The following is a 71,204-nucleotide window of genomic DNA, read 5'->3' as shown; positions in this document are numbered from 1 at the left end:
GGCTTTCCTTGCAAAACAAGAGTAGAGGAATATCCAGGATTTGATTTTTTTCACAAAAAGGGATTGGTCTGCATACTGTCTTAAGGAGGGAGCCCGGCTAGCTCAGTCGGTAGAGCATGAGACTCTTAATCTCAGGGTCGTGGGTTCGAGCCCCACGTTGGGCGAAAACGAGTAATTTTTGCCTGAATATTGCATTGACTCTCATAATATGGAGATTAATCTTGCATTAGACCTGCAATAACTCCCAAAAATTGTCCAGGAATGGATTTCCTTCATAAAAAATGATTAGTCTGCATACCATCTTGAAGTGGGAGCCCGGCTAGCTCAGTCGGTAGAGCATGAGACTCTTAATCTCAGGGTCGTGGGTTCGAGCCCCACGTTGGGCGAAAACGAGTAATTTTTGCCTGAATATTGCATTGACTCTCATAATATGGAGATTAATCTTGCATTAGACCTGCAATAACTCCCAAAAATTGTCCAGGAATGGATTTCCTTCATAAAAAATGATTAGTCTGCATACCATCTTGAAGTGGGAGCCCGGCTAGCTCAGTCGGTAGAGCATGAGACTCTTAATCTCAGGGTCGTGGGTTTGAGCCCCACGTTGGGCGAAAATGAGTAATTTTTGCTGGACTCTCATAATCTGGTGATTATTCTTGCATTAGACATGCAATAACTATCAAAAATGGTATCTCCCTTGGTTTCTCATTGGTGGGAAATTTAACTTCAAGATTAGGTAGGGTATGAGTCTAGATGAACACACCACAATATCACTCATATTCGAGTAGTAAACAGGCCAACCTGAACTGTAAAACATCCCATAAGTGGAGGTAAGGCATAAGTTAGGAGTGAACTGAACACTGTTATGGGCAATTGGACTGCAAATAAAGTGTGGAAGGCAGTGAGGTTACTTTTTTCATGTTATGCAGATTAAACACTCAGGGGAATTAGCCCAAATGGTAGAGCGCTCGCTTAGCATGCGAGAGGTAGCGGGGTTGATGCCCGCATTCTCCATTATAAAATTTGCATACATTTTATTTTTAACTTGTCATTGCCCATGGTCATTGCAGAGTAAGAACAGAAAAATCACAGATGGCTTTCAAATATGGTCTCATTATAACAACTAAAGTGGTTTAATCAAAAGGGTTCAGGTATTCTTTAGCATGTGAGAGGAATTTGAATTCTTATGCAATCTCAAAATGAAGTTCTCACAACTTCCGTTTTCATTTTCTCTTATTTTTTTTTTGACACTCTGTCCTCTGAAGGATGTATAAATCAGGCTTTCCTTGCAAAACAAGAGTAGAGGAATATCCAGGATTTGATTTTCTTCACAAAAAGGGATTGGTCTGCATACTGTCTTAAGGAGGGAGCCCGGCTAGCTCAGTCGGTAGAGCATGAGACTCTTAATCTCAGGGTCGTGGGTTCGAGCCCCACGTTGGGCGAAAACGAGTAATTTTTGCCTGAATATTGCATTGACTCTCATAATATGGAGATTAATCTTGCATTAGACCTGCAATAACTCCCCAAAATTGTCCAGGAATGGATTTCCTTCATAAAAAATGATTAGTCTGCATACCATCTTGAAGTGGGAGCCCGGCTAGCTCAGTCGGTAGAGCATGAGACTCTTAATCTCAGGGTCGTGGGTTCGAGCCCCACGTTGGGCGAAAATGAGTAATTTTTGCTGGACTCTCATAATCTGGCGATTATTCTTGCATTAGACATGCAATAACTATCAAAAATGGTATCTCCCTTGGTTTCTCATTGGTGGGAAATTTAACTTCAAGATTAGGTAGGGTATGAGTCTAGATGAACACACCACAATATCACTCATATTCGAGTAGTAAACAGGCCAACCTGAACTGTAAAACATCCCATAAGTGGAGGTAAGGCATAAGTTAGGAGTGAACTGAACACTGTTATGGGCAATTGGACTGCAAATAAAGTGTGGAAGGCAGTGAGGTTACTTTTTTCATGTTATGCAGATTAAACACACAGGGGAATTAGCTCAAATGGTAGAGTGCTCGCTTAGCATGCGAGAGGTAGCGGGATCGATGCCCGCATTCTCCATTATAAAACAGAAAAATCACAGATGGCTTTCAAATATGGTCTCATTATAACAACTAAAGTGGTTTAATCAAAAGGGTTCAGGTATTCTTTAGCATGTGAGAGGAATTTGAATTCTTATGCAATCTCAAAATGAAGTTCTCACAACTTCCGTTTTCATTTTCTCTTATTTTTTTTTGACACTCTGTCCTCTGAAGGATGTATAAATCTGGCTTTCCTTGCAAAACAAGAGTAGAGGAATATCCAGGATTTGATTTTTTTCACAAAAAGGGATTGGTCTGCATACTGTCTTAAGGAGGGAGCCCGGCTAGCTCAGTCGGTAGAGCATGAGACTCTTAATCTCAGGGTCGTGGGTTCGAGCCCCACGTTGGGCGAAAACAAGTAATTTTTGCCTGAATATTGCATTGACTCTCATAATATGGAGATTAATCTTGCATTAGACCTGCAATAACTCCCAAAAATTGTCCAGGAATGGATTTCCTTCATAAAAAATGATTAGTCTGCATACCATCTTGAAGTGGGAGCCCGGCTAGCTCAGTCGGTAGAGCATGAGACTCTTAATCTCAGGGTCGTGGGTTCGAGCCCCACGTTGGGCGAAAATGAGTAATTTTTGCTGGACTCTCATAATCTGGCGATTATTCTTGCATTAGACATGCAATAACTATCAAAAATGGTATCTCCCTTGGTTTCTCATTGGTGGGAAATTTAACTTCAAGATTAGGTAGGGTATGAGTCTAGATGAACACACCACAATATCACTCATATTCGAGTAGTAAACAGGCCAACCTGAACTGTAAAACATCCCATAAGTGGAGGTAAGGCATAAGTTAGGAGTGAACTGAACACTGTTATGGGCAATTGGACTGCAAATAAAGTGTGGAAGGCAGTGAGGTTACTTTTTTCATGTTATGCAGATTAAACACACAGGGGAATTAGCTCAAATGGTAGAGTGCTCGCTTAGCATGCGAGAGGTAGCGGGATCGATGCCCGCATTCTCCATTATAAAACAGAAAAATCACAGATGGCTTTCAAATATGGTCTCATTATAACAACTAAAGTGGTTTAATCAAAAGGGTTCAGGTATTCTTTAGCATGTGAGAGGAATTTGAATTCTTATGCAATCTCAAAATGAAGTTCTCACAACTTCCGTTTTCATTTTCTCTTATTTTTTTTTGACACTCTGTCCTCTGAAGGATGTATAAATCTGGCTTTCCTTGCAAAACAAGAGTAGAGGAATATCCAGGATTTGATTTTTTTCACAAAAAGGGATTGGTCTGCATACTGTCTTAAGGAGGGAGCCCGGCTAGCTCAGTCGGTAGAGCATGAGACTCTTAATCTCAGGGTTGTGGGTTCGAGCTCCACGTTGGGCGAAAACGAGTAATTTTTGCCTGAATATTGCATTGACTCTCATAATATGGAGATTATTCTTGCATTAGACCTGCAATAACTCCCAAAAATTGTCCAGGAATGGATTTTCTTCATAAAAAATGATTAGTCTGCATACCATCTTGAAGTGGGAGCCCGGCTAGCTCAGTCGGTAGAGCATGAGACTCTTAATCTCAGGGTCGTGGGTTCGAGCCCCACGTTGGGCGAAAATGAGTAATTTTTGCTGGACTCTCATAATCTGGTGATTATTCTTGCATTAGACATGCAATAACTATCAAAAATGGTATCTCCCTTGGTTTCTCATTGGTGGGAAATTTAACTTCAAGATTAGGTAGGGTATGAGTCCAGATGAACACACCACAATATCACTCATATTCGAGTAGTAAACAGGCCAACCTGAACTGTAAAACATCCCATAAGTGGAGGTAAGGCATAAGTTAGGAGTGAACTGAACACTGTTATGGGCAATTGGACTGCAAATAAAGTGTGGAAGGCAGTGAGGTTACTTTTTTCATGTTATGCAGATTAAACACACAGGGGAATTAGCTCAAATGGTAGAGTGCTCGCTTAGCATGCGAGAGGTAGCGGGATCGATGCCCGCATTCTCCATTATAAAACAGAAAAATCACAGATGGCTTTCAAATATGGTCTCATTATAACAACTAAAGTGGTTTAATCAAAAGGGTTCAGGTATTCTTTAGCATGTGAGAGGAATTTGAATTCTTATGCAATCTCAAAATGAAGTTCTCACAACTTCCGTTTTCATTTTCTCTTATTTTTTTTGACACTCTGTCCTCTGAAGGATGTATAAATCTGGCTTTCCTTGCAAAACAAGAGTAGAGGAATATCCAGGATTTGATTTTTTTCACAAAAAGGGATTGGTCTGCATACTGTCTTAAGGAGGGAGCCCGGCTAGCTCAGTCGGTAGAGCATGAGACTCTTAATCTCAGGGTCGTGGGTTCGAGCCCCACGTTGGGCGAAAACGAGTAATTTTTGCCTGAATATTGCATTGACTCTCATAATATGGAGATTAATCTTGCATTAGACCTGCAATAACTCCCAAAAATTGTCCAGGAATGGATTTCCTTCATAAAAAATGATTAGTCTGCATACCATCTTGAAGTGGGAGCCCGGCTAGCTCAGTCGGTAGAGCATGAGACTCTTAATCTCAGGGTCGTGGGTTCGAGCCCCACGTTGGGCGAAAACGAGTAATTTTTGCCTGAATATTGCATTGACTCTCATAATATGGAGATTAATCTTGCATTAGACCTGCAATAACTCCCAAAAATTGTCCAGGAATGGATTTCCTTCATAAAAATGATTAGTCTGCATACCATCTTGAAGTGGGAGCCCGGCTAGCTCAGTCGGTAGAGCATGAGACTCTTAATCTCAGGGTCGTGGGTTCGAGCCCCATGTTGGGCGAAAATGAGTAATTTTTGCTGGACTCTCATAATCTGGTGATTATTCTTGCATTAGACATGCAATAACTATCAAAAATGGTATCTCCCTTGGTTTCTCATTGGTGGGAAATTTAACTTCAAGATTAGGTAGGGTATGAGTCTAGATGAACACACCACAATATCACTCATATTCGAGTAGTAAACAGGCCAACCTGAACTGTAAAACATCCCATAAGTGGAGGTAAGGCATAAGTTAGGAGTGAACTGAACACTGTTATGGGCAATTGGACTGCAAATAAAGTGTGGAAGGCAGTGAGGTTACTTTTTTCATGTTATGCAGATTAAACACACAGGGAAAGTAGCTCAAATGGTAGAGTGCTCGCTTAGCATGCGAGAGGTAGCGGGATCGATGCCCGCATTCTCCATTATAAAATTTGCATACATTTTATTTTTAACTTGTCATTGCCCATGGTCATTGCAGAGTAAGAACAGAAAAATCACAGATGGCTTTCAAATATGGTCTCAATATAACAACTAAAGTGGTTTAATCAAAAGGGTTCAGGTATTCTTTAGCATGTGAGAGGAATTTGAATTCTTATGCAATCTCAAAATGAAGTTCTCACAACTTCCATTTTCATTTTCTCTTATTTTTTTTGACACTCTGTCCTCTGAAGGATTTATAAATCTGGCTTTCCTTGCAAAACAAGAGTAGAGGAATATCCAGGATTTGATTTTTTTCACAAAAAGGGATTGGTCTGCATACTGTCTTAAGGAGGGAGCCCGGCTAGCTCAGTCGGTAGAGCATGAGACTCTTAATCTCAGGGTCGTGGGTTCGAGCCCCACGTTGGGCGAAAACGAGTAATTTTTGCCTGAATATTGCATTGACTCTCATAATATGGAGATTAATCTTGCATTAGACCTGCAATAACTCCCAAAAATTGTCCAGGAATGGATTTCCTTCATAAAAAATGATTAGTCTGCATACCATCTTGAAGTGGGAGCCCGGCTAGCTCAGTCGGTAGAGCATGAGACTCTTAATCTCAGGGTCGTGGGTTCGAGCCCCACGTTGGGCGAAAATGAGTAATTTTTGCTGGACTCTCATAATCTGGTGATTATTCTTGCATTAGACATGCAATAACTATCAAAAATGGTATCTCCCTTGGTTTCTCATTGGTGGGAAATTTAACTTCAAGATTAGGTAGAGTATGAGTCTAGATGAACACACCACAATATCACTCATAATCGAGTAGTAAACAGGCCAACCTGAACTGTAAAACATCCCATAAGTGGAGGTAAGGCATAAGTTAGGAGTGAACTGAACACTGTTATGGGCAATTGGACTTCAAATAAAGTGTGGAAGGCAGTGAGGTTACTTTTTTCATGTTATGCAGATTAAACACACAGGGGAATTAGCTCAAATGGTAGAGTGCTCGCTTAGCATGCGAGAGGTAGCGGGATCGATGCCCGCATTCTCCATTATAAAACAGAAAAATCACAGATGGCTTTCAAATATGGTCTCATTATAACAACTAAAGTGGTTTAATCAAAAGGGTTCAGGTATTCTTTAGCATGTGAGAGGAATTTGAATTCTTATGCAATCTCAAAATGAAGTTCTCACAACTTCCGTTTTCATTTTCTCTTATTTTTTTTTGACACTCTGTCCTCTGAAGGATGTATAAATCTGGCTTTCCTTGCAAAACAAGAGTAGAGGAATATCCAGGATTTGATTTTTTTCACAAAAAGGGATTGGTCTGCATACTGTCTTAAGGAGGGAGCCCGGCTAGCTCAGTCGGTAGAGCATGAGACTCTTAATCTCAGGGTCGTGGGTTCGAGCCCCACGTTGGGCGAAAACAAGTAATTTTTGCCTGAATATTGCATTGACTCTCATAATATGGAGATTAATCTTGCATTAGACCTGCAATAACTCCCAAAAATTGTCCAGGAATGGATTTCCTTCATAAAAAATGATTAGTCTGCATACCATCTTGAAGTGGGAGCCCGGCTAGCTCAGTCGGTAGAGCATGAGACTCTTAATCTCAGGGTCGTGGGTTCGAGCCCCACGTTGGGCGAAAATGAGTAATTTTTGCTGGACTCTCATAATCTGGCGATTATTCTTGCATTAGACATGCAATAACTATCAAAAATGGTATCTCCCTTGGTTTCTCATTGGTGGGAAATTTAACTTCAAGATTAGGTAGGGTATGAGTCTAGATGAACACACCACAATATCACTCATATTCGAGTAGTAAACAGGCCAACCTGAACTGTAAAACATCCCATAAGTGGAGGTAAGGCATAAGTTAGGAGTGAACTGAACACTGTTATGGGCAATTGGACTGCAAATAAAGTGTGGAAGGCAGTGAGGTTACTTTTTTCATGTTATGCAGATTAAACACACAGGGGAATTAGCTCAAATGGTAGAGTGCTCGCTTAGCATGCGAGAGGTAGCGGGATCGATGCCCGCATTCTCCATTATAAAACAGAAAAATCACAGATGGCTTTCAAATATGGTCTCATTATAACAACTAAAGTGGTTTAATCAAAAGGGTTCAGGTATTCTTTAGCATGTGAGAGGAATTTGAATTCTTATGCAATCTCAAAATGAAGTTCTCACAACTTCCGTTTTCATTTTCTCTTATTTTTTTTTGACACTCTGTCCTCTGAAGGATGTATAAATCTGGCTTTCCTTGCAAAACAAGAGTAGAGGAATATCCAGGATTTGATTTTTTTCACAAAAAGGGATTGGTCTGCATACTGTCTTAAGGAGGGAGCCCGGCTAGCTCAGTCGGTAGAGCATGAGACTCTTAATCTCAGGGTTGTGGGTTCGAGCTCCACGTTGGGCGAAAACGAGTAATTTTTGCCTGAATATTGCATTGACTCTCATAATATGGAGATTATTCTTGCATTAGACCTGCAATAACTCCCAAAAATTGTCCAGGAATGGATTTTCTTCATAAAAAATGATTAGTCTGCATACCATCTTGAAGTGGGAGCCCGGCTAGCTCAGTCGGTAGAGCATGAGACTCTTAATCTCAGGGTCGTGGGTTCGAGCCCCACGTTGGGCGAAAATGAGTAATTTTTGCTGGACTCTCATAATCTGGTGATTATTCTTGCATTAGACATGCAATAACTATCAAAAATGGTATCTCCCTTGGTTTCTCATTGGTGGGAAATTTAACTTCAAGATTAGGTAGGGTATGAGTCCAGATGAACACACCACAATATCACTCATATTCGAGTAGTAAACAGGCCAACCTGAACTGTAAAACATCCCATAAGTGGAGGTAAGGCATAAGTTAGGAGTGAACTGAACACTGTTATGGGCAATTGGACTGCAAATAAAGTGTGGAAGGCAGTGAGGTTACTTTTTTCATGTTATGCAGATTAAACACACAGGGGAATTAGCTCAAATGGTAGAGTGCTCGCTTAGCATGCGAGAGGTAGCGGGATCGATGCCCGCATTCTCCATTATAAAACAGAAAAATCACAGATGGCTTTCAAATATGGTCTCATTATAACAACTAAAGTGGTTTAATCAAAAGGGTTCAGGTATTCTTTAGCATGTGAGAGGAATTTGAATTCTTATGCAATCTCAAAATGAAGTTCTCACAACTTCCGTTTTCATTTTCTCTTATTTTTTTTGACACTCTGTCCTCTGAAGGATGTATAAATCTGGCTTTCCTTGCAAAACAAGAGTAGAGGAATATCCAGGATTTGATTTTTTTCACAAAAAGGGATTGGTCTGCATACTGTCTTAAGGAGGGAGCCCGGCTAGCTCAGTCGGTAGAGCATGAGACTCTTAATCTCAGGGTCGTGGGTTCGAGCCCCACGTTGGGCGAAAACGAGTAATTTTTGCCTGAATATTGCATTGACTCTCATAATATGGAGATTAATCTTGCATTAGACCTGCAATAACTCCCAAAAATTGTCCAGGAATGGATTTCCTTCATAAAAAATGATTAGTCTGCATACCATCTTGAAGTGGGAGCCCGGCTAGCTCAGTCGGTAGAGCATGAGACTCTTAATCTCAGGGTCGTGGGTTCGAGCCCCACGTTGGGCGAAAACGAGTAATTTTTGCCTGAATATTGCATTGACTCTCATAATATGGAGATTAATCTTGCATTAGACCTGCAATAACTCCCAAAAATTGTCCAGGAATGGATTTCCTTCATAAAAATGATTAGTCTGCATACCATCTTGAAGTGGGAGCCCGGCTAGCTCAGTCGGTAGAGCATGAGACTCTTAATCTCAGGGTCGTGGGTTCGAGCCCCATGTTGGGCGAAAATGAGTAATTTTTGCTGGACTCTCATAATCTGGTGATTATTCTTGCATTAGACATGCAATAACTATCAAAAATGGTATCTCCCTTGGTTTCTCATTGGTGGGAAATTTAACTTCAAGATTAGGTAGGGTATGAGTCTAGATGAACACACCACAATATCACTCATATTCGAGTAGTAAACAGGCCAACCTGAACTGTAAAACATCCCATAAGTGGAGGTAAGGCATAAGTTAGGAGTGAACTGAACACTGTTATGGGCAATTGGACTGCAAATAAAGTGTGGAAGGCAGTGAGGTTACTTTTTTCATGTTATGCAGATTAAACACACAGGGAAAGTAGCTCAAATGGTAGAGTGCTCGCTTAGCATGCGAGAGGTAGCGGGATCGATGCCCGCATTCTCCATTATAAAATTTGCATACATTTTATTTTTAACTTGTCATTGCCCATGGTCATTGCAGAGTAAGAACAGAAAAATCACAGATGGCTTTCAAATATGGTCTCAATATAACAACTAAAGTGGTTTAATCAAAAGGGTTCAGGTATTCTTTAGCATGTGAGAGGAATTTGAATTCTTATGCAATCTCAAAATGAAGTTCTCACAACTTCCATTTTCATTTTCTCTTATTTTTTTTGACACTCTGTCCTCTGAAGGATTTATAAATCTGGCTTTCCTTGCAAAACAAGAGTAGAGGAATATCCAGGATTTGATTTTTTTCACAAAAAGGGATTGGTCTGCATACTGTCTTAAGGAGGGAGCCCGGCTAGCTCAGTCGGTAGAGCATGAGACTCTTAATCTCAGGGTCGTGGGTTCGAGCCCCACGTTGGGCGAAAACGAGTAATTTTTGCCTGAATATTGCATTGACTCTCATAATATGGAGATTAATCTTGCATTAGACCTGCAATAACTCCCAAAAATTGTCCAGGAATGGATTTCCTTCATAAAAAATGATTAGTCTGCATACCATCTTGAAGTGGGAGCCCGGCTAGCTCAGTCGGTAGAGCATGAGACTCTTAATCTCAGGGTCGTGGGTTCGAGCCCCACGTTGGGCGAAAATGAGTAATTTTTGCTGGACTCTCATAATCTGGTGATTATTCTTGCATTAGACATGCAATAACTATCAGAAATGGTATCTCCCTTGGTTTCTCATTGGTGGGAAATTTAACTTCAAGATTAGGTAGGGTATGAGTCCAGATGAACACACCACAATATCACTCATATTCGAGTAGTAAACAGGCCAACCTGAACTGTAAAACATCCCATAAGTGGAGGTAAGGCATAAGTTAGGAGTGAACTGAACACTGTTATGGGCAATTGGACTGCAAATAAAGTGTGGAAGGCAGTGAGGTTACTTTTTTCATGTTATGCAGATTAAACACACAGGGGAATTAGCTCAAATGGTAGAGTGCTCGCTTAGCATGCGAGAGGTAGCGGGATCGATGCCCGCATTCTCCATTATAAAACAGAAAAATCACAGATGGCTTTCAAATATGGTCTCATTATAACAACTAAAGTGGTTTAATCAAAAGGGTTCAGGTATTCTTTAGCATGTGAGAGGAATTTGAATTCTTATGCAATCTCAAAATGAAGTTCTCACAACTTCCGTTTTCATTTTCTCTTATTTTTTTTGACACTCTGTCCTCTGAAGGATGTATAAATCTGGCTTTCCTTGCAAAACAAGAGTAGAGGAATATCCAGGATTTGATTTTTTTCACAAAAAGGGATTGGTCTGCATACTGTCTTAAGGAGGGAGCCCGGCTAGCTCAGTCGGTAGAGCATGAGACTCTTAATCTCAGGGTCGTGGGTTCGAGCCCCACGTTGGGCGAAAACGAGTAATTTTTGCCTGAATATTGCATTGACTCTCATAATATGGAGATTAATCTTGCATTAGACCTGCAATAACTCCCAAAAATTGTCCAGGAATGGATTTCCTTCATAAAAAATGATTAGTCTGCATACCATCTTGAAGTGGGAGCCCGGCTAGCTCAGTCGGTAGAGCATGAGACTCTTAATCTCAGGGTCGTGGGTTCGAGCCCCACGTTGGGCGAAAACGAGTAATTTTTGCCTGAATATTGCATTGACTCTCATAATATGGAGATTAATCTTGCATTAGACCTGCAATAACTCCCAAAAATTGTCCAGGAATGGATTTCCTTCATAAAAATGATTAGTCTGCATACCATCTTGAAGTGGGAGCCCGGCTAGCTCAGTCGGTAGAGCATGAGACTCTTAATCTCAGGGTCGTGGGTTCGAGCCCCATGTTGGGCGAAAATGAGTAATTTTTGCTGGACTCTCATAATCTGGTGATTATTCTTGCATTAGACATGCAATAACTATCAAAAATGGTATCTCCCTTGGTTTCTCATTGGTGGGAAATTTAACTTCAAGATTAGGTAGGGTATGAGTCTAGATGAACACACCACAATATCACTCATATTCGAGTAGTAAACAGGCCAACCTGAACTGTAAAACATCCCATAAGTGGAGGTAAGGCATAAGTTAGGAGTGAACTGAACACTGTTATGGGCAATTGGACTGCAAATAAAGTGTGGAAGGCAGTGAGGTTACTTTTTTCATGTTATGCAGATTAAACACACAGGGAAAGTAGCTCAAATGGTAGAGTGCTCGCTTAGCATGCGAGAGGTAGCGGGATCGATGCCCGCATTCTCCATTATAAAATTTGCATACATTTTATTTTTAACTTGTCATTGCCCATGGTCATTGCAGAGTAAGAACAGAAAAATCACAGATGGCTTTCAAATATGGTCTCAATATAACAACTAAAGTGGTTTAATCAAAAGGGTTCAGGTATTCTTTAGCATGTGAGAGGAATTTGAATTCTTATGCAATCTCAAAATGAAGTTCTCACAACTTCCATTTTCATTTTCTCTTATTTTTTTTGACACTCTGTCCTCTGAAGGATTTATAAATCTGGCTTTCCTTGCAAAACAAGAGTAGAGGAATATCCAGGATTTGATTTTTTTCACAAAAAGGGATTGGTCTGCATACTGTCTTAAGGAGGGAGCCCGGCTAGCTCAGTCGGTAGAGCATGAGACTCTTAATCTCAGGGTCGTGGGTTCGAGCCCCACGTTGGGCGAAAACGAGTAATTTTTGCCTGAATATTGCATTGACTCTCATAATATGGAGATTAATCTTGCATTAGACCTGCAATAACTCCCAAAAATTGTCCAGGAATGGATTTCCTTCATAAAAAATGATTAGTCTGCATACCATCTTGAAGTGGGAGCCCGGCTAGCTCAGTCGGTAGAGCATGAGACTCTTAATCTCAGGGTCGTGGGTTCGAGCCCCACGTTGGGCGAAAATGAGTAATTTTTGCTGGACTCTCATAATCTGGTGATTATTCTTGCATTAGACATGCAATAACTATCAAAAATGGTATCTCCCTTGGTTTCTCATTGGTGGGAAATTTAACTTCAAGATTAGGTAGAGTATGAGTCTAGATGAACACACCACAATATCACTCATAATCGAGTAGTAAACAGGCCAACCTGAACTGTAAAACATCCCATAAGTGGAGGTAAGGCATAAGTTAGGAGTGAACTGAACACTGTTATGGGCAATTGGACTTCAAATAAAGTGTGGAAGGCAGTGAGGTTACTTTTTTCATGTTATGCAGATTAAACACACAGGGGAATTAGCTCAAATGGTAGAGCGCTCGCTTAGCATGCGAGAGGTAGCGGGATCGATGCCCGCATTCTCCATTATAAAATGTGCATACATTTTATTTTTAACTTGTCATTGCCCATGGTCATTGCAGAGTAAGAACAGAAAAATCACAGATGGCTTTCAAATATGGTCTCATTATAACAACTAAAGTGGTTTAATCAAAAGGGTTCAGGTATTCTTTAGCATGTGAGAGGAATTTGAATTCTTATGCAATCTCAAAATGAAGTTCTCACAACTTCCATTTTCATTTTCTCTTATTTTTTTTGACACTCTGTCCTCTGAAGGATGTATAAATCTGGCTTTCCTTGCAAAACAAGAGTAGAGGAATATCCAGGATTTGATTTTTTTTCACAAAAAGGGATTGGTCTGCATACTGTCTTAAGGAGGGAGCCCGGCTAGCTCAGTCGGTAGAGCATGAGACTCTTAATCTCAGGGTCGTGGGTTCGAGCTCCACGTTGGGCGAAAACGAGTAATTTTTGCCTGAATATTGCATTGACTCTCATAATATGGAGATTAATCTTGCATTAGACCTGCAATAACTCCCAAAAATTGTCCAGGAATGGATTTCCTTCATAAAAAATGATTAGTCTGCATACCATCTTGAAGTGGGAGCCCGGCTAGCTCAGTCGGTAGAGCATGAGACTCTTAATCTCAGGGTCGTGGGTTTGAGCCCCACGTTGGGCGAAAATGAGTAATTTTTGCTGGATTATTGCATTGACTCTCATAATCTGGTGAATATTCTTGCATTAGACATGCAATAACTATCAGAAATGGTATCTCCCTTGGTTTCTCATTGGTGGGAAATTTAACTTCAAGATTAGCTAGGGTATGAGTCTAGATGAACACAGCGCAATATTACTCATATTCGAGTAGTAAACAGGCCAACCTGAACTGTAAAACATCCCATAAGTGGAGGTAAGGCATAAATTAGGAGTGAACTGAACACTGTTATGGGCAATTGGACTTCAAATAAAGTGTGGAAGGCAGTGAGGTTACTTTTTTCATGTTATGCAGATTAAACACACAGGGGAATTAGCTCAAATGGTAGAGCGCTCGCTTAGCATGCGAGAGGTAGCGGGATCGATGCCCGCATTCTCCATTATAAAATTTGCATACATTTTATTTTTAACTTGTCATTGCCCATGGTCATTGCAGAGTAAGAACAGAAAAATCACAGATGGCTTTCAAATATGGTCTCATTATAACAACTAAAGTGGTTTAATCAAAAGGGTTCAGGTATTCTTTAGCATGTGAGAGGAATTTGAATTCTTATGCAATCTCAAAATGAAGTTCTCACAACTTCCGTTTTCATTTTCTCTTATTTTTTTTTGACACTCTGTCCTCTGAAGGATGTATAAATCAGGCTTTCCTTGCAAAACAAGAGTAGAGGAATATCCAGGATTTGATTTTCTTCACAAAAAGGGATTGGTCTGCATACTGTCTTAAGGAGGGAGCCCGGCTAGCTCAGTCGGTAGAGCATGAGACTCTTAATCTCAGGGTTGTGGGTTCGAGCCCCACGTTGGGCAAAAACGAGTAATTTTTGCCTGAATATTGCATTGACTCTCATAATATGGAGATTAATCTTGCATTAGACCTGCAATAACTCCCAAAAATTGTCCAGGAATGGATTTCCTTCATAAAAAATGATTAGTCTGCATACCATCTTGAAGTGGGAGCCCGGCTAGCTCAGTCGGTAGAGCATGAGACTCTTAATCTCAGGGTCGTGGGTTCGAGCCCCACGTTGGGCGAAAATGAGTAATTTTTGCTGGACTCTCATAATCTGGTGATTATTCTTGCATTAGACATGCAATAACTATCAAAAATGGTATCTCCCTTGGTTTCTCATTGGTGGGAAATTTAACTTCAAGATTAGGTAGGGTATGAGTCTAGATGAACACACCACAATATCACTCATATTCGAGTAGTAAACAGGCCAACCTGAACTGTAAAACATCCCATAAGTGGAGGTAAGGCATAAGTTAGGAGTGAACTGAACACTGTTATGGGCAATTGGACTGCAAATAAAGTGTGGAAGGCAGTGAGGTTACTTTTTTCATGTTATGCAGATTAAACACTCAGGGGAATTAGCTCAAATGGTAGAGCGCTCGCTTAGCATGCGAGAGGTAGCGGGGTTGATGCCCGCATTCTCCATTATAAAATTTGCATACATTTTATTTTTAACTTGTCATTGCCCATGGTCATTGCAGAGTAAGAACAGAAAAATCACAGATGGCTTTCAAATATGGTCTCATTATAACAACTAAAGTGGTTTAATCAAAAGGGTTCAGGTATTCTTTAGCATGTGAGAGGAATTTGAATTCTTATGCAATCTCAAAATGAAGTTCTCACAACTTCCGTTTTCATTTTCTCTTATTTTTTTTTGACACTCTGTCCTCTGAAGGATGTATAAATCAGGCTTTCCTTGCAAAACAAGAGTAGAGGAATATCCAGGATTTGATTTTCTTCACAAAAAGGGATTGGTCTGCATACTGTCTTAAGGAGGGAGCCCGGCTAGCTCAGTCGGTAGAGCATGAGACTCTTAATCTCAGGGTCGTGGGTTCGAGCCCCACGTTGGGCGAAAACGAGTAATTTTTGCCTGAATATTGCATTGACTCTCATAATATGGAGATTAATCTTGCATTAGACCTGCAATAACTCCCAAAAATTGTCCAGGAATGGATTTCCTTCATAAAAAATGATTAGTCTGCATACCATCTTGAAGTGGGAGCCTGGCTAGCTCAGTCGGTAGAGCATGAGACTCTTAATCTCAGGGTCGTGGGTTTGAGCCCCACGTTGGGCGAAAATGAGTAATTTTTGCTGGACTCTCATAATCTGGTGATTATTCTTGCATTAGACATGCAATAACTATCAAAAATGGTATCTCCCTTGGATTCTCATTGGTGGGAAATTTAACTTCAAGATTAGGTAGGGTATGAGTCTAGATGAACACACCACAATATCACTCATATTCGAGTAGTAAACAGGCCAACCTGAACTGTAAAACATCCCATAAGTGGAGGTAAGGCATAAGTTAGGAGTGAACTGAACACTGTTATGGGCAATTGGACTGCAAATAATGTGTGGAAGGCAGTGAGGTTACTTTTTTCATGTTATGCAGATTAAACACTCAGGGGAATTAGCTCAAATGGTAGAGCGCTCGCTAAGCATGCGAGAGGTAGCGGGGTTGATGCCCGCATTCTCCATTATAAAATTTGCATACATTTTATTTTTAACTTGTCATTGCCCATGGTCATTGCAGAGTAAGAACAGAAAAATCACAGATGGCTTTCAAATATGGTCTCATTATAACAACTAAAGTGGTTTAATCAAAAGGGTTCAGGTATTCATTAGCATGTGAGAGGAATTTGAATTCTTATGCAATCTCAAAATGAAGTTCTCACAACTTCCGTTTTCATTTTCTCTTATTTTTTTTTGACACTCTGTCCTCTGAAGGATGTATAAATCAGGCTTTCCTTGCAAAACAAGAGTAGAGGAATAGCCAGGATTTGATTTTCTTCACAAAAAGGGATTGGTCTGCATACTGTCTTAAGGAGGGAGCCCGGCTAGCTCAGTCGGTAGAGCATGAGACTCTTAATCTCAGGGTCGTGGGTTCGAGCCCCACGTTGGGCGAAAATGAGTAATTTTTGCCTGAATATTGCATTGACTCTCATAATATGGAGATTAATCTTGCATTAGACCTGCAATAACTCCCAAAAATTGTCCAGGAATGGATTTCCTTCATAAAAAATGATTAGTCTGCATACCATCTTGAAGTGGGAGCCCGGCTAGCTCAGTCGGTAGAGCATGAGACTCTTAATCTCAGGGTCGTGGGTTTGAGCCCCACGTTGGGCGAAAATGAGTAATTTTTGCTGGACTCTCATAATCTGGTGATTATTCTTGCATTAGACATGCAATAACTATCAAAAATGGTATCTCCCTTGGTTTCTCATTGGTGGGAAATTTAACTTCAAGATTAGGTAGGGTATGAGTCTAGATGAACACACCACAATATCACTCATATTCGAGTAGTAAACAGGCCAACCTGAACTGTAAAACATCCCATAAGTGGAGGTAAGGCATAAGTTAGGAGTGAACTGAACACTGTTATGGGCAATTGGACTGCAAATAAAGTGTGGAAGGCAGTGAGGTTACTTTTTTCATGTTATGCAGATTAAACACTCAGGGGAATTAGCTCAAATGGTAGAGCGCTCGCTTAGCATGCGAGAGGTAGCGGGGTTGATGCCCGCATTCTCCATTATAAAATTTGCATACATTTTATTTTTAACTTGTCATTGCCCATGGTCATTGCAGAGTAAGAACAGAAAAATCACAGATGGCTTTCAAATATGGTCTCATTATAACAACTAAAGTGGTTTAATCAAAAGGGTTCAGGTATTCTTTAGCATGTGAGAGGAATTTGAATTCTTATGCAATCTCAAAATGAAGTTCTCACAACTTCCGTTTTCATTTTCTCTTATTTTTTTTTGACACTCTGTCCTCTGAAGGATGTATAAATCAGGCTTTCCTTGCAAAACAAGAGTAGAGGAATATCCAGGATTTGATTTTCTTCACAAAAAGGGATTGGTCTGCATACTGTCTTAAGGAGGGAGCCCGGCTAGCTCAGTCGGTAGAGCATGAGACTCTTAATCTCAGGGTCGTGGGTTCGAGCCCCACGTTGGGCGAAAACGAGTAATTTTTGCCTGAATATTGCATTGACTCTCATAATATGGAGATTAATCTTGCATTAGACCTGCAATAACTCCCAAAAATTGTCCAGGAATGGATTTCCTTCATAAAAAATGATTAGTCTGCATACCATCTTGAAGTGGGAGCCCGGCTAGCTCAGTCGGTAGAGCATGAGACTCTTAATCTCAGGGTCGTGGGTTTGAGCCCCACGTTGGGCGAAAATGAGTAATTTTTGCTGGACTCTCATAATCTGGTGATTATTCTTGCATTAGACATGCAATAACTATCAAAAATGGTATCTCCCTTGGTTTCTCATTGGTGGGAAATTTAACTTCAAGATTAGGTAGGGTATGAGTCTAGATGAACACACCACAATATCACTCATATTCGAGTAGTAAACAGGCCAACCTGAACTGTAAAACATCCCATAAGTGGAGGTAAGGCATAAGTTAGGAGTGAACTGAACACTGTTATGGGCAATTGGACTGCAAATAAAGTGTGGAAGGCAGTGAGGTTACTTTTTTCATGTTATGCAGATTAAACACTCAGGGGAATTAGCTCAAATGGTAGAGCGCTCGCTTAGCATGCGAGAGGTAGCGGGGTTGATGCCCGCATTCTCCATTATAAAATTTGCATACATTTTATTTTTAACTTGTCATTGCCCATGGTCATTGCAGAGTAAGAACAGAAAAATCACAGATGGCTTTCAAATATGGTCTCATTATAACAACTAAAGTGGTTTAATCAAAAGGGTTCAGGTATTCTTTAGCATGTGAGAGGAATTTGAATTCTTATGCAATCTCAAAATGAAGTTCTCACAACTTCCGTTTTCATTTTCTCTTATTTTTTTTTTGACACTCTGTCCTCTGAAGGATGTATAAATCAGGCTTTCCTTGCAAAACAAGAGTAGAGGAATATCCAGGATTTGATTTTCTTCACAAAAAGGGATTGGTCTGCATACTGTCTTAAGGAGGGAGCCCGGCTAGCTCAGTCGGTAGAGCATGAGACTCTTAATCTCAGGGTCGTGGGTTCGAGCCCCACGTTGGGCGAAAACGAGTAATTTTTGCCTGAATATTGCATTGACTCTCATAATATGGAGATTAATCTTGCATTAGACCTGCAATAACTCCCAAAAATTGTCCAGGAATGGATTTCCTTCATAAAAAATGATTAGTCTGCATACCATCTTGAAGTGGGAGCCTGGCTAGCTCAGTCGGTAGAGCATGAGACTCTTAATCTCAGGGTCGGGGGTTCGAGCCCCACGTTGGGCGAAAATGAGTAATTTTTGCTGGACTCTCATAATCTGGTGATTATTCTTGCATTAGACATGCAATAACTATCAAAAATGGTATCTCCCTTGGTTTCTCATTGGTGGGAAATTTAACTTCAAGATTAGGTAGGGTATGAGTCTAGATGAACACACCACAATATCACTCATATTCGAGTAGTAAACAGGCCAACCTGAACTGTAAAACATCCCATAAGTGGAGGTAAGGCATAAGTTAGGAGTGAACTGAACACTGTTATGGGCAATTGGACTGCAAATAAAGTGTGGAAGGCAGTGAGGTTACTTTTTTCATGTTATGCAGATTAAACACACAGGGGAATTAGCTCAAATGGTAGAGTGCTTGCTTAGCATGCGAGAGGTAGCGGGATCGATGCCCGCATTCTCCATTATAAAACAGAAAAATCACAGATGGCTTTCAAATATGGTCTCATTATAACAACTAAAGTGGTTTAATCAAAAGGGTTCAGGTATTCTTTAGCATGTGAGAGGAATTTGAATTCTTATGCAATCTCAAAATGAAGTTCTCACAACTTCCGTTTTCATTTTCTCTTATTTTTTTTTGACACTCTGTCCTCTGAAGGATGTATAAATCTGGCTTTCCTTGCAAAACAAGAGTAGAGGAATATCCAGGATTTGATTTTTTTCACAAAAAGGGATTGGTCTGCATACTGTCTTAAGGAGGGAGCCCGGCTAGCTCAGTCGGTAGAGCATGAGACTCTTAATCTCAGGGTCGTGGGTTCGAGCTCCACGTTGGGCGAAAACGAGTAATTTTTGCCTGAATATTGCATTGACTCTCATAATATGGAGATTAATCTTGCATTAGACCTGCAATAACTCCCAAAAATTGTCCAGGAATGGATTTGCTTCATAAAAAATGATTAGTCTGCATACCATCTTGAAGTGGGAGCCCGGCTAGCTCAGTCGGTAGAGCATGAGACTCTTAATCTCAGGGTCGTGGGTTCGAGCCCCACGTTGGGCGAAAACGAGTAATTTTTGCCTGAATATTGCATTGACTCTCATAATATGGAGATTAATCTTGCATTAGACCTGCAATAACTCCCAAAAATTGTCCAGGAATGGATTTCCTTCATAAAAAATGATTAGTCTGCATACCATCTTGAAGTGGGAGCCCGGCTAGCTCAGTCGGTAGAGCATGAGACTCTTAATCTCAGGGTCGTGGGTTCGAGCCCCACGTTGGGCGAAAATGAGTAATTTTTGCTGGACTCTCATAATCTGGTGATTATTCTTGCATTAGACATGCAATAACTATCAAAAATGGTATCTCCCTTGGTTTCTCATTGGTGGGAAATTTAACTTCAAGATTAGGTAGGGTATGAGTCTAGATGAACACACCACAATATCACTCATATTCGAGTAGTAAACAGGCCAACCTGAACTGTAAAACATCCCATAAGTGGAGGTAAGGCATAAGTTAGGAGTGAACTGAACACAGTTATGGGCAATTGGACTGCAAATAAAGTGTGGAAGGCAGTGAGGTTACTTTTTTCATGTTATGCAGATTAAACACTCAGGGGAATTTGCTCAAATGGTAGAGCGCTCGCTTAGCATGCGAGAGGTAGCGGGGTTGATGCCCGCATTCTCCATTATAAAATTTGCATACATTTTATTTTTAACTTGTCATTGCCCATGGTCATTGCAGAGTAAGAACAGAAAAATCACAGATGGCTTTCAAATATGGTCTCATTATAACAACTAAAGTGGTTTAATCAAAAGGGTTCAGGTATTCTTTAGCATGTGAGAGGAATTTGAATTCTTATGCAATCTCAAAATGAAGTTCTCACAACTTCCGTTTTCATTTTCTCTTATTTTTTTTTGACACTCTCTCCTCTGAAGGATGTATAAATCTGGCTTTCCTTGCAAAACAAGAGTAGAGGAATATCCAGGATTTGATTTTCTTCACAAAAAGGGATTGGTCTGCATACTGTCTTAAGGAGGGAGCCCGGCTAGCTCAGTCGGTAGAGCATGAGACTCTTAATCTCAGGGTCGTGGGTTCGAGCCCCACGTTGGGCGAAAACGAGTAATTTTTGCCTGAATATTGCATTGACTCTCATAATATGGAGATTAATCTTGCATTAGACCTGCAATAACTCCCCAAAATTGTCCAGGAATGGATTTCCTTCATAAAAAATGATTAGTCTGCATACCATCTTGAAGTGGGAGCCCGGCTAGCTCAGTCGGTAGAGCATGAGACTCTTAATCTCAGGGTCGTGGGTTCGAGCCCCACGTTGGGCGAAAATGAGTAATTTTTGCTGGACTCTCATAATCTGGCGATTATTCTTGCATTAGACATGCAATAACTATCAAAAATGGTATCTCCCTTGGTTTCTCATTGGTGGGAAATTTAACTTCAAGATTAGGTAGGGTATGAGTCTAGATGAACACACCACAATATCACTCATATTCGAGTAGTAAACAGGCCAACCTGAACTGTAAAACATCCCATAAGTGGAGGTAAGGCATAAGTTAGGAGTGAACTGAACACTGTTATGGGCAATTGGACTGAAAATAAAGTGTGGAAGGCAGTGAGGTTACTTTTTTCATGTTATGCAGATTAAACACACAGGGGAATTAGCTCAAATGGTAGAGTGCTCGCTTAGCATGCGAGAGGTAGCGGGATCGATGCCCGCATTCTCCATTATAAAACAGAAAAATCACAGATGGCTTTCAAATATGGTCTCATTATAACAACTAAAGTGGTTTAATCAAAAGGGTTCAGGTATTCTTTAGCATGTGAGAGGAATTTGAATTCTTATGCAATCTCAAAATGAAGTTCTCACAACTTCCGTTTTCATTTTCTCTTATTTTTTTTTGACACTCTGTCCTCTGAAGGATGTATAAATCTGGCTTTCCTTGCAAAACAAGAGTAGAGGAATATCCAGGATTTGATTTTTTTCACAAAAAGGGATTGGTCTGCATACTGTCTTAAGGAGGGAGCCCGGCTAGCTCAGTCGGTAGAGCATGAGACTCTTAATCTCAGGGTCGTGGGTTCGAGCCCCACGTTGGGCGAAAACAAGTAATTTTTGCCTGAATATTGCATTGACTCTCATAATATGGAGATTAATCTTGCATTAGACCTGCAATAACTCCCAAAAATTGTCCAGGAATGGATTTCCTTCATAAAAAATGATTAGTCTGCATACCATCTTGAAGTGGGAGCCCGGCTAGCTCAGTCGGTAGAGCATGAGACTCTTAATCTCAGGGTCGTGGGTTCGAGCCCCACGTTGGGCGAAAATGAGTAATTTTTGCTGGACTCTCATAATCTGGCGATTATTCTTGCATTAGACATGCAATAACTATCAAAAATGGTATCTCCCTTGGTTTCTCATTGGTGGGAAATTTAACTTCAAGATTAGGTAGGGTATGAGTCTAGATGAACACACCACAATATCACTCATATTCGAGTAGTAAACAGGCCAACCTGAACTGTAAAACATCCCATAAGTGGAGGTAAGGCATAAGTTAGGAGTGAACTGAACACTGTTATGGGCAATTGGACTGCAAATAAAGTGTGGAAGGCAGTGAGGTTACTTTTTTCATGTTATGCAGATTAAACACACAGGGGAATTAGCTCAAATGGTAGAGTGCTCGCTTAGCATGCGAGAGGTAGCGGGATCGATGCCCGCATTCTCCATTATAAAACAGAAAAATCACAGATGGCTTTCAAATATGGTCTCATTATAACAACTAAAGTGGTTTAATCAAAAGGGTTCAGGTATTCTTTAGCATGTGAGAGGAATTTGAATTCTTATGCAATCTCAAAATGAAGTTCTCACAACTTCCGTTTTCATTTTCTCTTATTTTTTTTTGACACTCTGTCCTCTGAAGGATGTATAAATCTGGCTTTCCTTGCAAAACAAGAGTAGAGGAATATCCAGGATTTGATTTTTTTCACAAAAAGGGATTGGTCTGCATACTGTCTTAAGGAGGGAGCCCGGCTAGCTCAGTCGGTAGAGCATGAGACTCTTAATCTCAGGGTTGTGGGTTCGAGCTCCACGTTGGGCGAAAACGAGTAATTTTTGCCTGAATATTGCATTGACTCTCATAATATGGAGATTATTCTTGCATTAGACCTGCAATAACTCCCAAAAATTGTCCAGGAATGGATTTTCTTCATAAAAAATGATTAGTCTGCATACCATCTTGAAGTGGGAGCCCGGCTAGCTCAGTCGGTAGAGCATGAGACTCTTAATCTCAGGGTCGTGGGTTCGAGCCCCACGTTGGGCGAAAATGAGTAATTGTTGCTGGACTCTCATAATCTGGTGATTATTCTTGCATTAGACATGCAATAACTATCAAAAATGGTATCTCCCTTGGTTTCTCATTGGTGGGAAATTTAACTTCAAGATTAGGTAGGGTATGAGTCCAGATGAACACACCACAATATCACTCATATTCGAGTAGTAAACAGGCCAACCTGAACTGTAAAACATCCCATAAGTGGAGGTAAGGCATAAGTTAGGAGTGAACTGAACACTGTTATGGGCAATTGGACTGCAAATAAAGTGTGGAAGGCAGTGAGGTTACTTTTTTCATGTTATGCAGATTAAACACACAGGGGAATTAGCTCAAATGGTAGAGTGCTCGCTTAGCATGCGAGAGGTAGCGGGATCGATGCCCGCATTCTCCATTATAAAACAGAAAAATCACAGATGGCTTTCAAATATGGTCTCATTATAACAACTAAAGTGGTTTAATCAAAAGGGTTCAGGTATTCTTTAGCATGTGAGAGGAATTTGAATTCTTATGCAATCTCAAAATGAAGTTCTCACAACTTCCGTTTTCATTTTCTCTTATTTTTTTTGACACTCTGTCCTCTGAAGGATGTATAAATCTGGCTTTCCTTGCAAAACAAGAGTAGAGGAATATCCAGGATTTGATTTTTTTCACAAAAAGGGATTGGTCTGCATACTGTCTTAAGGAGGGAGCCCGGCTAGCTCAGTCGGTAGAGCATGAGACTCTTAATCTCAGGGTCGTGGGTTCGAGCCCCACGTTGGGCGAAAACGAGTAATTTTTGCCTGAATATTGCATTGACTCTCATAATATGGAGATTAATCTTGCATTAGACCTGCAATAACTCCCAAAAATTGTCCAGGAATGGATTTCCTTCATAAAAAATGATTAGTCTGCATACCATCTTGAAGTGGGAGCCCGGCTAGCTCAGTCGGTAGAGCATGAGACTCTTAATCTCAGGGTCGTGGGTTCGAGCCCCACGTTGGGCGAAAACGAGTAATTTTTGCCTGAATATTGCATTGACTCTCATAATATGGAGATTAATCTTGCATTAGACCTGCAATAACTCCCAAAAATTGTCCAGGAATGGATTTCCTTCATAAAAATGATTAGTCTGCATACCATCTTGAAGTGGGAGCCCGGCTAGCTCAGTCGGTAGAGCATGAGACTCTTAATCTCAGGGTCGTGGGTTCGAGCCCCATGTTGGGCGAAAATGAGTAATTTTTGCTGGACTCTCATAATCTGGTGATTATTCTTGCATTAGACATGCAATAACTATCAAAAATGGTATCTCCCTTGGTTTCTCATTGGTGGGAAATTTAACTTCAAGATTAGGTAGGATATGAGTCTAGATGAACACACCACAATATCACTCATATTCGAGTAGTAAACAGGCCAACCTGAACTGTAAAACATCCCATAAGTGGAGGTAAGGCATAAGTTAGGAGTGAACTGAACACTGTTATGGGCAATTGGACTGCAAATAAAGTGTGGAAGGCAGTTAGGTTACTTTTTTCATGTTATGCAGATTAAACACTCAGGGGAATTAGCTCAAATGGTAGAGCGCTCGCTTAGCATGCGAGAGGTAGCGGGGTTGATGCCCGCATTCTCCATTATAAAATTTGCATACATTTTATTTTTAACTTGTCATTGCCCATGGTCATTGCAGAGTAAGAACAGAAAAATCACAGATGGCTTTCAAATATGGTCTCATTATAACAACTAAAGTGGTTTAATCAAAAGGGTTCAGGTATTCTTTAGCATGTGAGAGGAATTTGAATTCTTATGCAATCTCAAAATGAAGTTCTCACAACTTCCGTTTTCATTTTCTCTTATTTTTTTTTGACACTCTCTCCTCTGAAGGATGTATAAATCTGGCTTTCCTTGCAAAACAAGAGTAGAGGAATATCCAGGATTTGATTTTTTTCACAAAAAGGGATTGGTCTGCATACTGTCTTAAGGAGGGAGCCCGGCTAGCTCAGTCGGTAGAGCATGAGACTCTTAATCTCAGGGTTGTGGGTTCGAGCTCCACGTTGGGCGAAAACGAGTAATTTTTGCCTGAATATTGCATTGACTCTCATAATATGGAGATTATTCTTGCATTAGACCTGCAATAACTCCCAAAAATTGTCCAGGAATGGATTTTCTTCATAAAAAATGATTAGTCTGCATACCATCTTGAAGTGGGAGCCCGGCTAGCTCAGTCGGTAGAGCATGAGACTCTTAATCTTAGGGTCGTGGGTTCGAGCCCCACGTTGGGCGAAAATGAGTAATTTTTGCTGGACTCTCATAATCTGGTGATTATTCTTGCATTAGACATGCAATAACTATCAAAAATGGTATCTCCCTTGGTTTCTCATTGGTGGGAAATTTAACTTCAAGATTAGGTAGGGTATGAGTCCAGATGAACACACCACAATATCACTCATATTCGAGTAGTAAACAGGCCAACCTGAACTGTAAAACATCCCATAAGTGGAGGTAAGGCATAAGTTAGGAGTGAACTGAACACTGTTATGGGCAATTGGACTTCAAATAAAGTGTGGAAGGCAGTGAGGTTACTTTTTTCATGTTATGCAGATTAAACACACAGGGGAATTAGCTCAAATGGTAGAGCGCTCGCTTAGCATGCGAGAGGTAGCGGGATCGATGCCCGCATTCTCCATTATAAAATTTGCATACATTTTATTTTTAACTTGTCATTGCCAAGGTCATTGCAGAGTAAGAACAGAAAAATCACAGATTGCTTTCAAATATGGTCTCATTATAACAACTAAAGTGGTTTAATCAAAAGGGTTCAGGTATTCTTTAGCATGTGAGAGGAATTTGAATTCTTATGCAATCTCAAAATGAAGTTCTCACAACTTCCGTTTTCATTTTCTCTTATTTTTTTTGACACTCTGTCCTCTGAAGGATGTATAAATCTGGCGTTTCTTGCAAAACAAGAGTAGAGGAATATCCAGGATTTGATTTTTTTCACAAAAAGGGATTGGTCTGCATACTGTCTTAAGGAGGGAGCCCGGCTCGCTCAGTCGGTAGAGCATGAGACTCTTAATCTCAGGGTCGTGGGTTAGAGCCCCACGTTGGGCGAAAACGAGTAATTTTTTCCTGAATATTGCATTGACTCTCATAATATGGAGATTATTCTTGCATTAGACCTGCAATAACTCCCAAAAATTGTCCAGGAATGGATTTCCTTCATAAAAAATGATTAGTCTGCATACCATCTTGAAGTGGGAGCCCGGCTAGCTCAGTCGGTAGAGCATGAGACTCTTAATCTCAGGGTCGTGGGTTTGAGCCCCACGTTGGGCGAAAATGAGTAATTTTTGCTGGACTCTCATAATCTGGTGATTATTCTTGCATTAGACATGCAATAACTATCAAAAATGGTATCTCCCTTGGTTTCTCATTGGTGGGAAATTTAACTTCAAGATTAGGTAGGGTATGAGTCCAGATGAACACACCACAATATCACTCATATTCGAGTAGTAAACAGGCCAGCCTGAACTGTAAAACATCCCATAAGTGGAGGTAAGGCATAAGTTAGGAGTGAACTGAACACTGTTATGGGCAATTGGACTTCAAATAAAGTGTGGAAGGCAGTGAGGTTACTTTTTTCATGTTATGCAGATTAAACACACAGGGGAATTAGCTCAAATGGTAGAGCGCTCGCTTAGCATGCGAGAGGTAGCGGGATCGATGCCCGCATTCTCCATTATAAAATTTGCATACATTTTATTTTTAACTTGTCATTGCCAAGGTCATTGCAGAGTAAGAACAGAAAAATCACAGATTGCTTTCAAATATGGTCTCATTATAACAACTAAAGTGGTTTAATCAAAAGGGTTCAGGTATTCTTTAGCATGTGAGAGGAATTTGAATTCTTATGCAATCTCAAAATGAAGTTCTCACAACTTCCGTTTTCATTTTCTCTTATTTTTTTTGACACTCTGTCCTCTGAAGGATGTATAAATCTGGCGTTTCTTGCAAAACAAGAGTAGAGGAATATCCAGGATTTGATTTTTTTCACAAAAAGGGATTGGTCTGCATACTGTCTTAAGGAGGGAGCCCGGCTAGCTCAGTCGGTAGAGCATGAGACTCTTAATCTCAGGGTCGTGGGTTCGAGCCCCACGTTGGGCGAAATCGAGTAATTTTTGCCTGAATATTGCATTGACTCTCATAATATGGAGATTAATCTTGCATTAGACCTGCAATAACTCCCAAAAATTGTCCAGGAATGGATTTCCTTCATAAAAAATGATTAGTCTGCATACCATCTTGAAGTGGGAGCCCGGCTAGCTCAGTCGGTAGAGCATGAGACTCTTAATCTCAGGGTCGTGGGTTTGAGCCCCACGTTGGGCGAAAATGAGTAATTTTTGCTGGACTCTCATAATCTGGTGATTATTCTTGCATTAGACATGCAATAACTATCAAAAATGGTATCTCCCTTGGTTTCTCATTGGTGGGAAATTTAACTTCAAGATTAGGTAGGGTATGAGTCTAGATGAACACACCACAATATCACTCATATTCGAGTAGTAAACAGGCCAACCTGAACTGTAAAACATCCCATAAGTGGAGGTAAGGCATAAGTTAGGAGTGAACTGAACACTGTTATGGGCAATTGGACTGCAAATAAAGTGTGGAAGGCAGTGAGGTTACTTTTTTCATGTTATGCAGATTAAACACTCAGGGGAATTAGCCCAAATGGTAGAGCGCTCGCTTAGCATGCGAGAGGTAGCGGGGTTGATGCCCGCATTCTCCATTATAAAATTTGCATACATTTTATTTTTAACTTGTCATTGCCCATGGTCATTGCAGAGTAAGAACAGAAAAATCACAGATGGCTTTCAAATATGGTCTCATTATAACAACTAAAGTGGTTTAATCAAAAGGGTTCAGGTATTCTTTAGCATGTGAGAGGAATTTGAATTCTTATGCAATCTCAAAATGAAGTTCTCACAACTTCCGTTTTCATTTTCTCTTATTTTTTTTTTGACACTCTGTCCTCTGAAGGATGTATAAATCAGGCTTTCCTTGCAAAACAAGAGTAGAGGAATATCCAGGATTTGATTTTCTTCACAAAAAGGGATTGGTCTGCATACTGTCTTAAGGAGGGAGCCCGGCTAGCTCAGTCGGTAGAGCATGAGACTCTTAATCTCAGGGTCGTGGGTTCGAGCCCCACGTTGGGCGAAAACGAGTAATTTTTGCCTGAATATTGCATTGACTCTCATAATATGGAGATTAATCTTGCATTAGACCTGCAATAACTCCCCAAAATTGTCCAGGAATGGATTTCCTTCATAAAAAATGATTAGTCTGCATACCATCTTGAAGTGGGAGCCCGGCTAGCTCAGTCGGTAGAGCATGAGACTCTTAATCTCAGGGTCGTGGGTTCGAGCCCCACGTTGGGCGAAAATGAGTAATTTTTGCTGGACTCTCATAATCTGGCGATTATTCTTGCATTAGACATGCAATAACTATCAAAAATGGTATCTCCCTTGGTTTCTCATTGGTGGGAAATTTAACTTCAAGATTAGGTAGGGTATGAGTCTAGATGAACACACCACAATATCACTCATATTCGAGTAGTAAACAGGCCAACCTGAACTGTAAAACATCCCATAAGTGGAGGTAAGGCATAAGTTAGGAGTGAACTGAACACTGTTATGGGCAATTGGACTGAAAATAAAGTGTGGAAGGCAGTGAGGTTACTTTTTTCATGTTATGCAGATTAAACACACAGGGGAATTAGCTCAAATGGTAGAGTGCTCGCTTAGCATGCGAGAGGTAGCGGGATCGATGCCCGCATTCTCCATTATAAAACAGAAAAATCACAGATGGCTTTCAAATATGGTCTCATTATAACAACTAAAGTGGTTTAATCAAAAGGGTTCAGGTATTCTTTAGCATGTGAGAGGAATTTGAATTCTTATGCAATCTCAAAATGAAGTTCTCACAACTTCCGTTTTCATTTTCTCTTATTTTTTTTTGACACTCTGTCCTCTGAAGGATGTATAAATCTGGCTTTCCTTGCAAAACAAGAGTAGAGGAATATCCAGGATTTGATTTTTTTCACAAAAAGGGATTGGTCTGCATACTGTCTTAAGGAGGGAGCCCGGCTAGCTCAGTCGGTAGAGCATGAGACTCTTAATCTCAGGGTCGTGGGTTCGAGCCCCACGTTGGGCGAAAACAAGTAATTTTTGCCTGAATATTGCATTGACTCTCATAATATGGAGATTAATCTTGCATTAGACCTGCAATAACTCCCAAAAATTGTCCAGGAATGGATTTCCTTCATAAAAAATGATTAGTCTGCATACCATCTTGAAGTGGGAGCCCGGCTAGCTCAGTCGGTAGAGCATGAGACTCTTAATCTCAGGGTCGTGGGTTCGAGCCCCACGTTGGGCGAAAATGAGTAATTTTTGCTGGACTCTCATAATCTGGCGATTATTCTTGCATTAGACATGCAATAACTATCAAAAATGGTATCTCCCTTGGTTTCTCATTGGTGGGAAATTTAACTTCAAGATTAGGTAGGGTATGAGTCTAGATGAACACACCACAATATCACTCATATTCGAGTAGTAAACAGGCCAACCTGAACTGTAAAACATCCCATAAGTGGAGGTAAGGCATAAGTTAGGAGTGAACTGAACACTGTTATGGGCAATTGGACTGCAAATAAAGTGTGGAAGGCAGTGAGGTTACTTTTTTCATGTTATGCAGATTAAACACACAGGGGAATTAGCTCAAATGGTAGAGTGCTCGCTTAGCATGCGAGAGGTAGCGGGATCGATGCCCGCATTCTCCATTATAAAACAGAAAAATCACAGATGGCTTTCAAATATGGTCTCATTATAACAACTAAAGTGGTTTAATCAAAAGGGTTCAGGTATTCTTTAGCATGTGAGAGGAATTTGAATTCTTATGCAATCTCAAAATGAAGTTCTCACAACTTCCGTTTTCATTTTCTCTTATTTTTTTTTGACACTCTGTCCTCTGAAGGATGTATAAATCTGGCTTTCCTTGCAAAACAAGAGTAGAGGAATATCCAGGATTTGATTTTTTTCACAAAAAGGGATTGGTCTGCATACTGTCTTAAGGAGGGAGCCCGGCTAGCTCAGTCGGTAGAGCATGAGACTCTTAATCTCAGGGTTGTGGGTTCGAGCTCCACGTTGGGCGAAAACGAGTAATTTTTGCCTGAATATTGCATTGACTCTCATAATATGGAGATTATTCTTGCATTAGACCTGCAATAACTCCCAAAAATTGTCCAGGAATGGATTTTCTTCATAAAAAATGATTAGTCTGCATACCATCTTGAAGTGGGAGCCCGGCTAGCTCAGTCGGTAGAGCATGAGACTCTTAATCTCAGGGTCGTGGGTTCGAGCCCCACGTTGGGCGAAAATGAGTAATTGTTGCTGGACTCTCATAATCTGGTGATTATTCTTGCATTAGACATGCAATAACTATCAAAAATGGTATCTCCCTTGGTTTCTCATTGGTGGGAAATTTAACTTCAAGATTAGGTAGGGTATGAGTCCAGATGAACACACCACAATATCACTCATATTCGAGTAGTAAACAGGCCAACCTGAACTGTAAAACATCCCATAAGTGGAGGTAAGGCATAAGTTAGGAGTGAACTGAACACTGTTATGGGCAATTGGACTGCAAATAAAGTGTGGAAGGCAGTGAGGTTACTTTTTTCATGTTATGCAGATTAAACACACAGGGGAATTAGCTCAAATGGTAGAGTGCTCGCTTAGCATGCGAGAGGTAGCGGGATCGATGCCCGCATTCTCCATTATAAAACAGAAAAATCACAGATGGCTTTCAAATATGGTCTCATTATAACAACTAAAGTGGTTTAATCAAAAGGGTTCAGGTATTCTTTAGCATGTGAGAGGAATTTGAATTCTTATGCAATCTCAAAATGAAGTTCTCACAACTTCCGTTTTCATTTTCTCTTATTTTTTTTGACACTCTGTCCTCTGAAGGATGTATAAATCTGGCTTTCCTTGCAAAACAAGAGTAGAGGAATATCCAGGATTTGATTTTTTTCACAAAAAGGGATTGGTCTGCATACTGTCTTAAGGAGGGAGCCCGGCTAGCTCAGTCGGTAGAGCATGAGACTCTTAATCTCAGGGTCGTGGGTTCGAGCCCCACGTTGGGCGAAAACGAGTAATTTTTGCCTGAATATTGCATTGACTCTCATAATATGGAGATTAATCTTGCATTAGACCTGCAATAACTCCCAAAAATTGTCCAGGAATGGATTTCCTTCATAAAAAATGATTAGTCTGCATACCATCTTGAAGTGGGAGCCCGGCTAGCTCAGTCGGTAGAGCATGAGACTCTTAATCTCAGGGTCGTGGGTTCGAGCCCCACGTTGGGCGAAAACGAGTAATTTTTGCCTGAATATTGCATTGACTCTCATAATATGGAGATTAATCTTGCATTAGACCTGCAATAACTCCCAAAAATTGTCCAGGAATGGATTTCCTTCATAAAAATGATTAGTCTGCATACCATCTTGAAGTGGGAGCCCGGCTAGCTCAGTCGGTAGAGCATGAGACTCTTAATCTCAGGGTCGTGGGTTCGAGCCCCATGTTGGGCGAAAATGAGTAATTTTTGCTGGACTCTCATAATCTGGTGATTATTCTTGCATTAGACATGCAATAACTATCAAAAATGGTATCTCCCTTGGTTTCTCATTGGTGGGAAATTTAACTTCAAGATTAGGTAGGATATGAGTCTAGATGAACACACCACAATATCACTCATATTCGAGTAGTAAACAGGCCAACCTGAACTGTAAAACATCCCATAAGTGGAGGTAAGGCATAAGTTAGGAGTGAACTGAACACTGTTATGGGCAATTGGACTGCAAATAAAGTGTGGAAGGCAGTTAGGTTACTTTTTTCATGTTATGCAGATTAAACACTCAGGGGAATTAGCTCAAATGGTAGAGCGCTCGCTTAGCATGCGAGAGGTAGCGGGGTTGATGCCCGCATTCTCCATTATAAAATTTGCATACATTTTATTTTTAACTTGTCATTGCCCATGGTCATTGCAGAGTAAGAACAGAAAAATCACAGATGGCTTTCAAATATGGTCTCATTATAACAACTAAAGTGGTTTAATCAAAAGGGTTCAGGTATTCTTTAGCATGTGAGAGGAATTTGAATTCTTATGCAATCTCAAAATGAAGTTCTCACAACTTCCGTTTTCATTTTCTCTTATTTTTTTTTGACACTCTCTCCTCTGAAGGATGTATAAATCTGGCTTTCCTTGCAAAACAAGAGTAGAGGAATATCCAGGATTTGATTTTTTTCACAAAAAGGGATTGGTCTGCATACTGTCTTAAGGAGGGAGCCCGGCTAGCTCAGTCGGTAGAGCATGAGACTCTTAATCTCAGGGTTGTGGGTTCGAGCTCCACGTTGGGCGAAAACGAGTAATTTTTGCCTGAATATTGCATTGACTCTCATAATATGGAGATTATTCTTGCATTAGACCTGCAATAACTCCCAAAAATTGTCCAGGAATGGATTTTCTTCATAAAAAATGATTAGTCTGCATACCATCTTGAAGTGGGAGCCCGGCTAGCTCAGTCGGTAGAGCATGAGACTCTTAATCTCAGGGTCGTGGGTTCGAGCCCCACGTTGGGCGAAAATGAGTAATTTTTGCTGGACTCTCATAATCTGGTGATTATTCTTGCATTAGACATGCAATAACTATCAAAAATGGTATCTCCCTTGGTTTCTCATTGGTGGGAAATTTAACTTCAAGATTAGGTAGGGTATGAGTCCAGATGAACACACCACAATATCACTCATATTCGAGTAGTAAACAGGCCAACCTGAACTGTAAAACATCCCATAAGTGGAGGTAAGGCATAAGTTAGGAGTGAACTGAACACTGTTATGGGCAATTGGACTTCAAATAAAGTGTGGAAGGCAGTGAGGTTACTTTTTTCATGTTATGCAGATTAAACACACAGGGGAATTAGCTCAAATGGTAGAGCGCTCGCTTAGCATGCGAGAGGTAGCGGGATCGATGCCCGCATTCTCCATTATAAAATTTGCATACATTTTATTTTTAACTTGTCATTGCCAAGGTCATTGCAGAGTAAGAACAGAAAAATCACAGATTGCTTTCAAATATGGTCTCATTATAACAACTAAAGTGGTTTAATCAAAAGGGTTCAGGTATTCTTTAGCATGTGAGAGGAATTTGAATTCTTATGCAATCTCAAAATGAAGTTCTCACAACTTCCGTTTTCATTTTCTCTTATTTTTTTTGACACTCTGTCCTCTGAAGGATGTATAAATCTGGCGTTTCTTGCAAAACAAGAGTAGAGGAATATCCAGGATTTGATTTTTTTCACAAAAAGGGATTGGTCTGCATACTGTCTTAAGGAGGGAGCCCGGCTCGCTCAGTCGGTAGAGCATGAGACTCTTAATCTCAGGGTCGTGGGTTAGAGCCCCACGTTGGGCGAAAACGAGTAATTTTTTCCTGAATATTGCATTGACTCTCATAATATGGAGATTATTCTTGCATTAGACCTGCAATAACTCCCAAAAATTGTCCAGGAATGGATTTCCTTCATAAAAAATGATTAGTCTGCATACCATCTTGAAGTGGGAGCCCGGCTAGCTCAGTCGGTAGAGCATGAGACTCTTAATCTCAGGGTCGTGGGTTTGAGCCCCACGTTGGGCGAAAATGAGTAATTTTTGCTGGACTCTCATAATCTGGTGATTATTCTTGCATTAGACATGCAATAACTATCAAAAATGGTATCTCCCTTGGTTTCTCATTGGTGGGAAATTTAACTTCAAGATTAGGTAGGGTATGAGTCCAGATGAACACACCACAATATCACTCATATTCGAGTAGTAAACAGGCCAGCCTGAACTGTAAAACATCCCATAAGTGGAGGTAAGGCATAAGTTAGGAGTGAACTGAACACTGTTATGGGCAATTGGACTTCAAATAAAGTGTGGAAGGCAGTGAGGTTACTTTTTTCATGTTATGCAGATTAAACACACAGGGGAATTAGCTCAAATGGTAGAGCGCTCGCTTAGCATGCGAGAGGTAGCGGGATCGATGCCCGCATTCTCCATTATAAAATTTGCATACATTTTATTTTTAACTTGTCATTGCCAAGGTCATTGCAGAGTAAGAACAGAAAAATCACAGATTGCTTTCAAATATGGTCTCATTATAACAACTAAAGTGGTTTAATCAAAAGGGTTCAGGTATTCTTTAGCATGTGAGAGGAATTTGAATTCTTATGCAATCTCAAAATGAAGTTCTCACAACTTCCGTTTTCATTTTCTCTTATTTTTTTTGACACTCTGTCCTCTGAAGGATGTATAAATCTGGCGTTTCTTGCAAAACAAGAGTAGAGGAATATCCAGGATTTGATTTTTTTCACAAAAAGGGATTGGTCTGCATACTGTCTTAAGGAGGGAGCCCGGCTCGCTCAGTCGGTAGAGCATGAGACTCTTAATCTCAGGGTCGTGGGTTAGAGCCCCACGTTGGGCGAAAACGAGTAATTTTTTCCTGAATATTGCATTGACTCTCATAATATGGAGATTAATCTTGCATTAGACCTGCAATAACTCCCAAAAATTGTCCAGGAATGGATTTCCGTCATAAAAAATGATTAGTCTGCATACCATCTTGAAGTGGGAGCCTGGCTAGCTCAGTCGGTAGAGCATGAGACTCTTAATCTCAGGGTCGTGGGTTCGAGCCCCACGTTGGGCGAAAATGAGTAATTTTTGCTGGACTCTCATAATCTGGTGATTATTCTTGCATTAGACATGCAATAACTATCAAAAATGGTATCTCCCTTGGTTTCTCATTGGTGGGAAATTTAACTTCAAGATTAGGTAGGGTATGAGTCTAGATGAACACACCACAATATCACTCATATTCGAGTAGTAAACAGGCCAACCTGAACTGTAAAACATCCCATAAGTGGAGGTAAGGCATAAGTTAGGAGTGAACTGAACACTGTTATGGGCAATTGGACTGCAAATAAAGTGTGGAAGGCAGTGAGGTTACTTTTTTCATGTTATGCAGATTAAACACACAGGGGAATTAGCTCAAATGGTAGAGTGCTCGCTTAGCATGCGAGAGGTAGCGAGATCGATGCCCGCATTCTCCATTATAAAATTTGCATACATTTTATTTTTAACTTGTCATTGCCCATGGTCATTGCAGAGTAAGAACAGAAAAATCACAGATGGCTTTCAAATATGGTCTCAATATAACAACTAAAGTGGTTTAATCAAAAGGGTTCAGGTATTCTTTAGCATGTGAGAGGAATTTGAATTCTTCTGCAATCTCAAAATGAAGTTCTCACAACTTCCATTTTCATTTTCTCTTATTTTTTTTGACACTCTGTCCTCTGAAGGATGTATAAATCTGGCTTTCCTTGCAAAACAAGAGTAGAGGAATATCCAGGATTTGATTTTTTTCACAAAAAGGGATTGGTCTGCATACTGTCTTAAGGAGGGAGCCCGGCTAGCTCAGTCGCTAGAGCATGAGACTCTTAATCTCAGGGTCGTGAGTTCGAGCCCCACGTTGGGCGAAAACGAGTAATTTTTGCCTGAATATTGCATTGACTCTCATAATATGGAGATTAATCTTGCATTAGACCTGCAATAACTCCCAAAAATTGTCCAGGAATGGATTTCCTTCATAAAAAATGATTAGTCTGCATACCATCTTGAAGTGGGAGCCCGGCTAGCTCAGTCGGTAGAGCATGAGACTCTTAATCTCAGGGTCGTGGGTTTGAGCCCCACGTTGGGCGAAAATGAGTAATTTTTGCTGGACTCTCATAATCTGGTGATTATTCTTGCATTAGACATGCAATAACTATCAAAAATGGTATATCCCTTGGTTTCTCATTGGTGGGAAATTTAACTTCAAGATTAGGTAGGGTATGAGTCTAGATGAACACACCACAATATCACTCATATTCGAGTAGTAAACAGGCCAACCTGAACTGTAAAACATCCCATAAGTGGAGGTAAGGCATAAGTTAGGAGTGAACTGAACACTGTTATGGGCAATTGGACTGCAAATAAAGTGTGGAAGGCAGTGAGGTTACTTTTTTCATGTTATGCAGATTAAACACTCAGGGGAATTAGCTCAAATGGTAGAGCGCTCGCTTAGCATGCGAGAGGTAGCGGGGTTGATGCCCGCATTCCCCATTATAAAATTTGCATACATTTTATTTTTAACTTGTCATTGCCCATGGTCATTGCAGAGTAAGAACAGAAAAATCACAGATGGCTTTCAAATATGGTCTCATTATACCAAATAAAGTGGTTTAATCAAAAGGGTTCAGGTATTCTTTACCATGTGAGAGGAATTTGAATTCTTATGCAATCTCAAAATGAAGTTCTCACAACTTCCGTTTTCATTTTCTCTTATTTTCTTTTGACACTCTGTCCTCTGAAGGATGTATAAATCAGGCTTTCCTTGCAAAACAAGAGTAGAGGATTGGTCTGCATACTGTCTTAAGGAGGGAGCCCGGCTAGCTCAGTCGGTAGAGCATGAGACTCTTAATCTCAGGGTCGTGGGTTCGAGCCCCACGTTGGGCGAAAACGAGTAATTTTTGCCTGAATATTGCATTGACTCTCATAATATGGAGATTAATCTTGCATTAGACCTGCAATAACTCCCAAAAATTGTCCAGGAATGGATTTCCTTCATAAAAAATGATTAGTCTGCATACCATCTTGAAGTGGGAACCCGGCTAGCTCAGTCGGTAGAGCATGAGACTCTTAATCTCAGGGTCGTGGGTTCGAGCCCCACGTTGGGCGAAAATGAGTAATTTTTGCTGGACTCTCATAATCTGGTGATTATTCTTGCATTAGACATGCAATAACTATCAAAAATGGTATCTCCCTTGGTTTCTCATTGGTGGGAAATTTAACTTCAAGATTAGGTAGGGTATGAGTCTAGATGAACACACCACAATATCACTCATATTCGAGTAGTAAACAGGCCAACCTGAACTGTAAAACATCCCATAAGTGGAGGTAAGGCATAAGTTAGGAGTGAACTGAACACTGTTATGGGCAATTGAACTGCAAATAAAGTGTGGAAGGCAGTGAGGTTACTTTTTTCATGTTATGCAGATTAAACACACAGGGAAATTAGCTCAAATGGTAGAGTGCTCGCTTAGCATGCGAGAGGTAGCGGGATCGATGCCCGCATTCTCCATTATAAAATTTGCATACATTTTATTTTTAACTTGTCATTGCCCATGGTCATTGCAGAGTAAGAACAGAAAAATCACAGATGGCTTTCAAATATGGTCTCAATATAACAACTAAAGTGGTTTAATCAAAAGGGTTCAGGTATTCTTTAGCATGTGAGAGGAATTTGAATTCTTATGCAATCTCAAAATGAAGTTCTCACAACTTCCATTTTCATTTTCTCTTATTTTTTTTGACACTCTGTCCTCTGAAGGATGTATAAATCTGGCTTTCCTTGCAAAACAAGAGTAGAGGAATATCCAGGATTTGATTTTTTTCACAAAAAGGGATTGGTCTGCATACTGTCTTAAGGAGGGAGCCCGGCTAGCTCAGTCGGTAGAGCATGAGACTCTTAATCTCAGGGTCGTGGGTTCGAGCCCCACGTTGGGCGAAAACGAGTAATTTTTGCCTGAATATTGCATTGACTCTCATAATATGGAGATTAATCTTGCATTAGACCTGCAATAACTCCCAAAAATTGTCCAGGAATGGATTTCCTTCATAAAAAATGATTAGTCTGCATACCATCTTGAAGCGGGAGCCCGGCTAGCTCAGTCGGTAGAGCATGAGACTCTTAATATCAGGGTCGTGGGTTCGAGCCCCACGTTGGGCGAAAATGAGTAATTTTTGCTGGACTCTCATAATCTGGTGATTATTCTTGCATTAGACATGCAATAACTATCAAAAATGGTATCTCCCTTGGTTTCTCATTGGTGGGAAATTTAACTTCAAGATTAGGTAGAGTATGAGTCGAGATGAACACACCACAATATCACTCATAATCGAGTAGTAAACAGGCCAACCTGAACTGTAAAACATCCCATAAGTGGAGGTAAGGCATAAGTTAGGAGTGAACTGAACACTGTTATGGGCAATTGGACTTCAAATAAAGTGTGGAAGGCAGTGAGGTTACTTTTTTCATGTTATGCAGATTAAACACAAAGGGGAATTAGCTCAAATGGTAGAGCGCTCGCTTAGCATGCGAGAGGTAGCGGGATCGATGCCCGCATTCTCCATTATAAAATTTGCATACATTTTATTTTTAACTTGTCATTGCCCATGGTCATTGCAGAGTAAGAACAGAAAAATCACAGATGGCTTTCAAATATGGTCTCATTATAACAACTAAAGTGGTTTAATCAAAAGGGTTCAGGTATTCTTTAGCATGTGAGAGGAATTTGAATTCTTATGCAATCTCAAAATGAAGTTCTCACAACTTCCATTTTCATTTTCTCTTATTTTTTTTGACACTCTGTCCTCTGAAGAATGTATAAATCTGGCTTTCCTTGCAAAACAAGAGTAGAGGAATATCCAGGATTTGATTTTTTTCACAAAAAGGGATTGGTCTGCATACTGTCTTAAGGAGGGAGCCCGGCTAGCTCAGTCGGTAGAGCATGAGACTCTTAATCTCAGGGTCGTGGGTTCGAGCCCCACGTTGGGCGAAAACGAGTAATTTTTGCCTGAATATTGCATTGACTCTCATAATATGGAGATTAATCTTGCATTAGACCTGCAATAACTCCCAAAAATTGTCCAGGAATGGATTTCCTTCATAAAAAATGATTAGTCTGCATACCATCTTGAAGTGGGAGCCCGGCTAGCTCAGTCGGTAGAGCATGAGACTCTTAATCTCAGGGTCGTGGGTTCGAGCCCCACGTTGGGCGAAAATGAGTAATTTTTGCTGGACTCTCATAATCTGGTGATTATTCTTGCATTAGACATGCAATAACTATCAAAAATGGTATCTCCCTTGGTTTCTCATTGGTGGGAAATTTAACTTCAAGATTAGGTAGGGTATGAGTCTAGATGAACACACCACAATATCACTCATATTCGAGTAGTAAACAGGCCAACCTGAACTGTAAAACATCCCATAAGTGGAGGTAAGGCATAAGTTAGGAGTGAACTGAACACTGTTATGGGCAATTGAACTGCAAATAAAGTGTGGAAGGCAGTGAGGTTACTTTTTTCATGTTATGCAGATTAAACACACAGGGGAATTAGCTCAAATGGTAGAGTGCTCGCTTAGCATGCGAGAGGTAGCGGGATCGATGCCCGCATTCTCCATTATAAAATTTGCATACATTTTATTTTTAACTTGTCATTGCCCATGGTCATTGCAGAGTAAGAACAGAAAAATCACAGATGGCTTTCAAATATGGTCTCAATATAACAACTAAAGTGGTTTAATCAAAAGGGTTCAGGTATTCTTTAGCATGTGAGAGGAATTTGAATTCTTATGCAATCTCAAAATGAAGTTCTCACAACTTCCATTTTCATTTTCTCTTATTTTTTTTGACACTCTGTCCTCTGAAGGATGTATAAATCTGGCTTTCCTTGCAAAACAAGAGTAGAGGAATATCCAGGATTTGATTTTTTTCACAAAAAGGGATTGGTCTGCATACTGTCTTAAGGAGGGAGCCCGGCTAGCTCAGTCGGTAGAGCATGAGACTCTTAATCTCAGGGTCGTGGGTTCGAGCCCCACGTTGGGCGAAAACGAGTAATTTTTGCCTGAATATTGCATTGACTCTCATAATATGGAGATTAATCTTGCATTAGACCTGCAATAACTCCCAAAAATTGTCCAGGAATGGATTTCCTTCATAAAAAATGATTAGTCTGCATACCATCTTGAAGCGGGAGCCCGGCTAGCTCAGTCGGTAGAGCATGAGACTCTTAATATCAGGGTCGTGGGTTCGAGCCCCACGTTGGGCGAAAATGAGTAATTTTTGCTGGACTCTCATAATCTGGTGATTATTCTTGCATTAGACATGCAATAACTATCAAAAATGGTATCTCCCTTGGTTTCTCATTGGTGGGAAATTTAACTTCAAGATTAGGTAGAGTATGAGTCGAGATGAACACACCACAATATCACTCATAATCGAGTAGTAAACAGGCCAACCTGAACTGTAAAACATCCCATAAGTGGAGGTAAGGCATAAGTTAGGAGTGAACTGAACACTGTTATGGGCAATTGGACTTCAAATAAAGTGTGGAAGGCAGTGAGGTTACTTTTTTCATGTTATGCAGATTAAACACAAAGGGGAATTAGCTCAAATGGTAGAGCGCTCGCTTAGCATGCGAGAGGTAGCGGGATCGATGCCCGCATTCTCCATTATAAAATTTGCATACATTTTATTTTTAACTTGTCATTGCCCATGGTCATTGCAGAGTAAGAACAGAAAAATCACAGATGGCTTTCAAATATGGTCTCATTATAACAACTAAAGTGGTTTAATCAAAAGGGTTCAGGTATTCTTTAGCATGTGAGAGGAATTTGAATTCTTATGCAATCTCAAAATGAAGTTCTCACAACTTCCATTTTCATTTTCTCTTATTTTTTTTGACACTCTGTCCTCTGAAGAATGTATAAATCTGGCTTTCCTTGCAAAACAAGAGTAGAGGAATATCCAGGATTTGATTTTTTTCACAAAAAGGGATTGGTCTGCATACTGTCTTAAGGAGGGAGCCCGGCTAGCTCAGTCGGTAGAGCATGAGACTCTTAATCTCAGGGTCGTGGGTTCGAGCCCCACGTTGGGCGAAAACGAGTAATTTTTGCCTGAATATTGCATTGACTCTCATAATATGGAGATTAATCTTGCATTAGACCTGCAATAACTCCCAAAAATTGTCCAGGAATGGATTTCCTTCATAAAAAATGATTAGTCTGCATACCATCTTGAAGTGGGAGCCCGGCTAGCTCAGTCGGTAGAGCATGAGACTCTTAATCTCAGGGTCGTGGGTTCGAGCCCCACGTTGGGCGAAAATGAGTAATTTTTGCTGGACTCTCATAATCTGGTGATTATTCTTGCATTAGACATGCAATAACTATCAAAAATGGTATCTCCCTTGGTTTCTCATTGGTGGGAAATTTAACTTCAAGATTAGGTAGGGTATGAGTCTAGATGAACACACCACAATATCACTCATATTCGAGTAGTAAACAGGCCAACCTGAACTGTAAAACATCCCATAAGTGGAGGTAAGGCATAAGTTAGGAGTGAACTGAACACTGTTATGGGCAATTGGACTGCAAATAAAGTGTGGAAGGCAGTGAGGTTACTCTTTTCATGTTATGCAGATTAAACACACAGGGGAATTAGCTCAAATGGTAGAGTGCTCGCTTAGCATGCGAGAGGTAGCGGGATCGATGCCCGCATTCTCCATTATAAAATTTGCATACATTTTATTTTTAACTTGTCATTGCCCATGGTCATTGCAGAGTAAGAACAGAAAAATCACAGATGGCTTTCAAATATGGTCTCATTATACCAAATAAAGTGGTTTAATCAAAAGGGTTCAGGTATTCTTTACCATGTGAGAGGAATTTGAATTCTTATGCAATCTCAAAATGAAGTTCTCACAACTTCCGTTTTCATTTTCTCTTATTTTCTTTTGACACTCTGTCCTCTGAAGGATGTATAAATCAGGCTTTCCTTGCAAAACAAGAGTAGAGGATTGGTCTGCATACTGTCTTAAGGAGGGAGCCCGGCTAGCTCAGTCGGTAGAGCATGAGACTCTTAATCTCAGGGTCGTGGGTTCGAGCCCCACGTTGGGCGAAAACGAGTAATTTTTGCCTGAATATTGCATTGACTCTCATAATATGGAGATTAATCTTGCATTAGACCTGCAATAACTCCCAAAAATTGTCCAGGAATGGATTTCCTTCATAAAAAATGATTAGTCTGCATACCATCTTGAAGTGGGAGCCCGGCTAGCTCAGTCGGTAGAGCATGAGACTCTTAATCTCAGGGTCGTGGGTTCGAGCCCCACGTTGGGCGAAAATGAGTAATTTTTGCTGGACTCTCATAATCTGGTGATTATTCTTGCATTAGACATGCAATAACTATCAAAAATGGTATCTCCCTTGGTTTCTCATTGGTGGGAAATTTAACTTCAAGATTAGGTAGGGTATGAGTCTAGATGAACACACCACAATATCACTCATATTCGAGTAGTAAACAGGCCAACCTGAACTGTAAAACATCCCATAAGTGGAGGTAAGGCATAAGTTAGGAGTGAACTGAACACTGTTATGGGCAATTGAACTGCAAATAAAGTGTGGAAGGCAGTGAGGTTACTTTTTTCATGTTATGCAGATTAAACACACAGGGGAATTAGCTCAAATGGTAGAGTGCTCGCTTAGCATGCGAGAGGTAGCGGGATCGATGCCCGCATTCTCCATTATAAAATTTGCATACATTTTATTTTTAACTTGTCATTGCCCATGGTCATTGCAGAGTAAGAACAGAAAAATCACAGATGGCTTTCAAATATGGTCTCAATATAACAACTAAAGTGGTTTAATCAAAAGGGTTCAGGTATTCTTTAGCATGTGAGAGGAATTTGAATTCTTATGCAATCTCAAAATGAAGTTCTCACAACTTCCATTTTCATTTTCTCTTATTTTTTTTGACACTCTGTCCTCTGAAGGATGTATAAATCTGGCTTTCCTTGCAAAACAAGAGTAGAGGAATATCCAGGATTTGATTTTTTTCACAAAAAGGGATTGGTCTGCATACTGTCTTAAGGAGGGAGCCCGGCTAGCTCAGTCGGTAGAGCATGAGACTCTTAATCTCAGGGTCGTGGGTTCGAGCCCCACGTTGGGCGAAAACGAGTAATTTTTGCCTGAATATTGCATTGACTCTCATAATATGGAGATTAATCTTGCATTAGACCTGCAATAACTCCCAAAAATTGTCCAGGAATGGATTTCCTTCATAAAAAATGATTAGTCTGCATACCATCTTGAAGCGGGAGCCCGGCTAGCTCAGTCGGTAGAGCATGAGACTCTTAATCTCAGGGTCGTGGGTTCGAGCCCCACGTTGGGCGAAAATGAGTAATTTTTGCTGGACTCTCATAATCTGGTGATTATTCTTGCATTAGACATGCAATAACTATCAAAAATGGTATCTCCCTTGGTTTCTCATTGGTGGGAAATTTAACTTCAAGATTAGGTAGAGTATGAGTCGAGATGAACACACCACAATATCACTCATAATCGAGTAGTAAACAGGCCAACCTGAACTGTAAAACATCCCATAAGTGGAGGTAAGGCATAAGTTAGGAGTGAACTGAACACTGTTATGGGCAATTGGACTTCAAATAAAGTGTGGAAGGCAGTGAGGTTACTTTTTTCATGTTATGCAGATTAAACACAAAGGGGAATTAGCTCAAATGGTAGAGCGCTCGCTTAGCATGCGAGAGGTAGCGGGATCGATGCCCGCATTCTCCATTATAAAATTTGCATACATTTTATTTTTAACTTGTCATTGCCCATGGTCATTGCAGAGTAAGAACAGAAAAATCACAGATGGCTTTCAAATATGGTCTCATTATAACAACTAAAGTGGTTTAATCAAAAGGGTTCAGGTATTCTTTAGCATGTGAGAGGAATTTGAATTCTTATGCAATCTCAAAATGAAGTTCTCACAACTTCCATTTTCATTTTCTCTTATTTTTTTTGACACTCTGTCCTCTGAAGGATGTATAAATCTGGCTTTCCTTGCAAAACAAGAGTAGAGGAATATCCAGGATTTGATTTTTTTCACAAAAAGGGATTGGTCTGCATACTGTCTTAAGGAGGGAGCCCGGCTAGCTCAGTCGGTAGAGCATGAGACTCTTAATCTCAGGGTCGTGGGTTCGAGCCCCACGTTGGGCGAAAACGAGTAATTTTTGCCTGAATATTGCATTGACTCTCATAATATGGAGATTAATCTTGCATTAGACCTGCAATAACTCCCACAAATTGTCCAGGAATGGATTTCCTTCATAAAAAATGATTAGTCTGCATACCATCTTGAAGTGGGAGCCCGGCTAGCTCAGTCGGTAGAGCATGAGACTCTTAATCTCAGGGTCGTGGGTTCGAGCCCCACGTTGGGCGAAAATGAGTAATTTTTGCTGGACTCTCATAATCTGGTGATTATTCTTGCATTAGACATGCAATAACTATCAAAAATGGTATCTCCCTTGGTTTCTCATTGGTGGGAAATTTAACTTCAAGATTAGGCAGGGTATGAGTCTAGATGAACACACCACAATATCACTCATATTCGAGTAGTAAACAGGCCAACCTGAACTGTAAAACATCCCATAAGTGGAGGTAAGGCATAAGTTAGGAGTGAACTGAACACTGTTATGGGCAATTGGACTGCAAATAAAGTGTGGAAGGCAGTGAGGTTACTCTTTTCATGTTATGCAGATTAAACACACAGGGGAATTAGCTCAAATGGTAGAGTGCTCGCTTAGCATGCGAGAGGTAGCGGGATCGATGCCCGCATTCTCCATTATAAAATTTGCATACATTTTATTTTTAACTTGTCATTGCCCATGGTCATTGCAGAGTAAGAACAGAAAAATCACAGATGGCTTTCAAATATGGTCTCAATATAACAACTAAAGTGGTTTAATCAAAAGGGTTCAGGTATTCTTTAGCATGTGAGAGGAATTTGAATTCTTATGCAATCTCAAAATGAAGTTCTCACAACTTCCATTTTCATTTTCTCTTATTTTTTTTGACACTCTGTCCTCTGAAGGATGTATAAATCTGGCTTTCCTTGCAAAACAAGAGTAGAGGAATATCCAGGATGTGATTTTTTTCACAAAAAGGGATTGGTCTGCATACTGTCTTAAGGAGGGAGCCCGGCTTGCTCAGTCGGTAGAGCATGAGACTCTTAATCCAGGGTCGTGGGTTCGAGCCCCACGTTGGGCGAAAACGAGTAATTTTTGCCTGAATATTGCATTGACTCTCATAATATGGAGATTAATCTTGCATTAGACCTGCAATAACTCCCAAAAATTGTCCAGGAATGGATTTCCTTCATAAAAAATGATCAGTCTGCATACCATCTTGAAGCGGGAGCCCGGCTAGCTCAGTCGGTAGAGCATGAGACTCTTAATCTCAGGGTCGTGGGTTCGAGCCCCACGTTGGGCGAAAATGAGTAATTTTTGCTGGACTCTCATAATCTGGTGATTATTCTTGCATTAGACATGCAATAACTATCAAAAATGGTATCTCCCTTGGTTTCTCATTGGTGGGAAATTTAACTTCAAGATTAGGTAGAGTATGAGTCTAGATGAACACACCACAATATCACTCATAATCGAGTAGTAAACAGGCCAACCTGAACTGTAAAACATCCCATAAGTGGAGGTAAGGTATAAGTTAGGAGTGAACTGAACACTGTTATGGGCAATTGGACTTCAAATAAAGTGTGGAAGGCAGTAAGGTTACTTTTTTCATGTTATGCAGATTAAACACAAAGGGGAATTAGCTCAAATGGTAGAGCGCTCGCTTAGCATGCGAGAGGTAGCGGGATCGATGCCCGCATTCTCCATTATAAAATTTGCATTCATTTTATTTTTAACTTGTCATTGCCCATGGTCATTGCAGAGTAAGAACAGAAAAATCACAGATGGCTTTCAAATATGGTCTCATTATAACAACTAAAGTGGTTTAATCAAAAGGGTTCAGGTATTCTTTAGCATGTGAGAGGAATTTGAATTCTTATGCAATCTCAAAATGAAGTTCTCACAACTTCCATTTTCATTTTCTCTTATTTTTTTTTACACTCTGTCCTCTGAAGGATGTATAAATCTGGCTTTCCTTGCAAAACAAGAGTAGAGGAATATCCAGGATTTGATTTTTTTCACAAAAAGGGATTGGTCTGCATACTGTCTTAAGGAGGGAGCCCGGCTAGCTCAGTCGGTAGAGCATGAGACTCTTAATCTCAGGGTCGTGGGTTCGAGCTCCACGTTGGGCGAAAACGACTAATTTTTGCCTGAATATTGCATTGACTCTCATAATATGGAGATTAATCTTGCATTAGACCTGCAATACCTCCCAAAAATTGTCCAGGAATGGATTTCCTTCATAAAAAATGATTAGTCTGCATACCATCTTGAAGTGGGAGCCCGGCTAGCTCAGTCGGTAGAGCATGAGACTCTTAATCTCAGGGTCGTGGGTTTGAGCCCCACGTTGGGCGAAAATGAGTAATTTTTGCTGGACTCTCATAATCTGGTGATTATTCTTGCATTAGACATGCAATAACTATCAAAAATGGTATCTCCCTTGGTTTCTCATTGGTGGGAAATTTAACTTCAAGATTAGGTAGGGTATGAGTCTAGATGAACACACCACAATATCACTCATATTCGAGTAGTAAACAGGCCAACCTGAACTGTAAAACATCCCATAAGTGGAGGTAAGGCATAAGTTAGGAGTGAACTGAACACTGTTATGGGCAATTGGACTGCAAATAAAGTGTGGAAGGCAGTGAGGTTACTTTTTTCATGTTATGCAGATTAAACACACAGGGAAAGTAGCTCAAATGGTAGAGTGCTCGCTTAGCATGCGAGAGGTAGCGGGATCGATGCCCGCATTCTCCATTATAAAATTTGCATACATTTTATTTTTAACTTGTCATTGCCCATGGTCATTGCAGAGTAAGAACAGAAAAATCACAGATGGCTTTCAAATATGGTCTCAATATAACAACTAAAGTGGTTTAATCAAAAGGGTTCAGGTATTCTTTAGCATGTGAGAGGAATTTGAATTCTTATGCAATCTCAAAATGAAGTTCTCACAACTTCCATTTTCATTTTCTCTTATTTTTTTTGACACTCTGTCCTCTGAAGGATTTATAAATCTGGCTTTCCTTGCAAAACAAGAGTAGAGGAATATCCAGGATTTGATTTTTTTCACAAAAAGGGATTGGTCTGCATACTGTCTTAAGGAGGGAGCCCGGCTAGCTCAGTCGGTAGAGCATGAGACTCTTAATCTCAGGGTCGTGGGTGCGAGCCCCACGTTGGGCGAAAACGAGTAATTTTTGCCTGAATATTGCATTGACTCTCATAATATGGAGATTAATCTTGCATTAGACCTGCAATAACTCCCAAAAATTGTCCAGGAATGGATTTCCTTCATAAAAAATGATTAGTCTGCATACCATCTTGAAGTGGGAGCCCGGCTAGCTCAGTCGGTAGAGCATGAGACTCTTAATCTCAGGGTCGTGGGTTTGAGCCCCACGTTGGGCGAAAATGAGTAATTTTTGCTGGATTATTGCATTGACTCTCATAATCTGGTGAATATTCTTGCATTAGACATGCAATAACTATCAGAAATGGTATCTCCCTTGGTTTCTCATTGGTGGGAAATTTAACTTCAAGATTAGCTAGGGTATGAGTCTAGATGAACACAGCGCAATATCACTCATATTCGAGTAGTAAACAGGCCAACCTGAACTGTAAAACATCCCATAAGTGGAGGTAAGGCATAAGTTAGGAGTGAACTGAACACTGTTATGGGCAATTGGACTTCAAATAAAGTGTGGAAGGCAGTGAGGTTACTTTTTTCATGTTATGCAGATTAAACACACAGGGGAATTAGCTCAAATGGTAGAGCGCTCGCTTAGCATGCGAGAGGTAGCGGGATCGATGCCCGCATTCTCCATTATAAAATTTGCATACATTTTATTTTTAACTTGTCATTGCCCATGGTCATTGCAGAGTAAGAACAGAAAAATCACAGATGGCTTTCAAATATGGTCTCATTATAACAACTAAAGTGGTTTAATCAAAAGGGTTCAGGTATTCTTTAGCATGTGAGAGGAATTTGAATTCTTATGCAATCTCAAAATGAAGTTCTCACAACTTCCGTTTTCATTTTCTCTTATTTTTTTTTGACACTCTGTCCTCTGAAGGATGTATAAATCAGGCTTTCCTTGCAAAACAAGAGTAGAGGAATATCCAGGATTTGATTTTCTTCACAAAAAGGGATTGGTCTGCATACTGTCTTAAGGAGGGAGCCCGGCTAGCTCAGTCGGTAGAGCATGAGACTCTTAATCTCAGGGTCGTGGGTTCGAGCCCCACGTTGGGCAAAAACGAGTAATTTTTGCCTGAATATTGCATTGACTCTCATAATATGGAGATTAATCTTGCATTAGACCTGCAATAACTCCCAAAAATTGTCCAGGAATGGATTTCCTTCATAAAAAATGATTAGTCTGCATACCATCTTGAAGTGGGAGCCCGGCTAGCTCAGTCGGTAGAGCATGAGACTCTTAATCTCAGGGTCGTGGGTTCGAGCCCCACGTTGGGCGAAAATGAGTAATTTTTGCTGGACTCTCATAATCTGGTGATTATTCTTGCATTAGACATGCAATAACTATCAAAAATGGTATCTCCCTTGGTTTCTCATTGGTGGGAAATTTAACTTCAAGATTAGGTAGGGTATGAGTCTAGATGAACACACCACAATATCACTCATATTCGAGTAGTAAACAGGCCAACCTGAACTGTAAAACATCCCATAAGTGGAGGTAAGGCATAAGTTAGGAGTGAACTGAACACTGTTATGGGCAATTGGACTGCAAATAAAGTGTGGAAGGCAGTAAGGTTACTTTTTTCATGTTATGCAGATTAAACACAAAGGGGAATTAGCTCAAATGGTAGAGCGCTCGCTTAGCATGCGAGAGGTAGCGGGATCGATGCCCGCATTCTCCATTATAAAATTTGCATTCATTTTATTTTTAACTTGTCATTGCCCATGGTCATTGCAGAGTAAGAACAGAAAAATCACAGATGGCTTTCAAATATGGTCTCATTATAACAACTAAAGTGGTTTAATCAAAAGGGTTCAGGTATTCTTTAGCATGTGAGAGGAATTTGAATTCTTATGCAATCTCAAAATGAAGTTCTCACAACTTCCATTTTCATTTTCTCTTATTTTTTTTTACACTCTGTCCTCTGAAGGATGTATAAATCTGGCTTTCCTTGCAAAACAAGAGTAGAGGAATATCCAGGATTTGATTTTTTTCACAAAAAGGGATTGGTCTGCATACTGTCTTAAGGAGGGAGCCCGGCTAGCTCAGTCGGTAGAGCATGAGACTCTTAATCTCAGGGTCGTGGGTTCGAGCTCCACGTTGGGCGAAAACGACTAATTTTTGCCTGAATATTGCATTGACTCTCATAATATGGAGATTAATCTTGCATTAGACCTGCAATACCTCCCAAAAATTGTCCAGGAATGGATTTCCTTCATAAAAAATGATTAGTCTGCATACCATCTTGAAGTGGGAGCCCGGCTAGCTCAGTCGGTAGAGCATGAGACTCTTAATCTCAGGGTCGTGGGTTTGAGCCCCACGTTGGGCGAAAATGAGTAATTTTTGCTGGACTCTCATAATCTGGTGATTATTCTTGCATTAGACATGCAATAACTATCAAAAATGGTATCTCCCTTGGTTTCTCATTGGTGGGAAATTTAACTTCAAGATTAGGTAGGGTATGAGTCTAGATGAACACACCACAATATCACTCATATTCGAGTAGTAAACAGGCCAACCTGAACTGTAAAACATCCCATAAGTGGAGGTAAGGCATAAGTTAGGAGTGAACTGAACACTGTTATGGGCAATTGGACTGCAAATAAAGTGTGGAAGGCAGTGAGGTTACTTTTTTCATGTTATGCAGATTAAACACACAGGGAAAGTAGCTCAAATGGTTGAGTGCTCGCTTAGCATGCGAGAGGTAGCGGGATCGATGCCCGCATTCTCCATTATAAAATTTGCATACATTTTATTTTTAACTTGTCATTGCCCATGGTCATTGCAGAGTAAGAACAGAAAAATCACAGATGGCTTTCAAATATGGTCTCAATATAACAACTAAAGTGGTTTAATCAAAAGGGTTCAGGTATTCTTTAGCATGTGAGAGGAATTTGAATTCTTATGCAATCTCAAAATGAAGTTCTCACAACTTCCATTTTCATTTTCTCTTATTTTTTTTGACACTCTGTCCTCTGAAGGATTTATAAATCTGGCTTTCCTTGCAAAACAAGAGTAGAGGAATATCCAGGATTTGATTTTTTTCACAAAAAGGGATTGGTCTGCATACTGTCTTAAGGAGGGAGCCCGGCTAGCTCAGTCGGTAGAGCATGAGACTCTTAATCTCAGGGTCGTGGGTTCGAGCCCCACGTTGGGCGAAAACGAGTAATTTTTGCCTGAATATTGCATTGACTCTCATAATATGGAGATTAATCTTGCATTAGACCTGCAATAACTCCCAAAAATTGTCCAGGAATGGATTTCCTTCATAAAAAATGATTAGTCTGCATACCATCTTGAAGTGGGAGCCCGGCTAGCTCAGTCGGTAGAGCATGAGACTCTTAATCTCAGGGTCGTGGGTTCGAGCCCCACGTTGGGCGAAAATGAGTAATTTTTGCTGGACTCTCATAATCTGGTGATTATTCTTGCATTAGACATGCAATAACTATCAAAAATGGTATCTCCCTTGGTTTCTCATTGGTGGGAAATTTAACTTCAAGATTAGGTAGAGTATGAGTCTAGATGAACACACCACAATATCACTCATAATCGAGTAGTAAACAGGCCAACCTGAACTGTAAAACATCCCATAAGTGGAGGTAAGGCATAAGTTAGGAGTGAACTGAACACTGTTATGGGCAATTGGACTTCAAATAAAGTGTGGAAGGCAGTGAGGTTACTTTTTTCATGTTATGCAGATTAAACACACAGGGGAATTAGCTCAAATGGTAGAGCGCTCGCTTAGCATGCGAGAGGTAGCGGGATCAATGCCCGCATTCTCCATTATAAAATTTGCATACATTTTATTTTTAACTTGTCATTGCCCATGGTCATTGCAGAGTAAGAACAGAAAAATCACAGATGGCTTTCAAATATGGTCTCATTATAACAACTAAAGTGGTTTAATCAAAAGGGTTCAGGTATTCTTTAGCATGTGAGAGGAATTTGAATTCTTATGCAATCTCAAAATGAAGTTCTCACAACTTCCATTTTCATTTTCTCTTATTTTTTTTGACACTCTGTCCTCTGAAGGATGTATAAATCTGGCTTTCCTTGCAAAACAAGAGTAGAGGAATATCCAGGATTTGATTTTTTTTCACAAAAAGGGATTGGTCTGCATACTGTCTTAAGGAGGGAGCCCGGCTAGCTCAGTCGGTAGAGCATGAGACTCTTAATCTCAGGGTCGTGGGTTCGAGCTCCACGTTGGGCGAAAACGAGTAATTTTTGCCTGAATATTGCATTGACTCTCATAATATGGAGATTAATCTTGCATTAGACCTGCAATAACTCCCAAAAATTGTCCAGGAATGGATTTCCTTCATAAAAAATGATTAGTCTGCATACCATCTTGAAGTGGGAGCCCGGCTAGCTCAGTCGGTAGAGCATGAGACTCTTAATCTCAGGGTCGTGGGTTTGAGCCCCACGTTGGGCGAAAATGAGTAATTTTTGCTGGATTATTGCATTGACTCTCATAATCTGGTGAATATTCTTGCATTAGACATGCAATAACTATCAGAAATGGTATCTCCCTTGGTTTCTCATTGGTGGGAAATTTAACTTCAAGATTAGCTAGGGTATGAGTCTAGATGAACACAGCGCAATATCACTCATATTCGAGTAGTAAACAGGCCAACCTGAACTGTAAAACATCCCATAAGTGGAGGTAAGGCATAAGTTAGGAGTGAACTGAACACTGTTATGGGCAATTGGACTTCAAATAAAGTGTGGAAGGCAGTGAGGTTACTTTTTTCATGTTATGCAGATTAAACACACAGGGGAATTAGCTCAAATGGTAGAGCGCTCGCTTAGCATGCGAGAGGTAGCGGGATCGATGCCCGCATTCTCCATTATAAAATTTGCATACATTTTATTTTTAACTTGTCATTGCCCATGGTCATTGCAGAGTAAGAACAGAAAAATCACAGATGGCTTTCAAATATGGTCTCATTATAACAACTAAAGTGGTTTAATCAAAAGGGTTCAGGTATTCTTTAGCATGTGAGAGGAATTTGAATTCTTATGCAATCTCAAAATGAAGTTCTCACAACTTCCGTTTTCATTTTCTCTTATTTTTTTTTGACACTCTGTCCTCTGAAGGATGTATAAATCAGGCTTTCCTTGCAAAACAAGAGTAGAGGAATATCCAGGATTTGATTTTCTTCACAAAAAGGGATTGGTCTGCATACTGTCTTAAGGAGGGAGCCCGGCTAGCTCAGTCGGTAGAGCATGAGACTCTTAATCTCAGGGTCGTGGGTTCGAGCCCCACGTTGGGCAAAAACGAGTAATTTTTGCCTGAATATTGCATTGACTCTCATAATATGGAGATTAATCTTGCATTAGACCTGCAATAACTCCCAAAAATTGTCCAGGAATGGATTTCCTTCATAAAAAATGATTAGTCTGCATACCATCTTGAAGTGGGAGCCCGGCTAGCTCAGTCGGTAGAGCATGAGACTCTTAATCTCAGGGTCGTGGGTTCGAGCCCCACGTTGGGCGAAAATGAGTAATTTTTGCTGGACTCTCATAATCTGGTGATTATTCTTGCATTAGACATGCAATAACTATCAAAAATGGTATCTCCCTTGGTTTCTCATTGGTGGGAAATTTAACTTCAAGATTAGGTAGGGTATGAGTCTAGATGAACACACCACAATATCACTCATATTCGAGTAGTAAACAGGCCAACCTGAACTGTAAAACATCCCATAAGTGGAGGTAAGGCATAAGTTAGGAGTGAACTGAACACTGTTATGGGCAATTGGACTGCAAATAAAGTGTGGAAGGCAGTGAGGTTACTTTTTTCATGTTATGCAGATTAAACACACAGGGAAAGTAGCTCAAATGGTAGAGTGCTCGCTTAGCATGCGAGAGGTAGTGGGATCGATGCCCGCATTCTCCATTATAAAATTTGCATACATTTTATTTTTAACTTGTCATTGCCCATGGTCATTGCAGAGTAAGAACAGAAAAATCACAGATGGCTTTCAAATATGGTCTCATTATAACAACTAAAGTGGTTTAATCAAAAGGGTTCAGGTATTCTTTAGCATGTGAGAGGAATTTGAATTCTTATGCAATCTCAAAATGAAGTTCTCACAACTTCCATTTTCATTTTCTCTTATTTTTTTTGACACTCTGTCCTCTGAAGGATGTATAAATCTGGCTTTCCTTGCAAAACAAGAGTAGAGGAATATCCAGGATTTGATTTTTTTTCACAAAAAGGGATTGGTCTGCATACTGTCTTAAGGAGGGAGCCCGGCTAGCTCAGTCGGTAGAGCATGAGACTCTTAATCTCAGGGTCGTGGGTTCGAGCTCCACGTTGGGCGAAAACGAGTAATTTTTGCCTGAATATTGCATTGACTCTCATAATATGGAGATTAATCTTGCATTAGACCTGCAATAACTCCCAAAAATTGTCCAGGAATGGATTTCCTTCATAAAAAATGATTAGTCTGCATACCATCTTGAAGTGGGAGCCCGGCTAGCTCAGTCGGTAGAGCATGAGACTCTTAATCTCAGGGTCGTGGGTTTGAGCCCCACGTTGGGCGAAAATGAGTAATTTTTGCTGGATTATTGCATTGACTCTCATAATCTGGTGAATATTCTTGCATTAGACATGCAATAACTATCAGAAATGGTATCTCCCTTGGTTTCTCATTGGTGGGAAATTTAACTTCAAGATTAGCTAGGGTATGAGTCTAGATGAACACAGCGCAATATCACTCATATTCGAGTAGTAAACAGGCCAACCTGAACTGTAAAACATCCCATAAGTGGAGGTAAGGCATAAGTTAGGAGTGAACTGAACACTGTTATGGGCAATTGGACTTCAAATAAAGTGTGGAAGGCAGTGAGGTTACTTTTTTCATGTTATGCAGATTAAACACACAGGGGAATTAGCTCAAATGGTAGAGCGCTCGCTTAGCATGCGAGAGGTAGCGGGATCGATGCCCGCATTCTCCATTATAAAATTTGCATACATTTTATTTTTAACTTGTCATTGCCCATGGTTATTGCAGAGTAAGAACAGAAAAATCACAGATGGCTTTCAAATATGGTCTCATTATAACAACTAAAGTGGTTTAATCAAAAGGGTTCAGGTATTCTTTAGCATGTGAGAGGAATTTGAATTCTTATGCAATCTCAAAATGAAGTTCTCACAACTTCCGTTTTCATTTTCTCTTATTTTTTTTTGACACTCTGTCCTCTGAAGGATGTATAAATCAGGCTTTCCTTGCAAAACAAGAGTAGAGGAATATCCAGGATTTGATTTTCTTCACAAAAAGGGATTGGTCTGCATACTGTCTTAAGGAGGGAGCCCGGCTAGCTCAGTTGGTAGAGCATGAGACTCTTAATCTCAGGGTCGTGGGTTCGAGCCCCACGTTGGGCAAAAACGAGTAATTTTTGCCTGAATATTGCATTGACTCTCATAATATGGAGATTAATCTTGCATTAGACCTGCAATAACTCCCAAAAATTGTCCAGGAATGGATTTCCTTCATAAAAAATGATTAGTCTGCATACCATCTTGAAGTGGGAGCCCGGCTAGCTCAGTCGGTAGAGCATGAGACTCTTAATCTCAGGGTCGTGGGTTCGAGCCCCACGTTGGGCGAAAATGAGTAATTTTTGCTGGACTCTCATAATCTGGTGATTATTCTTGCATTAGACATGCAATAACTATCAAAAATGGTATCTCCCTTGGTTTCTCATTGGTGGGAAATTTTACTTCAAGATTAGGTAGGGTATGAGTCTAGATGAACACACCACAATATCACTCATATTCGAGTAGTAAACAGGCCAACCTGAACTGTAAAACATCCCATAAGTGGAGGTAAGGCATAAGTTAGGAGTGAACTGAACACTGTTATGGGCAATTGGACTGCAAATAAAGTGTGGAAGGCAGTGAGGTTACTTTTTTCATGTTATGCAGATTAAACACTCAGGGGAATTAGCTCAAATGGTAGAGCGCTCGCTTAGCATGCGAGAGGTAGCGGGGTTGATGCCCGCATTCTCCATTATAAAATTTGCATACATTTTATTTTTAACTTGTCATTGCCCATGGTCATTGCAGAGTAAGAACAGAAAAATCACAGATGGCTTTCAAATATGGTCTCATTATAACAACTAAAGTGGTTTAATCAAAAGGGTTCAGGTATTCTTTAGCATGTGAGAGGAATTTGAATTCTTATGCAATCTCAAAATGAAGTTCTCACAACTTCCGTTTTCATTTTCTCTTATTTTTTTTTGACACTCTGTCCTCTGAAGGATGTATAAATCAGGCTTTCCTTGCAAAACAAGAGTAGAGGAATATCCAGGATTTGATTTTCTTCACAAAAAGGGATTGGTCTGCATACTGTCTTAAGGAGGGAGCCCGGCTAGCTCAGTCGGTAGAGCATGAGACTCTTAATCTCAGGGTCGTGGGTTCGAGCCCCACGTTGGGCGAAAACGAGTAATTTTTGCCTGAATATTGCATTGACTCTCATAATATGGAGATTAATCTTGCATTAGACCTGCAATAACTCCCAAAAATTGTCCAGGAATGGATTTCCTTCATAAAAAATGATTAGTCTGCATACCATCTTGAAGTGGGAGCCTGGCTAGCTCAGTCGGTAGAGCATGAGACTCTTAATCTCAGGGTCGTGGGTTTGAGCCCCACGTTGGGCGAAAATGAGTAATTTTTGCTGGACTCTCATAATCTGGTGATTATTCTTGCATTAGACATGCAATAACTATCAAAAATGGTATCTCCCTTGGTTTCTCATTGGTGGGAAATTTAACTTCAAGATTAGGTAGGGTATGAGTCTAGATGAACACACCACAATATCACTCATATTCGAGTAGTAAACAGGCCAACCTGAACTGTAAAACATCCCATAAGTGGAGGTAAGGCATAAGTTAGGAGTGAACTGAACACTGTTATGGGCAATTGGACTGCAAATAAAGTGTGGAAGGCAGTGAGGTTACTTTTTTCATGTTATGCAGATTAAACACTCAGGGGAATTAGCTCAAATGGTAGAGCGCTCGCTAAGCATGCGAGAGGTAGCGGGGTTGATGCCCGCATTCTCCATTATAAAATTTGCATACATTTTATTTTTAACTTGTCATTGCCCATGGTCATTGCAGAGTAAGAACAGAAAAATCACAGATGGCTTTCAAATATGGTCTCATTATAACAACTAAAGTGGTTTAATCAAAAGGGTTCAGGTATTCATTAGCATGTGAGAGGAATTTGAATTCTTATGCAATCTCAAAATGAAGTTCTCACAACTTCCGTTTTCATTTTCTCTTATTTTTTTTTGACACTCTGTCCTCTGAAGGATGTATAAATCAGGCTTTCCTTGCAAAACAAGAGTAGAGGAATAGCCAGGATTTGATTTTCTTCATAAAAAGGGATTGGTCTGCATACTGTCTTAAGGAGGGAGCCCGGCTAGCTCAGTCGGTAGAGCATGAGACTCTTAATCTCAGGGTCGTGGGTTCGAGCCCCACGTTGGGCGAAAATGAGTAATTTTTGCCTGAATATTGCATTGACTCTCACAATATGGAGATTAATCTTGCATTAGACCTGCAATAACTCCCAAAAATTGTCCAGGAATGGATTTCCTTCATAAAAAATGATTAGTCTGCATACCATCTTGAAGTGGGAGCCCGGCTAGCTCAGTCGGTAGAGCATGAGACTCTTAATCTCAGGGTCGTGGGTTTGAGCCCCACGTTGGGCGAAAATGAGTAATTTTTGCTGGACTCTCATAATCTGGTGATTATTCTTGCATTAGACATGCAATAACTATCAAAAATGGTATCTCCCTTGGTTTCTCATTGGTGGGAAATTTAACTTCAAGATTAGGTAGGGTATGAGTCTAGATGAACACACCACAATATCACTCATATTCGAGTAGTAAACAGGCCAACCTGAACTGTAAAACATCCCATAAGTGGAGGTAAGGCATAAGTTAGGAGTGAACTGAACACTGTTATGGGCAATTGGACTGCAAATAAAGTGTGGAAGGCAGTGAGGTTACTTTTTTCATGTTATGCAGATTAAACACTCAGGGGAATTAGCTCAAAAGGTAGAGCGCTCGCTTAGCATGCGAGAGGTAGCGGGGTTGATGCCCGCATTCTCCATTATAAAATTTGCATACATTTTATTTTTAACTTGTCATTGCCCATGGTCATTGCAGAGTAAGAACAGAAAAATCACAGATGGCTTTCAAATATGGTCTCATTATAACAACTAAAGTGGTTTAATCAAAAGGGTTCAGGTATTCTTTAGCATGTGAGAGGAATTTGAATTCTTATGCAATCTCAAAATGAAGTTCTCACAACTTCCGTTTTCATTTTCTCTTATTTTTTTTTGACACTCTGTCCTCTGAAGGATGTATAAATCAGGCTTTCCTTGCAAAACAAGAGTAGAGGAATATCCAGGATTTGATTTTCTTCACAAAAAGGGATTGGTCTGCATACTGTCTTAAGGAGGGAGCCCGGCTAGCTCAGTCGGTAGAGCATGAGACTCTTAATCTCAGGGTCGTGGGTTCGAGCCCCACGTTGGGCGAAAACGAGTAATTTTTGCCTGAATATTGCATTGACTCTCATAATATGGAGATTAATCTTGCATTAGACCTGCAATAACTCCCAAAAATTGTCCAGGAATGGATTTCCTTCATAAAAAACGATTAGTCTGCATACCATCTTGAAGTGGGAGCCCGGCTAGCTCAGTCGGTAGAGCATGAGACTCTTAATCTCAGGGTCGTGGGTTTGAGCCCCACGTTGGGCGAAAATGAGTAATTTTTGCTGGACTCTCATAATCTGGTGATTATTCTTGCATTAGACATGCAATAACTATCAAAAATGGTATCTCCCTTGGTTTCTCATTGGTGGGAAATTTAACTTCAAGATTAGGTAGGGTATGAGTCTAGATGAACACACCACAATATCACTCATATTCGAGTAGTAAACAGGCCAACCTGAACTGTAAAACATCCCATAAGTGGAGGTAAGGCATAAGTTAGGAGTGAACTGAACACTGTTATGGGCAATTGGACTGCAAATAAAGTGTGGAAGGCAGTGAGGTTACTTTTTTCATGTTATGCAGATTAAACACTCAGGGGAATTAGCTCAAATGGTAGAGCGCTCGCTTAGCATGCGAGAGGTAGCGGGGTTGATGCCCGCATTCTCCATTATAAAATTTGCATACATTTTATTTTTAACTTGTCATTGCCCATGGTCATTGCAGAGTAAGAACAGAAAAATCACAGATGGCTTTCAAATATGGTCTCATTATAACAACTAAAGTGGTTTAATCAAAAGGGTTCAGGTATTCTTTAGCATGTGAGAGGAATTTGAATTCTTATGCAATCTCAAAATGAAGTTCTCACAACTTCCGTTTTCATTTTCTCTTATTTTTTTTTGACACTCTGTCCTCTGAAGGATGTATAAATCAGGCTTTCCTTGCAAAACAAGAGTAGAGGAATATCCAGGATTTGATTTTCTTCACAAAAAGGGATTGGTCTGCATACTGTCTTAAGGAGGGAGCCCGGCTAGCTCAGTCGGTAGAGCATGAGACTCTTAATCTCAGGGTCGTGGGTTCGAGCCCCACGTTGGGCGAAAACGAGTAATTTTTGCCTGAATATTGCATTGACTCTCATAATATGGAGATTAATCTTGCATTAGACCTGCAATAACTCCCAAAAATTGTCCAGGAATGGATTTCCTTCATAAAAAATGATTAGTCTGCATACCATCTTGAAGTGGGAGCCTGGCTAGCTCAGTCGGTAGAGCATGAGACTCTTAATCTCAGGGTCGGGGGTTCGAGCCCCACGTTGGGCGAAAATGAGTAATTTTTGCTGGACTCTCATAATCTGGTGATTATTCTTGCATTAGACATGCAATAACTATCAAAAATGGTATCTCCCTTGGTTTCTCATTGGTGGGAAATTTAACTTCAAGATTAGGTAGGGTATGAGTCTAGATGAACACACCACAATATCACTCATATTCGAGTAGTAAACAGGCCAACCTGAACTGTAAAACATCCCATAAGTGGAGGTAAGGCATAAGTTAGGAGTGAACTGAACACTGTTATGGGCAATTGGACTGCAAATAAAGTTGGACTGCAAATAAAGTGTGGAAGGCAGTAAGGTTGCTTTTTTCATGTTATGTAGATTAAACACACAGGGGAATTAGCTCAAATGGTAGAGTGCTTGCTTAGCATGCGAGAGGTAGCGGGATCGATGCCCGCATTCTCCATTATAAAACAGAAAAATCACAGATGGCTTTCAAATATGGTCTCATTATAACAACTAAAGTGGTTTAATCAAAAGGGTTCAGGTATTCTTTAGCATGTGAGAGGAATTTGAATTCTTATGCAATCTCAAAATGAAGTTCTCACAACTTCCGTTTTCATTTTCTCTTATTTTTTTTTGACACTCTGTCCTCTGAAGGATGTATAAATCTGGCTTTCCTTGCAAAACAAGAGTAGAGGAATATCCAGGATTTGATTTTTTTCACAAAAAGGGATTGGTCTGCATACTGTCTTAAGGAGGGAGCCCGGCTAGCTCAGTCGGTAGAGCATGAGACTCTTAATCTCAGGGTCGTGGGTTCGAGCTCCACGTTGGGCGAAAACGAGTAATTTTTGCCTGAATATTGCATTGACTCTCATAATATGGAGATTAATCTTGCATTAGACCTGCAATAACTCCCAAAAATTGTCCAGGAATGGATTTGCTTCATAAAAAATGATTAGTCTGCATACCATCTTGAAGTGGGAGCCCGGCTAGCTCAGTCGGTAGAGCATGAGACTCTTAATCTCAGGGTCGTGGGTTCGAGCCCCACGTTGGGCGAAAACGAGTAATTTTTGCCTGAATATTGCATTGACTCTCATAATATGGAGATTAATCTTGCATTAGACCTGCAATAACTCCCAAAAATTGTCCAGGAATGGATTTCCTTCATAAAAAATGATTAGTCTGCATACCATCTTGAAGTGGGAGCCCGGCTAGCTCAGTCGGTAGAGCATGAGACTCTTAATCTCAGGGTCGTGGGTTCGAGCCCCACGTTGGGCGAAAATGAGTAATTTTTGCTGGACTCTCATAATCTGGTGATTATTCTTGCATTAGACATGCAATAACTATCAAAAATGGTATCTCCCTTGGTTTCTCATTGGTGGGAAATTTAACTTCAAGATTAGGTAGGGTATGAGTCTAGATGAACACACCACAATATCACTCATATTCGAGTAGTAAACAGGCCAACCTGAACTGTAAAACATCCCATAAGTGGAGGTAAGGCATAAGTTAGGAGTGAACTGAACACAGTTATGGGCAATTGGACTGCAAATAAAGTGTGGAAGGCAGTGAGGTTACTTTTTTCATGTTATGCAGATTAAACACTCAGGGGAATTAGCTCAAATGGTAGAGCGCTCGCTTAGCATGCGAGAGGTAGCGGGGTTGATGCCCGCATTCTCCATTATAAAATTTGCATACATTTTATTTTTAACTTGTCATTGCCCATGGTCATTGCAGAGTAAGAACAGAAAAATCACAGATGGCTTTCAAATATGGTCTCATTATAACAACTAAAGTGGTTTAATCAAAAGGGTTCAGGTATTCTTTAGCATGTGAGAGGAATTTGAATTCTTATGCAATCTCAAAATGAAGTTCTCACAACTTCCGTTTTCATTTTCTCTTATTTTTTTTTGACACTCTGTCCTCTGAAGGATGTATAAATCTGGCTTTCCTTGCAAAACAAGAGTAGAGGAATATCCAGGATTTGATTTTTTTCACAAAAAGGGATTGGTCTGCATACTGTCTTAAGGAGGGAGCCCGGCTAGCTCAGTCGGTAGAGCATGAGACTCTTAATCTCAGGGTCGTGGGTTCGAGCCCCACGTTGGGCGAAATCGAGTAATTTTTGCCTGAATATTGCATTGACTCCCATAATATGGAGATTAATCTTGCATTAGACCTGCAATAACTCCCAAAAATTGTCCAGGAATGGATTTCCTTCATAAAAAATGATTAGTCTGCATACCATCTTGAAGTGGGAGCCCGGCTAGCTCAGTCGGTAGAGCATGAGACTCTTAATCTCAGGGTCGTGGGTTTGAGCCCCACGTTGGGCAAAAATGAGTAATTTTTGCTGGACTCTCATAATCTGGTGATTATTCTTGCATTAGACATGCAATAACTATCAAAAATGGTATCTCCCTTGGTTTCTCATTGGTGGGAAATTTAACTTCAAGATTAGGTAGGGTATGAGTCTAGATGAACACACCACAATATCACTCATATTCGAGTAGTAAACAGGCCAACCTGAACTGTAAAACATCCCATAAGTGGAGGTAAGGCATAAGTTAGGAGTGAACTGAACACTGTTATGGGCAATTGGACTGCAAATAAAGTGTGGAAGGCAGTGAGGTTACTTTTTTCATGTTATGCAGATTAAACACTCAGGGGAATTAGCCCAAATGGTAGAGCGCTCGCTTAGCATGCGAGAGGTAGCGGGGTTGATGCCCGCATTCTCCATTATAAAATTTGCATACATTTTATTTTTAACTTGTCATTGCCCATGGTCATTGCAGAGTAAGAACAGAAAAATCACAGATGGCTTTCAAATATGGTCTCATTATAACAACTAAAGTGGTTTAATCAAAAGGGTTCAGGTATTCTTTAGCATGTGAGAGGAATTTGAATTCTTATGCAATCTCAAAATGAAGTTCTCACAACTTCCGTTTTCATTTTCTCTTATTTTTTTTTTGACACTCTGTCCTCTGAAGGATGTATAAATCAGGCTTTCCTTGCAAAACAAGAGTAGAGGAATATCCAGGATTTGATTTTCTTCACAAAAAGGGATTGGTCTGCATACTGTCTTAAGGAGGGAGCCCGGCTAGCTCAGTCGGTAGAGCATGAGACTCTTAATCTCAGGGTCGTGGGTTCGAGCCCCACGTTGGGTGAAAACGAGTAATTTTTGCCTGAATATTGCATTGACTCTCATAATATGGAGATTAATCTTGCATTAGACCTGCAATAACTCCCCAAAATTGTCCAGGAATGGATTTCCTTCATAAAAAATGATTAGTCTCCATACCATCTTGAAGTGGGAGCCCGGCTAGCTCAGTCGGTAGAGCATGAGACTCTTAATCTCAGGGTCGTGGGTTCGAGCCCCACGTTGGGCGAAAATGAGTAATTTTTGCTGGACTTTCATAATCTGGCGATTATTCTTGCATTAGACATGCAATAACTATCAAAAATGGTATCTCCCTTGGTTTCTCATTGGTGGGAAATTTAACTTCAAGATTAGGTAGGGTATGAGTCTAGATGAACACACCACAATATCACTCATATTCGAGTAGTAAACAGGCCAACCTGAACTGTAAAACATCCCATAAGTGGAGGTAAGGCATAAGTTAGGAGTGAACTGAACACTGTTATGGGCAATTGGACTGCAAATAAAGTGTGGAAGGCAGTGAGGTTACTTTTTTCATGTTATGCAGATTAAACACACAGGGGAATTAGCTCAAATGGTAGAGTGCTCGCTTAGCATGCGAGAGGTAGCGGGATCGATGCCCGCATTCTCCATTATAAAACAGAAAAATCACAGATGGCTTTCAAATATGGTCTCATTATAACAACTAAAGTGGTTTAATCAAAAGGGTTCAGGTATTCTTTAGCATGTGAGAGGAATTTGAATTCTTATGCAATCTCAAAATGAAGTTCTCACAACTTCCGTTTTCATTTTCTCTTATTTTTTTTTGACACTCTGTCCTTTGAAGGATGTATAAATCTGGCTTTCCTTGCAAAACAAGAGTAGAGGAATATCCAGGATTTGATTTTTTTCACAAAAAGGGATTGGTCTGCATACTGTCTTAAGGAGGGAGCCCGGCTAGCTCAGTCGGTAGAGCATGAGACTCTTAATCTCAGGGTCGTGGGTTCGAGCCCCACGTTGGGCGAAAACAAGTAATTTTTGCCTGAATATTGCATTGACTCTCATAATATGGAGATTAATCTTGCATTAGACCTGCAATAACTCCCAAAAATTGTCCAGGAATGGATTTCCTTCATAAAAAATGATTAGTCTGCATACCATCTTGAAGTGGGAGCCCGGCTAGCTCAGTCGGTAGAGCATGAGACTCTTAATCTCAGGGTCGTGGGTTCGAGCCCCACGTTGGGCGAAAATGAGTAATTTTTGCTGGACTCTCATAATCTGGCGATTATTCTTGCATTAGACATGCAATAACTATCAAAAATGGTATCTCCCTTGGTTTCTCATTGGTGGGAAATTTAACTTCAAGATTAGGTAGGGTATGAGTCTAGATGAACACACCACAATATCACTCATATTCGAGTAGTAAACAGGCCAACCTGAACTGTAAAACATCCCATAAGTGGAGGTAAGGCATAAGTTAGGAGTGAACTGAACACTGTTATGGGCAATTGGACTGCAAATAAAGTGTGGAAGGCAGTGAGGTTACTTTTTTCATGTTATGCAGATTAAACACACAGGGGAATTAGCTCAAATGGTAGAGTGCTCGCTTAGCATGCGAGAGGTAGCGGGATCGATGCCCGCATTCTCCATTATAAAACAGAAAAATCACAGATGGCTTTCAAATATGGTCTCATTATAACAACTAAAGTGGTTTAATCAAAAGGGTTCAGGTATTCTTTAGCATGTGAGAGGAATTTGAATTCTTATGCAATCTCAAAATGAAGTTCTCACAACTTCCGTTTTCATTTTCTCTTATTTTTTTTTGACACTCTGTCCTCTGAAGGATGTATAAATCTGGCTTTCCTTGCAAAACAAGAGTAGAGGAATATCCAGGATTTGATTTTTTTCACAAAAAGGGATTGGTCTGCATACTGTCTTAAGGAGGGAGCCCGGCTAGCTCCGTCGGTAGAGCATGAGACTCTTAATCTCAGGGTCGTGGGTTCGAGCCCCACTTTGGGCGAAAACGAGTAATTTTTGCCTGAATATTGCATTGACTCTCATAATATGGAGATTAATCTTGCATTAGACCTGCAATAACTCCCAGAAAATTGTCCAGGAATGGATTTCCTTCATAAAAAATGATTAGTCTGCATACCATCTTGAAGTGGGAGCCCGGCTAGCTCAGTCGGTAGAGCATGAGACTCTTAATCTCAGGGTCGTGGGTTTGAGCCCCACGTTGGGCGAAAACAAGTAATTTTTGCCTGAATATTGCATTGACTCTCATAATATGGAGATTAATCTTGCATTAGACCTGCAATAACTCCCAAAAATTGTCCAGGAATGGATTTCCTTAATAAAAAATGATTAGTCTGCATACCATCTTGAAGTGGGAGCCCGGCTAGCTCAGTCGGTAGAGCATGAGACTCTTAATCTCAGGGTCGTGGGTTCGAGCCCCACGTTGGGCGAAAATGAGTAATTTTTGCTGGACTCTCATAATCTGGTGATTATTCTTGCATTAGACATGCAATAACTATCAAAAATGGTATCTCCCTTGGTTTCTCATTGGTGGGAAATTTAACTTCAAGATTAGGTAGGGTATGAGTCTAGATGAACACACCACAATATCACTCATATTCGAGTAGTAAACAGGCCAACCTGAACTGTAAAACATCCCATAAGTGGAGGTAAGGCATAAGTTAGGAGTGAACTGAACACTGTTATGGGCAATTGGACTGCAAATAAAGTGTGGAAGGCAGTGAGGTTACTTTTTTCATGTTATGCAGATTAAACACTCAGGGGAATTAGCTCAAATGGTAGAGCGCTCGCTTAGCATGCGAGAGGTAGCGGGGTTGATGCCCGCATTCTCCATTATAAAATTTGCATACATTTTATTTTTAACTTGTCATTGCCCATGGTCATTGCAGAGTAAGAACAGAAAAATCACAGATGGCTTTCAAATATGGTCTCATTATAACAACTAAAGTGGTTTAATCAAAAGGGTTCAGGTATTCTTTAGCATGTGAGAGGAATTTGAATTCTTATGCAATCTCAAAATGAAGTTCTCACAACTTCCGTTTTCATTTTCTCTTATTTTTTTTTGACACTCTGTCCTCTGAAGGATGTATAAATCTGGCTTTCCTTGCAAAACAAGAGTAGAGGAATATCCAGGATTTGATTTTTTTCACAAAAAGGGATTGGTCTGCATACTGTCTTAAGGAGGGAGCCCGGCTAGCTCAGTCGGTAGAGCATGAGACTCTTAATCTCAGGGTCGTGGGTTCGAGCCCCACGTTGGGCGAAAACGAGTAATTTTTGCCTGAATATTGCATTGACTCTCATAATATGGAGATTAATCTTGCATTAGACCTGCAATAACTCCCAAAAATTGTCCAGGAATGGATTTCCTTCATAAAAAATGATTAGTCTGCATACCATCTTGAAGTGGGAGCCCGGCTAGCTCAGTCGGTAGAGCATGAGACTCTTAATCTCAGGGTCGTGGGTTTGAGCCCCACGTTGGGCGAAAATGAGTAATTTTTGCTGGACTCTCATAATCTGGTGATTATTCTTGCATTAGACATGCAATAACTATCAAAAATGGTATCTCCCTAGGTTTCTCATTGGTGGGAAATTTAACTTCAAGATTAGGTAGGGTATGAGTCTAGATGAACACACCACAATATCACTCATATTCGAGTAGTAAACAGGCCAACCTGAACTGTAAAACATCCCATAAGTGGAGGTAAGGCATAAGTTAGGAGTGAACTGAACACTGTTATGGGCAATTGGACTGCAAATAAAGTGTGGAAGGCAGTGAGGTTACTTTTTTCATGTTATGCAGATTAAACACACAGGGGAATTAGCTCAAATGGTAGAGTGCTCGCTTAGCATGCGAGAGGTAGCGGGATCGATGCCCGCATTCTCCATTATAAAACAGAAAAATCACAGATGGCTTTCAAATATGGTCTCATTATAACAACTAAAGTGGTTTAATCAAAAGGGTTCAGGTATTCTTTAGCATGTGAGAGGAATTTGAATTCTTATGCAATCTCAAAATGAAGTTCTCACAACTTCCGTTTTCATTTTCTCTTATTTTTTTTTGACACTCTGTCCTCTGAAGGATGTATAAATCTGGCTTTCCTTGCAAAACAAGAGTAGAGGAATATCCAGGATTAGATTTTTTTCACAAAAAGGGATTGGTCTGCATACTGTCTTAAGGAGGGAGCCCGGCTAGCTCCGTCGGTAGAGCATGAGACTCTTAATCTCAGGGTCGTGGGTTCGAGCCCCACTTTGGGCGAAAACGAGTAATTTTTGCCTGAATATTGCATTGACTCTCATAATATGGAGATTAATCTTGCATTAGACCTGCAATAACTCCCAAAAAATTGTCCAGGAATGGATTTCCTTCATAAAAAATGATTAGTCTGCATACCATCTTGAAGTGGGAGCCCGGCTAGCTCAGTCGGTAGAGCATGAGACTCTTAATCTCAGGGTCGTGGGTTCGAGCCCCACGTTGGGCGAAAACAAGTAATTTTTGCCTGAATATTGCATTGACTCTCATAATATGGAGATTAATCTTGCATTAGACCTGCAATAACTCCCAAAAATTGTCCAGGAATGGATTTCCTTCATAAAAAATGATTAGTCTGCATACCATCTTGAAGTGGGAGCCCGGCTAGCTCAGTCGGTAGAGCATGAGACTCTTAATCTCAGGGTCGTGGGTTCGAGCCCCACGTTGGGCGAAAATGAGTAATTTTTGCTGGACTCTCATAATCTGGTGATTATTCTTGCATTAGACATGCAATAACTATCAAAAATGGTATCTCCCTTGGTTTCTCATTGGTGGGAAATTTAACTTCAAGATTAGGTAGGGTATGAGTCTAGATGAACACACCACAATATCACTCATATTCGAGTAGTAAACAGGCCAACCTGAACTGTAAAACATCCCATAAGTGGAGGTAAGGCATAAGTTAGGAGTGAACTGAACACTGTTATGGGCAATTGGACTGCAAATAAAGTGTGGAAGGCAGTGAGGTTACTTTTTTCATGTTATGCAGATTAAACACTCAGGGGAATTAGCTCAAATGGTAGAGCGCTCGCTTAGCATGCGAGAGGTAGCGGGGTTGATGCCCGCATTCTCCATTATAAAATTTGCATACATTTTATTTTTAACTTGTCATTGCCCATGGTCATTGCAGAGTAAGAACAGAAAAATCACAGATGGCTTTAAAATATGGTCTCATTATAACAACTAAAGTGGTTTAATCAAAAGGGTTCAGGTATTCTTTAGCATGTGAGAGGAATTTGAATTCTTATGCAATCTCAAAATGAAGTTCTCACAACTTCCGTTTTCATTTTCTCTTATTTTTTTTTGACACTCTGTCCTCTGAAGGATGTATAAATCTGGCTTTCCTTGCAAAACAAGAGTAGAGGAATATCCAGGATTTGATTTTTTTCACAAAAAGGGATTGGTCTGCATACTGTCTTAAGGAGGGAGCCCGGCTAGCTCAGTCGGTAGAGCATGAGACTCTTAATCTCAGGGTCGTGGGTTCGAGCCCCACGTTGGGCAAAATCGAGTAATTTTTGCCTGAATATTGCATTGACTCTCATAATATGGAGATTAATCTTGCATTAGACCTGCAATAACTACCAAAAATTGTCCAGGAATGGATTTCCTTCATAAAAAATGATTAGTCTGCATACCATCTTGAAGTGGGAGCCCGGCTAGCTCAGTCGGTAGAGCATGAGACTCTTAATCTCAGGGTCGTGGGTTTGAGCCCCACGTTGGGCGAAAATGAGTAATTTTTGCTGGACTCTCATAATCTGGTGATTATTCTTGCATTAGACATGCAATAACTATCAAAAATGGTATCTCCCTTGGTTTCTCATTGGTGGGAAATTTAACTTCAAGATTAGGTAGGGTATGAGTCTAGATGAACACACCACAATATCACTCATATTCGAGTAGTAAACAGGCCAACCTGAACTGTAAAACATCCCATAAGTGGAGGTAAGGCATAAGTTAGGAGTGAACTGAACACTGTTATGGGCAATTGGACTGCAAATAAAGTGTGGAAGGCAGTGAGGTTACTTTTTTCATGTTATGCAGATTAAACACTCAGGGGAATTAGCCCAAATGGTAGAGCGCTCGCTTAGCATGCGAGAGGTAGCGGGGTTGATGCCCGCATTCTCCATTATAAAATTTGCATACATTTTATTTTTAACTTGTCATTGCCCATGGTCATTGCAGAGTAAGAACAGAAAAATCACAGATGGCTTTCAAATATGGTCTCATTATAACAACTAAAGTGGTTTAATCAAAAGGGTTCAGGTATTCTTTAGCATGTGAGAGGAATTTGAATTCTTATGCAATCTCAAAATGAAGTTCTCACAACTTCCGTTTTCATTTTCTCTTATTTTTTTTTGACACTCTGTCCTCTGAAGGATGTATAAATCTGGCTTTCCTTGCAAAACAAGAGTAGAGGAATATCCAGGATTTGATTTTTTTCACAAAAAGGGATTGGTCTGCATACTGTCTTAAGGAGGGAGCCCGGCTAGCTCAGTCGGTAGAGCATGAGACTCTTAATCTCAGGGTCGTGGGTTCAAGCCCCACGTTGGGCGAAATCGAGTAATTTTTGCCTGAATATTGCATTGACTCTCATAATATGGAGATTAATCTTGCATTAGACCTGCAATAACTACCAAAAATTGTCCAGGAATGGATTTCCTTCATAAAAAATGATTAGTCTGCATACCATCTTGAAGTGGGAGCCCGGCTAGCTCAGTCGGTAGAGCATGAGACTCTTAATCTCAGGGTCGTGGGTTTGAGCCCCACGTTGGGCGAAAATGAGTAATTTTTGCTGGACTCTCATAATCTGGTGATTATTCTTGCATTAGACATGCAATAACTATCAAAAATGGTATCTCCCTTGGTTTCTCATTGGTGGGAAATTTAACTTCAAGATTAGGTAGGGTATGAGTCTAGATGAACACACCACAATATCACTCATATTCGAGTAGTAAACAGGCCAACCTGAACTGTAAAACATCCCATAAGTGGAGGTAAGGCATAAGTTAGGAGTGAACTGAACACTGTTATGGGCAATTGGACTGCAAATAAAGTGTGGAAGGCAGTGAGGTTACTTTTTTCATGTTATGCAGATTAAACACTCAGGGGAATTAGCCCAAATGGTAGAGCGCTCGCTTAGCATGCGAGAGGTAGCGGGGTTGATGCCCGCATTCTCCATTATAAAATTTGCATACATTTTATTTTTAACTTGTCATTGCCCATGGTCATTGCAGAGTAAGAACAGAAAAATCACAGATGGCTTTCAAATATGGTCTCATTATAACAACTAAAGTGGTTTAATCAAAAGGGTTCAGGTATTCTTTAGCATGTGAGAGGAATTTGAATTCTTATGCAATCTCAAAATGAAGTTCTCACAACTTCCGTTTTCATTTTCTCTTATTTTTTTTTTGACACTCTGTCCTCTGAAGGATGTATAAATCAGGCTTTCCTTGCAAAACAAGAGTAGAGGAATATCCAGGATTTGATTTTCTTCACAAAAAGGGATTGGTCTGCATACTGTCTTAAGGAGGGAGCCCGGCTAGCTCAGTCGGTAGAGCATGAGACTCTTAATCTCAGGGTCGTGGGTTCGAGCCCCACGTTGGGCGAAAACGAGTAATTTTTGCCTGAATATTGCATTGACTCTCATAATATGGAGATTAATCTTGCATTAGACCTGCAATAACTCCCAAAAATTGTCCAGGAATGGATTTCCTTCATAAAAAATGATTAGTCTGCATACCATCTTGAAGTGGGAGCCCGGCTAGCTCAGTCGGTAGAGCATGAGACTCTTAATCTCAGGGTCGTGGGTTCGAGCCCCACGTTGGGCGAAAATGAGTAATTTTTGCTGGACTCTCATAATCTGGTGATTATTCTTGCATTAGACATGCAATAACTATCAAAAATGGTATCTCCCTTGGTTTCTCATTGGTGGGAAATTTAACTTCAAGATTCCAACCTGAACTGTAAAACATCCCATAAGTGGAGGTAAGGCATAAGTTAGGAGTGAACTGAACACTGTTATGGGCAATTGGACTGCAAATAAAGTGTGGAAGGCAGTGAGGTTACTTTTTTCATGTTATGCAGATTAAACACACAGGGGAATTAGCTCAAATGGTAGAGTGCTCGCTTAGCATGCGAGAGGTAGCGGGATCGATGCCCGCATTCTCCATTATAAAACAGAAAAATCACAGATGGCTTTCAAATATGGTCTCATTATAACAACTAAAGTGGTTTAATCAAAAGGGTTCAGGTATTCTTTAGCATGTGAGAGGAATTTGAATTCTTATGCAATCTCAAAATGAAGTTCTCACAACTTCCGTTTTCATTTTCTCTTATTTTTTTTTGACACTCTGTCCTCTGAAGGATGTATAAATCTGGCTTTCCTTGCAAAACAAGAGTAGAGGAATATCCAGGATTTGATTTTTTTCACAAAAAGGGATTGGTCTGCATACTGTCTTAAGGAGGGAGCCCGGCTAGCTCAGTCGGTAGAGCATGAGACTCTTAATCTCAGGGTCGTGGGTTCGAGCCCCACGTTGGGCGAAATCGAGTAATTTTTGCCTGAATATTGCATTGACTCTCATATTATGAAGATTAATCTTGCATTAGACCTGCAATAACTCCCAAAAATTGTCCAGGACTGGATTTCCTTCATAAAAAATGATTAGTCCGCATACCATCTTGAAGTGGGAGCCCGGCTAGCTCAGTCGGTAGAGCATGAGACTTTTAATCTCAGGGTCGTGGGTTCGAGCTCCACGTTGGGCGAAAATGAGTAATTTTTGCTGGATCCTCATAATCTGGTGATTATTCTTGCATTAGACATGCAATAACTATCAAAAATGGTATCTCCCTTGGTTTCTCATTGGTGGGAAATTTAACTTCAAGATTAGGTAGGGTATGAGTCTAGATGAACACACCACAATATCACTCATATTCGAGTAGTAAACAGGCCAACCTGAACTGTAAAACATCCCATAAGTGGAGGTAAGGCATAAGTTAGGAGTGAACTGAACACTTTTATGGGCAATTGGACTTCAAATAAAGTGTGGAAGGCAGTGAGGTTACTTTTTTCATGTTATGCAGATTA

At 40.3% G+C, this 71,204-nt stretch overlaps 18 non-coding genes across 18 annotated transcripts; all 18 read left to right on the top strand.

Annotated features, from left to right (window-relative positions):
• The first annotated feature begins 12,776 nt into the window (after nucleotides 1-12,776).
• Nucleotides 12,777-12,849, top strand: TRNAA-AGC (transfer RNA alanine (anticodon AGC)). The gene has a single exon. It is a non-coding gene; the product is annotated as a tRNA-Ala (tRNA).
• A 991-nt stretch (nucleotides 12,850-13,840) lies between these two features.
• TRNAA-AGC (transfer RNA alanine (anticodon AGC)) lies at nucleotides 13,841-13,913 on the top strand. Its single transcript has one exon. It is a non-coding gene; the product is annotated as a tRNA-Ala (tRNA).
• An 11,718-nt stretch (nucleotides 13,914-25,631) lies between these two features.
• TRNAA-AGC (transfer RNA alanine (anticodon AGC)) lies at nucleotides 25,632-25,704 on the top strand. The gene has a single exon. It is a non-coding gene; the product is annotated as a tRNA-Ala (tRNA).
• A 977-nt stretch (nucleotides 25,705-26,681) lies between these two features.
• TRNAA-AGC (transfer RNA alanine (anticodon AGC)) lies at nucleotides 26,682-26,754 on the top strand. The gene has a single exon. It is a non-coding gene; the product is annotated as a tRNA-Ala (tRNA).
• A 6,290-nt stretch (nucleotides 26,755-33,044) lies between these two features.
• On the top strand, nucleotides 33,045-33,117 carry TRNAA-AGC (transfer RNA alanine (anticodon AGC)). The gene has a single exon. It is a non-coding gene; the product is annotated as a tRNA-Ala (tRNA).
• A 977-nt stretch (nucleotides 33,118-34,094) lies between these two features.
• On the top strand, nucleotides 34,095-34,167 carry TRNAA-AGC (transfer RNA alanine (anticodon AGC)). The gene has a single exon. It is a non-coding gene; the product is annotated as a tRNA-Ala (tRNA).
• Nucleotides 34,168-38,264: 4,097 nt separating this feature from the next.
• On the top strand, nucleotides 38,265-38,337 carry TRNAA-AGC (transfer RNA alanine (anticodon AGC)). The gene has a single exon. It is a non-coding gene; the product is annotated as a tRNA-Ala (tRNA).
• Nucleotides 38,338-40,366: 2,029 nt separating this feature from the next.
• TRNAA-AGC (transfer RNA alanine (anticodon AGC)) lies at nucleotides 40,367-40,439 on the top strand. Its single transcript has one exon. It is a non-coding gene; the product is annotated as a tRNA-Ala (tRNA).
• Nucleotides 40,440-43,486: 3,047 nt separating this feature from the next.
• TRNAA-AGC (transfer RNA alanine (anticodon AGC)) lies at nucleotides 43,487-43,559 on the top strand. Its single transcript has one exon. It is a non-coding gene; the product is annotated as a tRNA-Ala (tRNA).
• Nucleotides 43,560-45,587: 2,028 nt separating this feature from the next.
• Nucleotides 45,588-45,660, top strand: TRNAA-AGC (transfer RNA alanine (anticodon AGC)). Its single transcript has one exon. It is a non-coding gene; the product is annotated as a tRNA-Ala (tRNA).
• A 2,041-nt stretch (nucleotides 45,661-47,701) lies between these two features.
• TRNAA-AGC (transfer RNA alanine (anticodon AGC)) lies at nucleotides 47,702-47,774 on the top strand. Its single transcript has one exon. It is a non-coding gene; the product is annotated as a tRNA-Ala (tRNA).
• Nucleotides 47,775-48,128: 354 nt separating this feature from the next.
• Nucleotides 48,129-48,201, top strand: TRNAK-CUU (transfer RNA lysine (anticodon CUU)). The gene has a single exon. It is a non-coding gene; the product is annotated as a tRNA-Lys (tRNA).
• Nucleotides 48,202-48,753: 552 nt separating this feature from the next.
• TRNAA-AGC (transfer RNA alanine (anticodon AGC)) lies at nucleotides 48,754-48,826 on the top strand. The gene has a single exon. It is a non-coding gene; the product is annotated as a tRNA-Ala (tRNA).
• A 3,093-nt stretch (nucleotides 48,827-51,919) lies between these two features.
• TRNAA-AGC (transfer RNA alanine (anticodon AGC)) lies at nucleotides 51,920-51,992 on the top strand. Its single transcript has one exon. It is a non-coding gene; the product is annotated as a tRNA-Ala (tRNA).
• A 354-nt stretch (nucleotides 51,993-52,346) lies between these two features.
• TRNAK-CUU (transfer RNA lysine (anticodon CUU)) lies at nucleotides 52,347-52,419 on the top strand. Its single transcript has one exon. It is a non-coding gene; the product is annotated as a tRNA-Lys (tRNA).
• Nucleotides 52,420-54,035: 1,616 nt separating this feature from the next.
• On the top strand, nucleotides 54,036-54,108 carry TRNAA-AGC (transfer RNA alanine (anticodon AGC)). The gene has a single exon. It is a non-coding gene; the product is annotated as a tRNA-Ala (tRNA).
• Nucleotides 54,109-54,462: 354 nt separating this feature from the next.
• TRNAK-CUU (transfer RNA lysine (anticodon CUU)) lies at nucleotides 54,463-54,535 on the top strand. Its single transcript has one exon. It is a non-coding gene; the product is annotated as a tRNA-Lys (tRNA).
• A 13,013-nt stretch (nucleotides 54,536-67,548) lies between these two features.
• TRNAK-CUU (transfer RNA lysine (anticodon CUU)) lies at nucleotides 67,549-67,621 on the top strand. Its single transcript has one exon. It is a non-coding gene; the product is annotated as a tRNA-Lys (tRNA).
• Nucleotides 67,622-71,204: the final 3,583 nt, after the last annotated feature.

Source organism: Lissotriton vulgaris, chromosome 1_1 (genome assembly GCF_964263255.1).
Source record: "Lissotriton vulgaris chromosome 1_1, aLisVul1.2, whole genome shotgun sequence".
NCBI classification, from domain to species: Eukaryota; Metazoa; Chordata; class Amphibia; order Caudata; family Salamandridae; genus Lissotriton; species Lissotriton vulgaris.
Note: the sequence above shows the minus strand (reverse complement) of the source record. Positions and strands in the feature narration are given on the sequence as shown.